The sequence below is a fragment of the Lytechinus pictus genome, chromosome 8 (genome assembly GCF_037042905.1).
Source record: "Lytechinus pictus isolate F3 Inbred chromosome 8, Lp3.0, whole genome shotgun sequence".
In the NCBI taxonomy this organism is placed as follows: domain Eukaryota; kingdom Metazoa; phylum Echinodermata; class Echinoidea; order Temnopleuroida; family Toxopneustidae; genus Lytechinus; species Lytechinus pictus.
The window spans coordinates 34,536,471-34,608,559 of NC_087252.1; the positions used below are offsets into that span (position 1 = coordinate 34,536,471).

Genomic DNA, 72,089 nt, shown 5'->3' on the forward strand with positions numbered 1-72,089 from the left:
TTTTTAACTACCGGTAAACATTATACATACATGCATTATACATGTTATACGTATTAGTCTATGGAAATGCATACAAAAAGCAACATTTATGATATTGCAGAATTCAAGTTTGATACCTTACAAATTTGCTTAGAAAAATGATACAAAGTTGAAATTTCATCCACGTGATAATAATATATTTTAAAAGTCTTCAGGAACATTTCAAGGTAATTGATTCATTTTTCTTAGAATTATGTAAAATCATGTATTTGCAAAATTTTCAATTTTTGGGAAAAAATACAAAAAATGCAGTTTTCTACTTAAAATCTCGGCTAAATGACCTACTTATCCCCTATAAATAGTACCAAATTGTAGGAAATTTAATTGGCTTTCATATGACACTAACTTCATGGCAATTGGATGCTTATGTAAAAATCTATGTACGAATATTCAAATTTTATGAAAATCTGGCGGCCATTTTGAAAAAAGCGCCCTCACAGGTTAATTTTCAGGATACAGCCTGTTTACCTCATATATTCATATTCAGCGTAAAAAACTGGTCTAGAAGCATTATATGAAAATTTCTCCTTCTCCAAGTGGCACCTTGCTCAATTATAACCCGGACTAAGTATAGTATACTAACCTCGCAATACGTGCGAGTGCGTTAGTCCTACAACATCGTTGGAGTAAACTAAACTTAACAGACTGTTTCATTCAAAGTAGACCAAAAGCTTTGGTCTCTGTTAGTGTTATGTTGGTTGTTCCACTGAACTCCGTCTCCGGCGTTGGCTCCAGCCTCCTAGAGATGATCGCTACTTGACGAATCTCAGCCTCCGCAACCGCTTTCACAGTGCACGCCGCCTCAACAATGACTTCGCTGCAGCAACTGGAGTGATTGTTTCCACTCAAACAATCCGTAACCGACTTCACAGAGCCAAAATGCATGCCAGACGGCCAGCTCAGTGTGTCCCACTCACCCCTGCTCACAGAAGAATTCGTCTCAACTGGGCCCGGGAGCATGTCAGATGGACCAGACAGCAATGGCGTAGAGTTCTGTTCACAGATGAGAGCAGATTTTCCCTTGACCACAATGATGGACGTTCGAGAGTCTGGAGGCGACCAGGAGAGAGATTTGCAGACCCCTGTATTGCAGAACATGACCGTTATGGTGGAGGCATCGTCTTGGTGTGGGGAGGCATCACCTACGCCCGGGGGGGCCACTTACATTGACGAGTGGATACCATGCGCGACCAAGAAAACACGTAAAAAGGGTGTCTTTTTCAAGATAGGGCACGTTACGTACGTAACGTGATAAGGGTGTCAAAAACACAAAAATAATGAAAAAAGGGTATCTATTTCGCTAGGAAAGCTACGTGTTTAGGGTCACATTTGCGGGGATGATAAAACAAAATTAAAATGTTGTATAAAGGATGTCCTTTTTGCACCAACACTACGTGTTTAGAGTCCTGATTTGCGCGAGGTGAGGAAGGTGGGACCTTACTAAACCAAATGGTGTGTAAATTAGGTAAAACCGACGACCGACGGACCCGGCCGTGACACAACAATAAAATATACTTGTTAAGGGGTTCATTTCAGGGACTCAATACTTGCCAAGAGTATAGTTTTGTTTCCAATACTTGTTAAGGGTAGGGTTTCAGACGCCAATACTTGTTAAGGGGTGCATTTTCAGAACATGGAAAATACGTGTTTAGGGTGCTTTTCGAGACCCCATGGTCGCGCATGGTATCCACTCGTCAATGGAAGTGGCCCCCCCGGGCACCTACGCCAACCGTACTCGTCTCTACGTGGTCCCAGGGGGAGCAATGACAGGAGTGAGGTACAGGGATGAGGTCCTTGAACCTATAGTGGTGCCATTTGCAGAAAATGTGGGACAAAACATCATTTTCATGGATGACAATGCCCGTGCCCACCGAGCTAGGGTGGTGACCGAGTTCCTTGAGGGCCAGGGGATTGAGCGTATGGAGTGGCCAGCGAGGTCCCCAGATTTAAACCCGATAGAGCACGTCTGGGACATGATGGGGAGGAGTCTCGAGCAGCTCGAAGCCCATCCACTTGGACTGCAGCAGCTGGGTGTGGCTCTGGAGGCTGCATGGGATGCACTGGACGTCAGAGACATCAATCGCCTCATCAGCTCCATGAGACAGCGCTGTGAAGCCGTTATTGCTGCAGGAGGTGGTCACACTCGTTACTGAACTGCCTGAAAGACACTCAGACATTCGTTTTTACCACTTCATGTCGGTAGCTGATACCCCTCGGGGCCCACTTTTCAGGATGTGCAGTGATGCGAGAGACATTGTGCAACAACTGAAACCACCCATGCGTGAAATTGATTACAGCGTGTTTAAGGACATTTAGGACAGTTGTACTGAGGTATTTCCAGAAATAAAACACCTTGTATAAAATCTTTATGTACGTTTTAAAAAGTGGTCCTTAACTTTTTTTGAGTAGTGTATATTTTAATTTTTATATATCTGTGTACGAGGAGAAATTTTTAAAAAATCAAAAATGTTAAAAAACTCCTCGAAACAGACGGCTGCCAGGGGCCCGTTTCTCAACACATGGACAAGTTAGTAATATCTTATCCACCAACCACGGAGTTAGTTCCAATATCTTACTAAACCTGTTTCTCGAAAGGCTTCCTAACTAGAATACCTTGATATCGATACTATCGGTAAAAAGAGCAGACGAGACGTAGCCTTAGTCACAAAATAGCACAATTTTCAAAAAGAAAAATTTTGACAAAATTGCAAATAATATGATGAATTGGGAAATAAATCTTTTCCAAATAATAGCACAGGTGAATTATGCATCATACATACTTAGACCATGAAGACTGGAGCATTCAATTGCAGAGAACATTAAATTATGAATAATTCATTTCATGACTAAAAAATCACCCAGGATACCCAATTTTAATAGTTTACGAAAGTAAACCATAACGGTTTTCTTTGTAAAATGATGATAATTATACGGACTTTTACAATTTCAAACGTCACCAAAATATAGATTAACGAAACATTTTTAATCATTGATACCGAAAGATACGATATTGGACAAATTATATGCATAAATTAGAGATAGAATTCATCCAACTGTTAATAGGGGTCTGAAAACAACAAATACGAGTTCAGTTATGGATGGCCTGACGTGGTACTGGTAGAATCTTTATCGATTAAATCATTTACTATTTCAAAATGAATGGTGTTGTGGCATTTTACCAACAGTTTTATAGTTTCTTTGTATTACAATTATCATTGAATGCATTAACCCACTTGTTTTGTGATGTAATTTCAACCTCTATGATTGATTACGTAAGATTATAATTTTAAAATTTCTAGGCACTTTCGCATGTCATAGTCTACCCACGTGATGCCACTACGTACGTCATTAATAAAGAAGTTATGACAGGTTCGCAGGTGTCATAAATATTTAGTGAGGTTGTTGTACCCGATCTTGGTAAAGATAAAAGAAGGCTTCGTGAAACGGTTAGCGGACAAGTACCGTCAAGTAGCTCACTATCTCCGATTTAGTCAAGAAGTTAGACAGTTATGACGGTGTTGAGAAACGGGCCCCAGCTGTCTACATTCAAGCAGCGCGGCGGTGACTGATGGCTCGGCGATCGTGCGTTGGTTAGCAACGCAACGCCGCGCGGGCTTGGGGCAGCGATACAGCATTTGCAGGCTGTCCCGAGCCGGCCCCGCCGCGCCGAGCTCCAGTGGCAACAACCCTCCCTCGCCAATCGCGGAGAATTCATTTGCAATTATCACAAATACTTTTCGAATAAACAGGCCTATATTAATTTAATGAGTCTATCCAATATTTTTGTTCATAATATCAGACTAAAATCAATCACAACCACACAAAAAAGTACATACTCCTTGTTTTTCGTCGTCAGAATCATCCGCCATCAGAGCAACATCGCCCTTCGTTTGCAGGAATTTGTCTCTCGCAAATGATATCTCGGGAGTTTTTCGCCTATATGTCATGAATCTCGTTTATTGCGAGAATTCGAATACCTCTGCCCAGAAAAGAAGTGAGAGCTAGTATGAAGGAAGCCTTCAAGAGAGAGAGAGCCCTTAGAGAGAGAGATGGGAAGGAAGGGAAATATGGAGAAGGGGAATGATTAAGGGAAAGAATGAGATCGAATAAAGAGAGAAACATGAACCGGAAAGAAAGAAGTGAAATGGATGTAGAGGGCAATTAGGAGTGGAAAATGAGATGGAGAGAAAGAAAAACAGAGGGAAATAGACAGTGGAAAGATATTTTAAGATTCCATAATTTGTTATTGGTTTGTTTTATCGTATTTTTTTTCTACAAAACAATACAAGTAAAAAATAAAAAAAAATAAAAAGTCCGGGTAAATAAGAACCTTTGGTCCTTCGTGAGACTCTTTCTTCTCACTTCATCCAGTACCGCCACGCGATTAACCTCATTTTTCCACATTACTATTGTAACAGGGTGGATCCGGGACCGAGACGCGGCCCCGGCCCCCTATTTTGGGGCAGCCTGCTGGAAAAAATGTCCTTTGTAACTTGAGAGAAACGCTTTAAAACAGAAAGAAAAATAAGAAGGAGGTAATATACCATGCATAGGCGGATTCAGGGGGCCCGAGGGCCCCCCCCCCCCCTATTGGCGGAGCAAAAAAAAATAAAGGGGAAAAGGAAGATAAAAAGAAAAAGAAGGGAAAGGAGAAGAGAAAAAGAAACATAAAAGGAGGAAGACGAGAGAATGTAAATATGTCACTATATAAAATTTTCGCTCGCGCTTCGCACTCGCATTGCCTTTAGGTAATTTACATATCTTGCTCAATATGGAGCTTAAAATATCAAATTTTGAAGTCAATATACATATTTCAGCTCGGACATAATTAAAGCTTTCATTATTTTGTTTGATTTACAAATTGATTTTTGTTTTTTTTAATGCTCATGTAAGATGTCAGTTTTATGGTGTGCGCTCGCATTATTTGATCTGCCAAGTATAGGCCTACCTATTGCCTTTGTGTATTCCATAAGATTCTCAAAATATCCCTTTTCAGGTGTGATTGTCAAAACAAAGGCCTATCAGCTAGCGCTGCGCGCTTGCATTTTGATTGGTGACTTATGTATACCTCTGTATTAATTATATAAGACACTACTTAGAATCCCCCCTTTATGACAGTGTATCAAAAATTTCGGGCTCGCATTAATTGTTAAAAATATATCAAACCATGAATCATATTCATGAATACAATAGTGCTTAAAATATTCAGTATTCAGGCCTCAACGTAAACAATATTCACAACCTTAATTCAGCTTGTCGGTATTTTTTAAACTATGATATTAGGCTTATTAGATTAATGATAAAATTTTCATGAATTCCTAATAAATTCTCTTTTCAAAAAGGAATATCGACAAGTTTCACATCGCGCTTAGGAAGATCGAAGAATAGGAAGAAAGTCATCATTTTCATATGATGGCGAAATGTCCCTAGGCCTAAAACAGTGGCGTACCTAGGATTTTCCACAGGGGGGCAATTAAATTCGTCCGCAAAAAAAATTGACAAGCAAAAAAAAAAGGTCTTCAACCACAAATAAAGGATCTCGTCCGCCAAAAAATTTGACAAGCAGAAAAAAAAAGGTCTTCAACCACAAGGATTTCGTACCAGAAAAAAATTTGACAAGCAAAAAAAAAAAATCTTCAAGACTCGTCAGGGGGGCAGGGATATGTCCCTTGCATGCATGGGTTGTGACTCGTCAGGGGGGCAGTCTGCCCCTTCCCCCGTAGGTACGCTAGTGGCCTAGAATATGTCCCGGTCAAAATAATAATAAAAATATCAGCTGCATCATTTGTTGTTCGTATATAGGAAGATGAGTGCCCTGAGGGACTTGTTTACTTTCTGTGATAAAGCCGGAATTCTCCTCTGCTTCCAATCCCAATGTTTCAATCTTCATACGAACAGATTTCGTCATGCTATGTAACGGGCCCATGATGTCTGATGATGATGCTGCTGCTGCTGATGGTGGTGATGATGATGATGATGGTGATGATGGTGATGATGATGGTGATGATGATGATGGTGATGATGGTGATGATGGTGATGATGGTGATGATGATGGTGATGATGATGGTGATGATGATGGTGATGATGATGGTGATGATGATGATGGTGATGATGGTGATGATGGTGATGATGGTGATGATGATGATGATGATGATGATGGTGATGATGGTGATGATGGTGATGATGGTGATGATGGTGATGATGGTGATGATGGTGATGACAATGATGATGATGGTGATGATGGTGATGATGATGATGGTGATGGAGATGATGGTGATGATGATGATGATGATGGTGATGATGGTGATGATGGTGATGGTGATTATGATGATGATGATGATGATGATGGTGATGATGGTGATGATGATGGTGATGTTGGTGATGATGATGATGATGATGGTGATGATGATCGATGATGATGATTATAAGGATGATGGGTTAAGGTTTACGGTTAGGATGTTCCGAGGGGGTTTAGTGTTAGGGTTAATTAGGGTTAGTGTTTAGGCTAAGGGTGAGGGTTAGGGTATAAGGTCGGCCTATATAGGTTACGGTTTGCAATCCATATGGTAGAGTTAGGATATAGGATTTACCCTAAAATGATGGGGCAAAGGGTTTTACGTTCAGACTGACTCTTCTCACTGTTGCATAATATCCTCAAAACCGAAAAAGAAATTGAAAGGGGAAGTTCACCCTGAGACAATTAAAGTTTGTTGTAAAAATATAAAAAAACAAAATTGGTGAATGTTTGGGGGAAAAATGATTTGTGGCGTCATAGGCCACATATACGAGCACATGTCTGATATAAATTTCTTTTTTTTTTAATGGCTCAAGGTGACCAAAAGTTTTTTTTTTCATGGGCGCGGGTGTAATAATTTGTCTGTTGAGGTACAATAAAAAAAATACTTTTTTTGGAGGAAACTTCATTGATTTCTAAAAATCATGATACACAGGAAGCTGCACGCATATTTTCCCCTCCCTTCCCTTTTAAATTTCCTTCTTTTTTTTCATATGCAATGACAATTAGTTAAAATTTTATAATAACTTGTTAAATTTCTGTTGGAATTTCCTCAAACCTACACCAATATTCATTATTATTATTATTGCTATTTTTACAATGAGGGTGCACCACTTTTTTAATAAAAGGTAATAAAATTGACAAGCTTTTTTTTCAGTAAAAGAAAAAAAGCGAAAAAAAGGCACATAGATGATATGGAAACTGAGAAGCGCATGATTTCACACTTTCATTCCATCATTAATATTTTTATGTAACATATATCAGTTTGTCCTCAGCCTTTATAGTTTGATTACCCATGGAACATTATTATTACAATAATATATATTGTTTTATACTAAAAAAATTATATATTTTTAATTTTTCCCAGATAATAAAAAGTATGGTTTGATTATTCGTTGGAGTGAAGTAGTCACTGTATCATAAAACTTTCAAAGTTAAACTTGAAATTGAAGCATTTGAGAGAGGAAAACTTATTTTGACTATCACCTCCACTTCACTTTGCTATTATTATACTGATGAAAAATGGAAGACAAAGTTTTGATAGGCCCTTTGAATCTTTTACCTTTTTTATGTTTATTTTGTTAAACCTATATATAGATTTATGGTACTCTCGTTTGGCCTCTAGTAAACTAACTATTAACAGTATTGCCGCCCTCTACTGTTCACATATTGACTATGACTTTCAGAGATCGAGAAACAATAATTTTCTCTCAGGCTCGGCCGCGCTCAGGATTGTCAGGAAGGCGGGGAATGTCAAGTTTCTCCACAATCACGGTTTGGTCAAAGGTATTATTATTGTTAACTGATGAGTACCGGTACATATCTTTTTCAACAATGTTATTTTGCTACATCTGTATTGTTAAGTTTTGAGTGCCTTGTAATTCCGGCCTGACCTGACATGATGATCAGTCGAGACAGGCACTGTAACCCGTGGAGCTCCGGCCCGCGAAGCGGGCCGGAGCTAGCCCACTCACACAACATGCGAGGTTAGTAATACTAACCTCGCACAACACATGTGATTTCATAGTGCATTTTGACGTTTTCATTCATCACACGAATGTGAGGGACTAAACTACGCCAAGCCTTTCAATATTTGTCCACTATGTTAATCTTGATCGTATGATTTAAGTATATTTGACAAAGGAATTATAAATTATTTATTAAACTAAGTGTTTTTATCGCTTACCTCCAAATCTCAACCAGGATACTTCGTTCGATCCGTCCTTGGTCATCCTCATACTGCGGTGGAAATTACGCAAACAACAATCGAAATGCGAAATTTTCCTATCGAACATTCTCGATTCAAGTCGTAGGGGAGGGAGAAAGGAAAGAAAAGAAGGGAAAGGAAAAAGCGAGAAAGGGAATGGAGGGGGCGGGAAAGGAAAGGAGAGACAATGAAAGACAGATCAGGGGAGGGGGAAAGGTAAAGGAGAGAGAGGGAAAAGGAGACCATAAAATAGAAAGAAAACAAAAGAAAGGAAGAGGGGAAGGGAGAGGGAAAGAAAAATGGAAAGAGCGAGAAAAGAGTAGGGGAGGGAGAAAGGAAAGAAAAGAAGAGAAAGGAAAAAGCGAGAAAGGGAATGGAGGGGGCGGGAAAGGGAAGGAGATAAGCTTGTAACCGATTTTGCAATCGGCAACCGATTCCATTCGATTTCACAACAATCGGCGATCACTTGCCGATCTTCGATCATGCCCCTTGAAGGAAAAAATCGGATATAAAAAATCGGCATACCTGTAGATCTAGTTACAGTGCGGTCAGAACATATTTCAAGATTGTTCTTGCAGAGGTGCTAGCTATTTAGAGCTTTTTAACAATCGAATAGTTCGAACAATCGAGATTCCTGGAATGTCAGAAATGACTCATAAAAGGTTGACCTACTTATGATGACCTACCGGTAGCTGCGCTGACTGGTATGGTGGGAGTGGAACTTGGAATGAATGTATTGTATAATACAAACAATGAACATGTACTTGTACTGTGTTTGTCATTTATCCCGCCCATGAGTGCACACAATGGCCAATAGCAATGGAGTTTGAGAGCTGTATGTGACTGCATGGGTGCATGAATGTGTTGTATGCATTATGTATGCTAGTGCTTATGCTGATAAATCCCGCCCATAAGTGAATACAATGGACCAATAGCAAGGGAGTTTGAGAGCTGTGTGTGACTGCATGAATGTGTTGTACGCATTATGTATGCTAGTGCTTACGCTGATAAATCCCGCCCATGAGTGAATACAATGGACGAATGACAAGGGAGTTTGAGAGCTATGTGTGACCGCGTGGGTGCAGGAATGTATTGTGTGTATTACGTATGCTAGTGCTTGCGCTAATTTTTGTCATAATCCCGCCCATGACTGATATTGTTGAGTGGGTGGGTATACAAAAAGATCGATACTGAGGCGTGACTTAACATTTCCCAGAACTGATTCGGAGAAATGATGTACCAAGTAAGCTATTATAACAAAATGGGTGTACTTTGGAATGGTTATTGGGCGTGGCTGTAATCACATATTATAATGAGCGAACTTAGCTGAGCTCAGCTTCACATAAAAATACTTATAAAAGATGTCCCGCCGATCGTTCATTGACCTGTGATCTATGAGAATTATTTTCCTTTGCGACTGCTCGGAAGATGCGTCATTCGTTTATCTTTCTAATAAAAATCACTCATTTTATTGTAAAGCAGTTAAACCTCAAAACCCTTTAAAAGCATGTTCCAAACGATCGCGCATGTCGACTACTTCCATTCCTAAACATTCGTCTTTGTGACTTTGTCGGGAAGATGCGCGCGACCGCGAACAAAATGTTGATGTATTCCTTTGTTTTTAAACATCGCCGATTCGATTTTCGATTCGATTTCGATTTTAGAAGCTTAACTGCCGATCCGATTTTCGATCTGATTTTTGATCCGATTTACAACATTAGAAGGAGAGACAAGAAAAGACAGATCAGGGGAGGGGGAAAGGTAAAGGAGAGAGAGGGAAAAGGAGACCATAAAATAGAAAGAAAACAAAAGAAAGGAAGAGGGAAAGAAAAATGGAAAGAGCGAGAAAAGAGTAGGGGAGGGAGAAAGGAAATAAAAGAAGGGAAAGGAAAAGCGAAAAAGGGAAGGGAAAGGGAGAGAAGAAAAGAAGGGAGAACGAAAATGGGGAAAGGGAGAAGGAGAGGGGATGATGAAGGGGATAGGAAAATGTCAAGTTTGAAGATCTGAATATTAACACTAAAACAAAATTAGACTCCCATGTTTTATTTATAAAAATACCATCTTTTTCATGATTATAAAGGTTCAACGTCCCTGTTCTAGGTCTAAACTTCAACATAAATCTACTGGCGCTTCGCGCTTGAACTCTGGAGGTCATTCCTCTTTTAAAAGTATAGGTAATCTGTCGGACTTTTCAAATCCCAAATTTAAATCTTAAGCGCAAATGCCCTCGCATTATTTTTCATTTAGATACAGTCCTGTCATCAATATCAAAAACTCTAAGCGCGAGCTTCGCGCTGGCATCATTTTTGTAAGTGACATTTATGATGTTGTTCATATTTTAAAAATGTCCATTTGTTGAGGTTTAAATGTCCAAAAGTTCAGCGCTCGCATAATTTGTAAGGTAAATAGGCCTACCCTTTTAATTGTTATACAAAGGCGCTTATACAACGTCCAGAATGCAGTTCGGAATATTGAAAATAACTATTGGTCCCGCTATTTCTGCCCGTGCGACAAGCATTTATCATTTTGAATCATGAGATTCACCTTTAAAATATGATGAAAAAGTATCGTTAAGACTGAATTAAGAAAAAAAGAAGCTCACGTTTCACGCTCGCATTTTGATCCGTTAGCTTGTGATAATAATGGTGGCTTCGTTAATATATCTTAGCGGACATGTCCACCTTTTGGTGCTTCAAGAAAAATGAACACAACACACAAATAATAATAGAAAACGAACAAGAATAGAATAGATAGTTACCTATCCCACTCATGAATTCTTATTTAACAGTCCCCAAAACGTTTTTTTTTCGTGTTAGCTTATTTCATATATATATATAGGTCTCCTCATCATGGTTATAAAAAGTGCTCAGAATGTTTTATTTTCAAGTCCTTGTATCAGAATTTTCAGCTCGGGCAGCTCTATCGCATTTTGATTACTATCCTGTTGATTTATTTACCGGTACTTGAACAAAATATTTAAAATGTCCAGCTTTTAGAACAGATATCAAAAAAAGGTATTCACCTTTGATCATAGATGAGGAAGAAGAAAAAAGTGCAAAAAAATAGGAAACAAACTAACGAATTAATGTGACATAATTTTTCTTCATTTCAAGGCGACTCTTTACATTTCATCATCGCTGATGGCGCTACAATAGAAAATACCGCTTGACAGCAAAAAAAAAAACAGAAAGAGGAAAATAATGCTGAGCGTCTAAAATGCAGCTAGCAGTACAAGCTGCAGAACCGTAAACAAACATCTTGTGAATAATATCGCGCGCCCTCTTTAAGCAAAAGTTTACAACCACGATGACCCTGCGGTATCTACGTGAAGATCACGAGAAAATGCTTTTTGTCTCACCTGCATAGCAGAGTGAGACTATAGGCGCCGCTTTTCCGACGGCGACGGCGGCGGCGTCAACACCAAATCTTAACCTGAGGTTAAGTTTTTGAAATGACAGCATAACTTAGAAAGTATATGGACCTAGTTCATGAAACTTGGCCATAAGGTTAATCAAGTATTACTGAACATCCTGCCTGAGTTTCATGTCACATGACCAAGGTCAAAGGTCATTTAGGGTCAATGAACTTAGACCATGTTGGGGGAATCAACATCAAAATCTTAACCTAAGGTTAAGTTTTTGAAATGTCATCATAACTTAGAAAATATATGGACCTAGTTCATGAAACTTATACATAAGGTTAATCAAGTATCACTGAACATCCTGCATGAGTTTCACATCACATGACCAAGGTCAAAGGTCATTTAGGGTCAATGAACTTTGGCCGAATTGGGGGTATCTGTTGAATTACCATCATAACTTTGAAAGTTTATGGATCTGATTCATGAAACTTGGACATAATAGTAATCAAGTATTACTGAACATCCTGTGCAAGTTTCAGGTCACATGATCAAGGTCAAAGGTCATTTAGGGTCAATGAACCTTGGCCAAATTGGGGTATTTGTTGAATTACAGCCATAAATTTGAAAGTGTGTTGGTCTAGTTCATAAAACTTGGACATAATAGTAATCAAGTATCACTGAACATCCTGTGCGAGTTTCAGGTCACATGATCAAGGTCAAAGGTCATGTAAGGTCAAAGAACTTTGGCCACGTTGGGGGTATTTGTTGAATTGCCATCATATCTCTATAAGTGTATTGGTCTAGTTCATAAAACGTGGAAATAAGAGTAACCAAGTATCACTGAACATCTTGTGCGAGTTATAGTAGTTTTCAAAATCAGCACTGCTGCTATATTGAATCGCGTGATGCAGGTGAGACGGCCAGAGGCATTCCACTTGTTTTTTCTTAAAAACACACCAAAGAGAAGACAAGAAACGATCCATATGGTTCGGTAAGTGTCATAGCACAATTAGAAACATAATTTAAAAGGAATGGCATAGTTATTTTAGTAAAAAGGGTGTGAAAATTTCGCGTGCACCATGTGCATATGAATCCTTCGCACGCGAGATGCATTGATCCCATGAGTGGAGCTAGCCTGGTGGCTTCTGGGGAGTAAAAATCATCTAGGCCTACTAATTACTATACGTAACAGTTAGGCTTACTCCCCATTAGCCAGGCGGCTTCTAGAGAGTAAAAATCATTTACTAACGTAAGGTTACTCTCATAGTCATACGAAGCCAGGCAGTCCTCCCCATTCATCTGCGTGTACCGCAAAAAAACCTGAAACTTTCGCCCCCGAGATTTCTACTTTCCTTCTAAAAGTAAAAGATCTAGGCCTAGCTCTAAATCAGATAAATGGGATAAAACTTTATTTCCGACATTTCTACGCTCTCGTTCTTATTTTCAAACAAGAATTCATCAAAAAAAGGAATAAATATTGTGAAAAGACGGAAGAGGCTTGCCCAATGTTTACGCCGCCATCTTGTTTCTTATTGGTGTAGGCCTACTTCCCCAACGTTACGGACGCGAGCGTCGTGTAACGTTTTTTTGATGAATTCTTGTTTTAAAAATAACAACGAGAGCGTAGAAATGTCGGAAATGAAGTTTTATCCCATTTAGGCCTATGGCCTACATGATTTATTTTAGACTAGGAGAGCTAGATCTTTTAGAAGGAAAGTAGAAATCTCGGGGGCGAAAGTTTCAGGGTTTTTTGCGGTACACGCAGATGAATGGGGAGGACTGCCTGGCTTCGTATGAGAGTAACCTTACGTTAGTAAATGATTTTTACTCTCTAGAAGCCGCCTGGCTACTCCCCACGAAGCCTGGCGTGGCTATCTATACCTGGCTGTAAAGGTCAGGATTTCCAATGGTGAAACTAGACCTAAATCACCAATTTTACGTTTTGTTTTGCACCCAAACTAACGTACATGGGCCAATTTTATGTTTATTCCCAGTTTTTATTAAGGTTCCTAATTTTCATTAAATAAATAGAAGTAAAATTGAAAAAAATTAAGAGAACGAGCGTTCACTTACCCAGTCTGTTTACGTCGCCATTTTGAACTTCTTTCTTAATGACTATTGGCATCACATGGGTAGACTAGTATGAGTATGACATGCATAAGTACCTCGAAATATAGAAATCATAATCTTCAGGGAATAGTTTTCCTGGTATCGCGTCGAAATTTGCTCCACATTTTGAGAGACTGCTACATTTATGTATGCATAAAGTCTTTTGGAAAGCATATGTTTACATAGGACTGTACATTTTATAGACTTTGAGAGCTTTTCTCTTATGACCAAAAATGCTATTCAAATTTGTAAAGCAAAATTATTCCCTGATCTTACGAAATCAATCATAGAAGTTGAAATTACAATGCAAAACAAATTGGATAGATCATTTATTAAAAACTGTTGATAAAATTCCACAAAACCATTCATTTTGAAATAATAAAATAATTGAATCGATAGAGATTCTACCACATCAGGCCATCCATAACTGGACTCGTATTCGTTTCAGACCCTTATTGAAATTTTGATAAATTCTATCTCTAATTTATGCATAGAATTTGTCAAATCATACGTTCGTTATCTAAAGATTTAAAAATTATGTTACACTATATTTTGATGATGTTTGGAATCATAAAAAAACGTATAACTATCATCCTTTTACAAAGAAAACCTTTATGGGTTTCTTCTGTAAACTTTTAAAATTTGCTATCCCGGGGGTACCCATCTCAACTCAATTTCTTAGTCATGAAATAAATAATTCATAATTTCATTTTCTCAGCAATTTAATGCTCCAGTCTTCATGGCTTAAGCATGTATAATGCATATTTTGCCTCTTCTATTATTAAGATTAGATCTATTTCCCAATTCATCACAATAATAGCAGTTTTATCATAATTTTGATTTTTGAAAACAATGCTAATTTGTGACTAAGGCTACATCTCCTTTGCTTTTTCTACCGATAGTATCGATATCAAGGGATTCTAGTTAGGAAGCCTTTTGTTTAGTAAGATTGGAACTAACTCCGAGGTTGGTGGATAAAAATATGACTAACTTGTCCGGGTGTTGAGAAACGGGCCCCTGGGGTCCGTTTCTCAACACCCGGACAAGTTAGTCATCCACCATGACTATATTTTAGAAAGTACTTACGAGACGTAGCCTTAGTCATATATCCACATCAACTCCATGATACAATGGAAGTAGCCCCCCCCCCCCCCCGATCGTTGATTATCATGATGCTACATGTAATTGGGTTAATGAAGATGATAGCGATGGATTATGATGAGATAATGAGGAAATAATGATAACTGATAACCTCTCATGAATTATTGTTTACATTACAAAACACATATTTCCATTTATTTCAGTTTAAAATGCAAATCTGACTGTAATGCCGATATATTCAACACCTGAACAACAAATTCCTTATGTACGTTCTCAGGTGGAAAAAAAGGGCGATGTCGTATGACTAGAGAGGTTATGTTGTGGACGAACATGCGAGCATGTGTTTGTTCTGTGCTTTGCAATGCTGGTGTGGTGGTGTATATAAACTGGGAAGTGCTTAGTTGTTATTGTAATTAAATGTTTGAATGAGGTGTGATTGTGTTTCATAAGTTGAGAAAAGAGAAGCTTGGTCATAATTTGGGGGAAGGGAAAAAGAGCTCTATGACAGTCACGAAAATGAAAATATTCCAATTCACGATCTAAGTGGTGAGTGTATTGTGACTACTAAATGTCAGACGATTCACTCAAGAGAGGACAGCACTGACGTGTGCTGAATGACATGTAGGCCTAATTTGTCCCGTCTTGATTCAGTAGACTCGCACTTATACTAATAATGTTTATGTTTTTATCTTAGGGGAAATTCTTTAATACCCATCCGCCGTTAAGTTTTTGTGAAAACGAAAATTCCAGAATTTCCTGGCTGTTGAAAATTCCTGAAACTTTTCTATGCAACCCTAGTTGAGACTCCCAGATCTGGCCTGCATAGATTGCTTCACTCAGTCTAAGATTGAGTGTCTTTCATTAATCTGTTTTTTCTCTTTTAATATGAATTTAGCAGGTGTTAAGGGGATCATTAATAAGAAAAACTTGATTAGAACCCCATATATTTTCTTTTGAATGTCAATAATTTTCTGCTTGTGGTTAACCAATTTTGTATCATGTTCCACTTGCCTTTTATAAATCCATCGTAAATTTTCCATTTAATGTCTATTTCAGGCAATCAATCGTCTTGATGTCTCGGGATGTCTAACCCACCCAGAAAGCCTAGTTGGTCAAAACGGGACTCCACTGGAAGTGTGCAGCAAAATCGTTTACTAGACCTGGCCAACGTTTCTGCATCCAGCATGAACGGCACAAATCCAGGAGAAACTGGCGATGTGCAGGTCAGTCGGAGCTTGTCCTTCTCCAAGGAGACCACCCAGGGTTTGCAGGATTCTTGTCCCTCAACACCTCAGTCACAGACCTTTGAATCACCATCAAACAGTGGGGGTATTGATATACCATTAACAACAGGTGGAGATGGAACTCAAGTGGGCGTGGTTGGGGGTGGGAGCTCCTCATCAGGAGGAGAGCATCAATCCCCATCTCTTGTATCTGTTCTTCAGTCTGCTTCATCTCCACCCAGTATCTCCTATCTTAGCAGTCCTGGACCTGGTTCAATAGGGCCTGGATCTGGTAGTATCGGTCCAAGGGGAGGATCATCATCATCTTCAGAGATCAGTGGAGGTGTTGTAGGATCTTCTTTCACTGATCAATCATTTGGTTGTGGATCAGGGAGTACAGTGCCAATCAGTGCTGTGCTTAATGCCAGTGGGGAGGATGCAAGGTAAGTCGTATTATCCTCTATTTTGCTGTGCAAAATTATGTAATTTTGAATTTACTCTTCAGAATACATGTACATATACATGTAGGAAAGCTAAAAACTGTATTGGGTATTATATTTAATAGGCAAACTGGCTAATAAAAATAGTGTCACACCAAAAACTGGTAGAGCTGGAATCATAGTGGTATGTTCAACATCTGGGGAGCTCTTTGCCAAGCAGTAGAAAATATTCCCCAACAGGTGCTACTGGACAATACTATAGGTTCTGCAGAGTCACGCTGCTTCATCATATTATTGTCATCAAATTTGGTACCTGCAGGCAAAATGTGGGCTGGGTCATTGTTGCCGTGATAATTGTATTTATTTGCCAAATTTCTGTGTGAGCTCTATATATCGCAATGATGGATGTTGCGGTCGATACATGTGCTCGGCCGCGCGACCCGCCGAGCATCTCTAGTTATTTATTATTCTTGATCATTTGCATGTATATTTATCATATTGAAAAGAAACAATTGATACACTGTACAATTAATGAAGCAAGACTTGAAATTTCAAGCCATTACATTTGCCAACTGTGTTTAAATAAAATGTTACGTTCTACTATAAAATTTGATTAGAAAGTCAAAAAGGGGCCTAAGCTTTTGATCCTAGCAGAATCTTCGTCGGAGGCAAAATGACAAACATATAAAGTGGAACAACCATAATATAGACCACAAACAAGCTACAGCAACACTAGAAACAAGGAGACAAAAGGGGCATTAGTGAGTAGAGAAGACCAATCAGGTTAGTGAAGGGGATGAAAGAAAAGGAGTAGGCAGACACAAAGGGAAGTTAGTGTAAGTAAGGCCAAGAGGGATTAAGATAATGAGGCAGGCAACATCAAACAGGATCTGGAACAAAACAGTGATAGAGGGATGAATAACTAGAGAATTAGAGAGAGGTGGGTCAAACAGGTTACAAAAAAAGGCATAATAAACTGGTGCATAAGAGTGGGGGAAAAAAGGAAAAGAATGGGGAACAACTGATAATGTGCAAAAGACATATAAGTATATATGATAAAGCATTAAACAAACTAAGAGAAGAAGGTAAGTGTAAATATGTATCTATAAGTGATATGTATATAAATATAATCAAAAAAAGAAATATATATGAAAAAATATAAATACACATAAGGTGTAACTGATATTGTAATCCGCTAGGTGTGACGGGAAAAAAACATAGGACTGTACAGTAGGAAAAAAAAAAAAAAAAACCTGTATATGTGAAAAAGAGGAAGCAAATTGCCTAAAAAGGTAAAAGCAAATATAGAAGAGAGGGGGTGTATTATGAAGAAACCATAGTATACATGTAAATAAGCAAATGTGGTAAATCTGAAAGAGGTGAGTGGAGAAAAAAAAAATATATATATAATAATTATTATATCGCCTGAATAAGGAAGGAAAAATTGGAGCTGAGCTTGTATGAGATATGGGAGGAAAGTAGAGGAAGAAACTATAATGTAACAGTTGTAACTATTCAAAAGAGCTGAGGGGAAAAATGATATGTATATATAAATTAAAAGTGGATAGGAAAGAATAATCAGTCGTTCCCCTCTTGGATGTTCAGGCCATGAGGTTGGGTGGTGCGAAGTCGTCTCATCTAGAGCTTCTCTCTGCTAGTACGGACTGAGTCAGGACGGGTACCTAAAGATTCGATGCCCTGTAGCATCATGTCAGTGATGGAGTGGTTGGGGAGGTTAAAATGGCGGCCAACTGGAGTGTCCAGCTTTGCTGTGTTGACGGTGGATCTGTGCCCGTAGAATCGTCTCTTGAGTGTGGTCTTGGTTTCCCCTATGTATTGTACCCTACAAACTCTGCAAGTGATGAGATATACAACATTAGTGGTAGTGCATGTTATGTTGCCCTTGATTTGGTGAGACAGGCTGGTAGAGTTGCTGGTGAAAGTGTCGCCCTCGTGAAAGTGTATTTCACATGTGATGCACCTGTTGCTGGTGCATTTGAAGGTGCCATGCTGTATGGGAGAAGAATGGTTAGTGAGGGAGGGCACTTCAGCACGAACAATGAGGTCCCTGAGATTCGGTGGGCGTCGGTATGCTAGAAGGGGAGTATCGGGAACGGCCTGTTGGAGACGATCAGAAGTGTGTACAATGTGGTGGTTATCACACAGGATTTTGCGGAGAGGGGGTAGATTGGGATGGAAGGTGGTCACAAGCGGTATTCTGTCGGTAGTCTCCTTGTCACTTTTTGGTTTGAGAACTTCAGATCTGGGGAGAGAACGAACTTTGTTAATTGCCAGTTGGACTGCCGTGGCCCCTGGCACAGAGATGTTTCTGCAAATTCCTGGCATGGAAGGAAAAATCAGGGTCCTCGGAGCAGATACGGCGAAGTCTGAGGGCTTGACTGTAAGCGATGCCGGTTTTGCAGTGACGGGGGTGGCAGCTGGATGAGTGGAGGTACTGGTGGGTATCTGTGGGTTTAGAGTATAGGGTAGTGGTGATACCGTTAGACTTTTTCTGGACTGTGACATCAAGGAAGTGGGTTTCCTGTTGGGAGAAATCAGAAGTGAATTTGATGGTCCTGTGGAAGGAATTGATGTGGTCAATGAATGTATGGAGGCTATCTTCATCCGTGGTCAAGATGAAGAAAATGTCGTCTATGTAACGCCACCAAATCCATGGGCGACAGGGGGCTGAATCTAACATCTGCTGTTCCAGCTTGGTCATGAAGAGACAGGCGAATGAAGGAGCCATCCGGGTGCCCATTGCTGTACCGAATATCTGTAGGTAGTGCTTGCCCATGAATGTGAAGTTGTTTTTTGTTAGTACATGAGACATCAGAGATTTGATATCGGATATGGGGGGACTGGAATGGCCACTGGCGGCCAAGGCTTCACATGATGCTTGGATACCTTCGTCGTGGGGAATGCTGGTGTACAGTGAAGAAACATCGAAAGTGCCGATGATCGCAGTCTCGGGTATCTGGTCCTTGATGTCATTTAGTTTCCTGAGAAAGTCTGGAGTGTCATGGATGTAAGAGGGTGCACGTGAGACAAGGGGCTTAATGTGGTAATCAACAAAAAGGGAGATGTTCTCTGTTGAGGAATCAGTTCCTGAGAGGATGGGTCGACCGGGGTTGCCAGGTTTGTGGATCTTCGGGAGGAGATAGAAGCGGGCAGGTTTAGCATTAGTAGGGGAGAGAAATTTGTGGGCCTTCTCGGAGAGATGCTTGTGTTCTTTCATGTCATTCAGTGTTAATTGGATCTGTAGGGAGAAATTACAAGTAGGGTCAGAATCGAGGAGTGCATAGTGAGATCGATTATTGAGATGTTTCATGGCTTCATCGATGTACTGCTGGCGGTCCATAACAACGACGGCTGATCCTTTGTCTGCAGGCTTGATGATGATGTCGGACCTGTTTTTGAGTGATGAGAGAGCCTGGCGTTCTTCTCGAGGAAGGTTGTCATGTGCTCTGGTGTCGAGGGTATCTGTGGAGCGAACTTGGGATGAGACAGCTTGGATCATGTAAGTTTCAAGGGAAGGAACTCTATTCTTGGGTGGAATCCATGTGCTTTTCTTGTAGAAGGGCTCGGGATCAGAAGGGGGTGCATCTAAAAAGAACTCTTTGAGACGTATCCTGCGATAGGATGTATAGAGGTCTTGGCTGAGAGCTACATGTATCTGTTCAACTTCTGGTGGCGAGGGGCAAAACTTGAGACCGTGGGGCAAAATTTGATTGTTACATGTACATGGTACTTACATGTACATGCTTCAGACAAAGGCAGGGAATTAAAGCAAAGCTCTATAACACTAACAGGGGAACATTTCATCAACATTTTTATCCAACAAGTTGTTTGACCTGACAACTTGATTTTGATACTCTTCGAATCTCTGTTTTAAAATAAAACAGACTTTGATATAAAATGATAGATAAATTATCCGACAAGTTGTTTCATGAAACATTCATATGAACAAAGACAAATGATTCATGTGTGTATCAGAGACTGTGTATCACTCTGATATGCTGTAGCCCTTACTTAAACAGCGCCACCTATTGAGTGTGCAATATTTACAAAGATTAAAATGATAGCACAATTCTATTGCAAGTTTAAATCTTCAAACATTGTTAATCTTGGGTACCTTTTCACTGTGGGTATGTATGGCTGGGGTTGGGGTATGGTTTGTGGTAGTACCCCTTATTGTGACATCATATTGTCTTGATAACTGATCTCTTGACTTGTATGTACATGTAAATCTCTAACCATCCCTGTCCAGCATTGCAATTGATTCACAAACTGAATCTTTATTTATTTATTTTTTATCCTGGTTGCTTAAAAAAATTAAGGTCCTTTTTATAAAAATTAATTGATACCTGTCAATGATCTGAATACATGATATGTCCTATTTTATAGAAATTATATTTTTCAGAGTTTAATTTTGCAATATATTGACCACTTACCAGCATACTCCATTGCATTTTCCCTCTCTCTACTGAAAAAGCAAATAAATTTAATATTAACAGCCAGCTCATCATTACATGTATCATAAAAAAGCAGAGTTTTTGTAAATTTAAGTATTAAAGATTGTCCAATTGTTCAATATTTTTTACCAGCATTATTCAGTGACATACATGTATTTTTGCTTGTAGTTTACAGAGCTCAGTCAAATATTAACCAACCCATCGTTTATCATAAAATATTAAATAATGAAATGTATTATCATAAAAAGCTTGGTCATGTTATCTCAAACTCTATCTCATACTACTTAATTATGATGGACTTTGCCCAGTAATTTCCATCAGCATATGATACGTCATTGGATGTTGATATCAGGGGAGAAGTCTCTTCGTTATATAAATGCAGTTCCAGTCAATTTAGCATACAAAGGTGTGGCTGTGTGTAACAAGTATTGCAGGGATTATATAGGACTTTCCTTTTTTCCAAATGTTCCTTACTTCCTCTATGGGTAAAAAAAGGAAAAAGAAGTGAGTCGATTGTTAGAATTTTGTCTACTGATTTTTGTCTCGCCTGCCTAGCAGAGTGAGACTACATGAATGTACCGTAATGGCACTAGTATTCAACCCGTTTGGAGAGTTTCCTCAAATATAAAGAAATATGGAATTTACTTTAATTTCAGACCTGTCTTATTTCCAAGAGCAAATGCTGGTTATTCTTTTTGCTTTATTTTTTCTTCAACCCGTCGACTGAGCGCAGGCGATCGAATTATACGGCGATGGTTTTTGGCACTAGTATTCAACCCGTTGGCACTAGTATTCAACCTAGTTATGAAAGATGGCCCTGTCTCTCAATCTGCCCTTGTCCCATCCGACTATGGACTAGACCATTTGAGATGAGACCAAACAGAGAATTAGTCAAAGCCAGAGACTTACATAGATCTAGACCTAGTTTAGCAATCTAAACCATTTTGAGATTCGTTATCTATCATCATTAGGTTGAATACTAGTGCAATTCAGTGCAAAAGGTCACCACCGCATAATTCGATCACTCCGTGCATACAGTCGAGAGATTGATAAAGAAAATACCGACAACATATTACCCTGGAAATAACAAAGGTATGAAATTAAGATAAATTCCCTATTTCTAAATATTTAGGGGAATTTGTCCAAATCTTTGAATTATGCCGGGTTGAATACTAGTGCCCATGTACGTTAGGCGCCGCTTTTCTGATGGCAGCGACGGCGGCATCAACATTGAAATCTTAACCTAAGGACAAGGTTAAGTTTTTGAAATTACATCATAACTTAGAAAGTATACCGGTATGGACCTAGTTCATGATACTTGGACATAAGCATAATCAAGTATTACTGAACATTCTGCCCGAGTTTCAGGCCACATGACCAAGGTCAAAGGTCAATTAGGGTCAATGAACTTAGACCATGTTGGGGGAATCAAGATCGAAATCTTAACCTAAGGTTAAGTTTTTGAAATGTCATCATAACTTATAAATTATATAGACCTAGTTTATGAAACTTAAATTCATAAGGGTAATCAAGTATATGTGTTACTGAACATTTTGCCTAAGTTTCAGGTCACATGACCAAGGTCAAAGGTCATTTGGGGTCAATGAACTTTGGCCGTGTTGGGGGTATTTATTGAATTCCAGTTGAAGAGGCTTGGAGAATTCAGATACAACATGCACATAAAGGACTGTCTTGTTTGTGGTCTTTGATCAGTTAAAGTCCTGAAAGAGAACAGTTTTGTCTTTATGCTTCAAACAGCAGTTTTATTCTTCATCAGTAATATTCATTTATGTTAAAAATACATCATGACAATGCAATCATTATCAATATATACACTCAAGTGTAATTTTTTCTTCTCCATTTTTCTTCTTATGGGGAATGTTATGTATTATTAACTTCGACTTTGTTCCTTAATATTGGTGTATGAACAATGCTTCAATGACAGTATTTTTGTTCTCTTTCTCTCTTTTAGCAGCTCAAAAGAAGATGATTCTATCAGAAGTGAACCAGTAAGGTAAGAGAATAACAGTCTGATCCAAGTCTTGATTCAAGGCCACTAATAAACACTGGACCTTGGGGGTCAAATTTGTTAGCCTTGCTGTCCCTCTTATTGGCCTTGAATGTCCCCTTTCAGATCCATTGTGCTGTACAATATAGAAATGTTCACTAGATAGAAAAGTGGCCTTTCTTTCTTTAGAAAATGTTTAAAGCATGCTTTAGACAATACCTGCTATTTGATTAATAGGTACTTAACTGTGGAACAGTTTCGTCTCTGAATATTTCATCAAAATCTGATGTAAATGAGTGATGACATTCTAAAATTTAATTTCACAAGACACATCCTGGTTGGTATGAGGAAACCGATGACATCTCCCACTCACTATATCTTTTGTATTTTGATGAAATATTTACTTGAATTTTCTCCTCACTGAACATATGGAATTACCATTGTTTCACCATTTTGGGATTCAATCAAGAGGGTCCTTACTGTTAAATCTGTAAAATTACAATTCAAACAATAATCAAAATGAAATAGTAAGTTGTGCATGTATTGCATCCCTCATTTGCTTGTCATGGGTGTTTTGTTTTATGTCGGATTTTCATTATCAAATGCTTGTTTGCAATTTTTCTATTTATCTGAATCATTTTTTTTTACCTGGATGGACTTGACCTTTGATATTGATCATTAACTTTGTCCAAAAATGTTGCATTTTTTTTTTTTGGGGGGGGGGGCATGGTTTAACCATCTTTTCACCATGTCCTTCTGAATTCACTCAGTGCTAATTACTGAGCATACACTGTATCAAATAGTTTGGACAATAAGTTTACATACATACGTCTTGTTTCAAAAACCAAACCCTCTTCTTGATATCAACTTTCACATAATACATGTACATCAGAGCATCTATTAATAATGTGATTACCAACACATACTCAGGAAGGAAATCACCCATAATGCACGCTGATAATGTTACGTCTGATGGCAGGGCTCAACTCTTATTTCATCACTTTCTGTTGTGTAAAGTCTCAGAATTATTTTTTGTTGAAAATGGAATAATAATCTTATAATTATAACTTTGTTGATATGGAAACAAAAATATTAGAGCTAATAGATTTTTAAAAAGATATTTCTTAAACTATCAGTATCAATGTTGTTATATAATGTTGAAGTCTAACTATGTTTCCTATAAATATAATTTGTATTTAATTGCAACAAATCTAATTAGCCCTTACTGTAAAAAAAAAAAAAAACCCTCAAAACAGCTTCTACATAATGTTTTCAATTGTATTTTGCTATGTATTGAATGGGGGAAAAAATCGCCTCAATATTTTGGAAGCTGAGACTTTCTTTTTGAAGAAGAATAAAGTGATTTTATGCATGTTCAAAGGTTAAATTTAACCCTTTTGTACATTTCCTCTTCTTCATTTTTTCTCATTCATCTTTCTCCTCTTTTACTCTTGTCCACTGGTTTCTATAACTCACTTGGGGCCCCTCCCCCTTCCTTATCCCCTTTATCTCTCTCTCTTTCTCTCTTTCTCTGACTCTCTCTATCCATCTTGTCTTTCCCATTCGCTTTTACACGTACATTCTTCCTTTTTCACTCCCTCTCTTCCATTCTCTTTCTCTTTCACCATCTCTCTCTCCTCTATCTCCACTTCTTTTCTTTATAAACAAACCCTTTCCTTTCCTATCTCCATCTCTCTAACTTTCCATTCATCTCTGTCCATTCTTTCTTACCACAGAGGTGCTAGTTCTACCCCTGATCCAATGCACCCGTCTCAGTCTGAACCTATATTCCTCAAGCCTGGTGAATCCCTCTTTGTAGACTACCAATCCCCGGTCAGTGGCCGTGAGGACCGCTCACCCAAATCAGCAAAGAAGAAACCAAAATCATCTCCCTGGTACAGTGTAAGTATGAATAAAATATGCTGTCATACACATCATAAGCTTTGCTTGTGTGAAATCAAACTACATCAGGGGCTGCAGAATTAGAGAGGATGATCTTCACTCTTTCTTTATTTTTTAAAGTAATGTGTACTTGTAAACGTGTAAATTGTGATGTGTTGATGTTTGTTTGCATAGTCAGCCCCTTAACCATTATACATCTTTGCAAATCATGTCTTACCGACATAATGATTTCCTACCTACAAAGGCATCAGAATGCCCTCCTGTAATTTTCGCTCCAAATATGAAAGACTTTTAGATTTTCACAAATTTGATATTTTTTCCCCAGCTCAAGTGATTCTGTAATAGTTTTGCTTGTTATATTTAAACTTGTAATCACAAAAGATGTTCTTGATTATTAGCGCACCCAAATACCTGTATCTGATCTTTTGTTTACATAAAAAATATGATGATTGAGATAAGATAATTTATAAAATGAAAAAAATAATCCATTCTACCATTGTGTATTAATGAACCACTACGTTATTGAATTATTAACTAAATTATCCTCATATCAAGTTCATGAACTCTCAGATATCATTTATATGGATTTTGGACCTTCCTTTTGGAACAACTTGAGGAGATGTAATATGCAAACTGTGTTCAGACGTGTGAAAAATTTGAGTTTATACCAAAACACATTTAAAGTTTAGTCTGAGCATTCTGATGGCAATTCTATTTCATTTTTCATCAAATCAATTATGAGGCTTGAGTCAATGCCCTAACTTTGGAAGAATGTGTTTTGAAATGTTAATACTGAAGCCATTTCAGTTTCAGTTCAGTTTGGTTTATTTTCATATCTCATAAAATATCAAATACAATGTAACGTCCATCGAAAGACAGTAAATCATTGATAATAAAATAATACAATACATCACCATAATTCATAATAAATCAGACAAATGTTATACAATTGAACGTTTGGATTGGAGACAGATATATCAATAAGATGAGAATATGAAGGGCAAACTATTTAAAAAGCAGAGCTTGTAATTTATAGTTTCCCTATTAATAAAATTATAAGTATTTGTCAACTTGTTTTAATATCAATATGTTACAAGAAAAGAAAGAGTAAGAGAGAGAGAAAAAATATATATATATTTCCTTTAAAAAAACGAGACAAAGAAGGAGATAAAAAGAAAAAATAAATAAACAAAACAAAGCAAAGGGAGGTGGACTGACAATAGTTAAGAGGAACACTAGGGAGCCGATGAATTGTCGTTTAGACATTTGTTTAAAATATAAATTTTCAATTTACGTTTAAAAGTATATATAGAATTGCAATCTTTGAAGTCGGTTAGTAGATCATTCCAAAATAATGGACCTGTGACAATTTGAATAATTTTATAGCAAACAAATCAATATTTAAAGCAAAAACAAACAAAAATATAAAAAGGAGCTGATGTTATAAGAGTTGCTACATGAACAAAGCTGAACATCACAATATGTGTGTACATATATATGTTAGTGTGTTAATATATTAATTCAAGAATCTACACATATAGAGAGAGAAAATGGCAGATGAATATAATTAGTAATATTTAATTAGTAATGAGTAGAAGGAAGTATACGTCTGGGACCATAAAACTTAATTGATTGAAAGATGATTAAAACAAAGGATAACTGGTATCAAACCATGTTAAATAGATGATAGATAGTGAAGACCATTTTATGTTGGTTTCCAGTAGATTTTAATGAACCTGAACTTTAGTTTTGATATTTCATTAGACGTGACTCGCGTACTGTTGTGCTTTGTGTTAGCCCACATGTAGGTCATAGGATTCATGATGGAATTTCATTGGTTGTACATGTACATTCAACATTGAAATTGACCACGTTCTGTGGTTTTGTAAAAATAAATTTGGATGCATGCCCATTTGATGGTCAATACAGATCATTAAAAGAGAATTAATAAGAAGCAATAGTGAGCTTTATAGTGCTATAATGCATTCTGTGCCAATTTTATTGCATTAAATAAATAACTTGTTCAATGCTACATGTAACAGATGTTAAAAGGAAATAAACTTTAAAACCCGTAAATTAGCATCACAGTGAAAATATAAAGTTATCATCCAACTAGCAAAATTATATCTATTGGTATTCACAACCAATGTACATGTACTACATGTATCATTAAAAAGAGCAATACATGGTATGAAATGTTGACATGGCCAGTTTAAAGCTGATCTGAAATCAGACTTTAATGGGAAGTACAGTATCATTTTGAAGCTGACCACATATAGTGGATGGGGTTAAGAAATGAAATTATTCTTTCTTTATGCATAAAGATGTGGGTTTTTGATATTTTTTCATAGTACATGTAGTTGTCTGAACAGATGTCTGATCTGAACTTGAACTTTCTGAACCTATCTCATTTGATGAGAGATACCAGGGGTAGGGCGGGCCGGTATCACAAAAGATATGACTTTGCATATATATTTCCTACTTGAAAGCTGTCTGACTATGAGGACTCGTATACCAGAGTAGGCTTTGTTTTACCTGGTTATCAATTTAACCAGAGTATATTCTACTGTACATGCAGTTTGGTTGTTCTTTGAGTTCTTCCCTGAGAGAATATGCTTTCTAGTATCCGCTGTTGATTACATGTAGATGTGATCAGAAATTTGTGAATTAATTGAGACTGTCCTTCAAGTATTTCTAGAGAGAAGTGTCTGCTTCTTCATCTTTGACTGGAAATAATGGATTAAACTACAGTTCCGCTATTCCAGAAAGTGATATTCTCCAGGAAATATTAATTCTGTGTTTTGCTGGGAATCTTTTAGTGGAAGGCTAAACGAATACATCTACAGTAAATTATGCATGAATAATATTTGACCCTTTTGGCCTATGCTGAGAATGTTCCAGTTGCCATTTGTGACTGTTAAAGCCTTTTAAGGAAGCAATTTGCTGATGTTTCAGTATTGATTGTGAATGGATTGTACTTTCGATTCATATGTTTGCATAGTATTTCTTTGTGAATGAATTTGGATACTGTGTAATAATTGGAGCGAGACATGATGAAAAGATTGGTCAACAAGTAAATAATACTGTACATGTATTTCAGCATTTGTTCACAATACTGTAAAATCAATTATGTTAATGAGTACCACAAGGCATTAATAGATACGTAAGTGCCTTTCTGGGAAGGCAGTTCGATTGGATAGTACTTTACAAAGGAAGTATAAGATATCCAATTTATTTTGGAGTACAGATTGCTGTACGTGTACAGCCATTGAAGGTTCAACAGAAATGAGCTCCACATCGCATCAATACATTGAGAGTGCTATTAAAGATTACAGAGAATATCTACAAAGATATAATCGCTGTTGCAGAAGTACAAAATTCAGTATACCTGAACTGAATAAAGAGCTTCATGACTGTTTTATCAGTGTTCATTGTATATACTACAAAAACTTTGAAGGAAATCAGTGTCCAGTACACATAGGCTCACTCCTGTGTTCATGATAGAAAACATATTGCTCCTGCTGTTAATTGTTTTAAGTGAAGATCTACAAAGACAACATTGTTTATTAAAAACAAGGACATTTCATTAGTTATATATATTGAAGAAGAAGCTTGAAATTGTTGACAGTCATAATGGCAGAAGGAACTAGCCAACGTGGGCAGGTAAGAAATTAAATTGAATCAAATGGTAATTCAATGTTCATTAACGTGCATTATGTATCTTGTGACTATTAAAGGGCCCTTTGCATTGTATTGGAAGGCATGTTCTCCTAAGCTTCAAACAAATGCTTTCTCATTTGGTTTCATGTGTGCATTACAAACTGTAGGTCTCAAAATGTAGCAAACATATACTGTTGAACTTTCAGTATTACAGGAAAACTTGATTTACTTCATTTAGGAGTTAGCTATTTGATCATTATCTAGTCTTCAAATTGACAACACATATTTTTCTTTCATCTACTTTTATGTTCGTCGGAAAAGAAATATTTGCATATATGTACATATATGTGCTTTTATGATAAATTTGATATTTTATCATTTGAAATGTGCAAGATTATTTTTCACATTTGCAATGATACAGTGCCTACTATATTACATTATTGAATGTTTTCATAATTCCTGGTTTTTTGTTGTTGTAATTTTGACTTATTTCTATTATTTTTCAACATTAGTTTTGCTTATTTTGTACTGTATCTAATAACCCAAATGGGTTTTGATTTTCAAATTTTCATTTGACTCTTCTCTGGCCACATGCATTGTTTTTAAAGATCAACTGCACAAACTATGTATGCAGTGAAATGCAGTCACAATGAATAGGGCATTTAATAAAGCAAGGCTAATGGTTGGCTTATCAACCCTCTACTGGGCCATTACTCCTGACATCCCAATAACATTAGAGTTCAAAGACCTTAATACTGCTGATAGCATTTTAATAGTTGGCTCAGGTACAGAGCATTTTAATACTACCTATCTCAAAACACAGGCTTAAACTATTCATGGGTTTCTTGCTATTAAAGTGCAATTTATGGCAAGTTATAGTTCAAATGATAAATGATCTGAACTTTACTGGGTCATTCCATGGGGATTTGGGCGCAATTTCCAAACTGTCTTTGTTCTCTGTGCAATGTACATTATTACAAATAGCAAATAGGCATGAGTGTGATTTCGCATGAGGTGAAAGAAAGATGTTCTATTCAACAAGGCGAATATTTGCTATTTGTGTTGTACAACGCCTCAGAATTTAGCGAAAATATGAAGAAAAAAAACGATTTTTTTTTTTTCCCTGCAGTAATCTATGAAAAGGGAGCAAAAAAATTGAAAGCGAAAAGCAAAATCCCACAATCGAACACCTTGGGCAGCATTGTGCATTTAGCCAGCAGGCTTATACGCGTATTGCACCTCATTTTACTGAGCGCAATGAATTAAATCATATTGTGACGTCACCTCCTATTAAAAAGCCATGCAACAGTACATTTTGGATGGATGGTACATTTTGGATGGTACGTCGTGTGTGCAACAGTACAAATGTTTGACATTCAGCCTCTCATTTGCTCGCGTACAACAATAAAGTAGGTGTTGTACAATACATATAGTTATCAACTGTTTCATTTTTCAATTCAGCTCTAAATAAATTTTGATGTGTCAGTGTGAGGAAGGTACAAGTAAATGTTTGAATGTGAAATCTTTTATGGCTTTAGGACAACATTGTGTCAAAACTCTAGATGTCTATCAATTTTCACAGTAAGGTTAGATCTTGATTTATACAGGTAAATTATATAAAGGCCAGGTCCACCCCAATATACATGTAATGCCAACTTAAAAGAGAAAACCAAACAATGATGATTGTCAAATGCTGAATTCTTGATCGAGTCAAGAGGTTTTCTTCAATTGAAATTTAATGATGTAAAAATGTGAGATTTTAGCTCCTTAATTAGATGGTTTGATATCATTTGATTAAAAAAAAAAAAGTACAGTGTACATACAGAAAACATTTGTGAAAATGTGAAAATATAATCTTGAGTGATCTATGGGATTGCTCAGACTAAGTACTTCTTAATTGGGATCTTGGGTGGGAACAAGTTACTTGTTATTGGATTTTCTTTTGTCTTGTAATCATTGTTGAAGCGCTGTGGTGTAGCGGTTCTGACTCTCTCCTTTTAATTAGAGGGTTGCGTGTTCGAATCCCACCATGGCGTAGCATCCTTTGGCAATGCCTCAATCCACACTTTGCCATTCTCACCCAGGTGCTAATTGGGTACCGGTAGGAATCAACCGTTATTGTGGTTGGTTTAGCAAGTGTGCACCTAACAGGCTGCTTTTAAACTCTGAATCCAGTGACCTGGTAATAATTGTGAAGCGCTTTGAGCATTCATAGATTGATAAAGCGCTATATAAAAGCCAATTATTATTATTATTATTGACCAGCCTTTTAGTCCATTGTCTGATTTTGCCTTATTTCAATCTTATGGGAATTATAAAAGAAGTCAGAAGCCACATGATTTATATTATTAAGGGTACTATTTGCCAGTAATTTGACATTTCCTTAAAAAGCAATGACTACGACATGATGATCGGGGTAATATTTTAGCTGCCTTTTCTTGATAAATGGATATAAACTCAATAATATACTGTATCACATGTTCATGTATATCCCTTATACAATCAGAGGGATAATTTGACGTACATGATAGTTATCAACCTACATACAACATTCAACTTTTTCATGATAATATTTTTATAGACGTCGTGCAATCAAAATTTTGTTATCGTTTTCCCTTTAACACGCAGGATAGAGAGGATAAAGAGTCAATGATCTTTAATATGCATGAGTAATCATTTGGTTTCCATGGAAACTACATGGCAGCCTACCAATCAGAAATGATCCTCTTGTTTTGATTGCCAGCTGGCTGGCTAAAACCTATCTCACTCTTGCATGTAATATCAGGAAGTCAAACTTGCAAAGTGGTTTCCTTGTGACTTGTGTGACAACTTTCAAGAAATTACTTTCACTTTTCACTGCTCTAAACTTGCTGTGGATTAAAAATACTGTATTTCTTGCATTGTGGATATATCTTGTAATACTAGTACATGCCTGTAGATTTGATACAGCATCTAGCGCTTTGTGATGAAACCCTTGCAGTATTGATTTGTTACTGTCAACGATATTTCATCGTTTTTGAAGGATTGCTTTCAACACATTTAGACTTCAAACTTGCTATGGATTAAATTGTATTTTGTGCAAGACAATTAATTTATGGAATGTATTTGTTGAACTACAACATGATTTAGAGCTTCTTTCAGTGTTGTGGCAGAGCAAAGTTGTTTTCTTTGTCTCTGATTTTATTATATCTATTTTAGATGATTACTTTCACTTTCCCACGTTCCAATGGATTAAACTTGCTTTGGACAAACTTTTATTATGATAATTCTTGAACTGTCACAGAATTTAAGATTTATCTACATGTAGTTCAGTGTGACGGAACATCAAAGTTACAGTTTCTACAGTGATGCCTGTCTATTACATCCAAGAAGTGATTTCAAGATGTCGTTCCTCTCATAGCTGATTGTTACATTTGTGTGAATATTCAAAATCTACCGTATTTGTTGAACTGTAAACTCCTAAGGAACTCATGAGCTTCTGTTTGTTTTTGTTTTTTTGTAAATGAAGGAAGGTGACGTTGAAGCATTGTGCTGAGGATATCATTTTGTCAAATTGACTGATAATTTTCCCAAGTGAATCTCCAATTAATACCAAGTTTTCATGCAAGATAAATGAGTCTTTGATCCTTACTTGGTTTCGGATTCAAGTACATGTATTTCTCATATGAAGACATGATAGCATTGTATAAAGAATGACCTAATGCAGGACTCTTTGAGAAATCGCTATACGTCTGCATTCAAGGCTCTTGTCAAAATGTCAGAGGATTTTGAACTTCATACTAAACAGGTGAAATAGAGTCAAGCATTCTGAACTTTGTTCTCTAACTTAAAGTTCAATTGTCTTGAATAAAATCTTTGAATGCTAAAATGCTTTGAATATGGGTAGCAAACTGATGTTTGTAAATTCTTTTTTAATGGATTTCCAGTTTTATTTTTTGAAGAAGATGGCAGGGATGAAAGTTCCTCTTTATTTACTGCAGGATGCTGAAGGTTTTATTCACATGTGTCTTGCAGAAAAGTTAGAGAGCTGTTTTTAACTCAGATTGCATAAACAAATATATACAGCCTATACAGCATTTTGTTTTATGGGATTGACATTCTTACTATCGCTCCCTGGATGACAAGACCTGTTCTCTGTATCACCACTTTGGGGAAATACATTTTTGAAATATTAGTGGAAAGATCATTCATGAGGTGATACTCTTTAATATGAAATCTTAGCCCTGTATCAACAATGTGAATGTTGGACTGAAGACTATCCTACCTGACACTCACTTCTTTTTAACCCTCCCAAAGATATTTGAATTGTTTTAATGTGTATGAGGTATTGTTTTTTATTCCTATCTCTGTTTCATTGTCTCTCTCTAATACTTATTGATTAAAGTGGAGCGTTGTGGCCCAGTGGATTAGTCTTCGGACTTTGAAACAGAGGGTCGTGGTTTCGAATCCCAGCCATGGCGTTATTTCCTTCGGCAAGAAACTGATCCACAATGTACTGCACTCAACCCAGGTGAGGTAAATGGGTACCGGTAGGAAGTAATTCCTTAAAAAGCTGTGTGCGCTATGAACGCCTAGCTTAGCCGGGTAATATAGGAGCGCCTTGAGCACCTGACAAGGTGGATATGTGCGCAATATAAATACCCTATATTGTTATTAAAGCATTCAGTAATATCCTATTTTATCTTTACAGGTGCTTGCCTCTACCTACAAGTCAAAGTGCGAGGAATTCAGAAAGTTATTTAAAACCATTCCAAGCAATGAAAGGCTTCTTATGGGTAGGTCTCTCTTATATTCAATCTAAATAATTAAGCTATAGTTTTGGAGGTAAAATGCTTAAAGAGTTCTTGTACTTCTAGAGTGCCTCATCAGTTACATGTATATGATTGTTATTGTACGATTTCAACAAAATTTCATTGCATCCAAACAAAAAATGAAGCAATATTTGTAAGATGGACACATTTATGTTAAGTTTTGAAAGGCAGAATACCTATAAGCCTTGGGAAATGTTTACAAAAAATCTAGATTGAATAATAGTTCAAACATGTATAGGCTCATTAATTCCCTTTTTATTTTATCTTTGCAGACTATTCTTCTACTTTGCAAAATATTGCAGTTCTTTATGTAATTTGTATTATTTTGCATATTATTCATGTATACCCCGCCTTCCGTTTTATCTCATACATATTTTAAACAAACTTGTTTTTCTTCAGATTATTCATGTGCTTTACAGAAGGATATCCTGGTCCAGGGAAGAATGTTTATTACAGAAGGTTGGCTGTGCTTCTATGCTAACATATTTAAATGGGAAACTGTGGTATGTACATTTAACATTTCATTAACGTGTCATCTAATCAGTATACTTTTGAGATTTTGTCTTTCACATTATCATCATTTTATTTCATTCATCATTTTCCCTCTTATGAATGGTTACTGGACTCTCATACCATGATGACACCCCCTCTTTCTACTTGTTTCTGTCTAGAGCATCCTCCTCATTCAGACCAACCTTACTGCTTTCTTTCTTCACCATATCTTTCCTTGTAATCTTTGGTCTTCCCGTACCTCTAATGCTATCCATTTCCAGAAACTTGGCAAGCATGCAGGCTATCAGATGAATTGCAAACACTTTCTTTAGAATGACCCTTTAATTAATCTTCTTTATCATGCAATTAATTCTTTCTCTCTTATTTTTCCTTCTATTCTCTCCTCATTAGCTCCATTTATTATATTTTTCTCATCTCTCTTTCCATTCTCATCTCTTCCCTGTAATCAGTTGTTTCTCTTCCCCACCCTCTCTCTTTCTATTTCACTTTCTGGAAATATTTCTCTTTCCACTCTGCCTTCTATTTTCTTCTCATTCCAACCATTTATTTTTCTCCCTTCTTTCTTTTCTACACTCATCCGTCCCCATTGCGTTTCTTTCTGTATCATATGATTTTATATCTTGCAGTACAATGTATTGAAATTTATATGATCCTGAATGTATTATTCATTGTATTTCCTTGATTGTAGCTTTTACCTTCTAAATTGAATGCAATTCAGCCTATGGGCTGCTTTGATCAGATTAAAGCATATTAACTATTTCTACTTCTTCACTCTTTCTTCTCCAGTTGACGATACGTTTCAAGGACGTGACAGCAATCACCAAAGAGAGAACAATTCGATTCATTCCAAATGCTATACAGATCAGTACAGACAGTGAGAAGGTAATGATCATTCTACATTTACAAACGAGGGTTTAAACCTGCCTTCATGTTGACTGTAGTTGCAGCCAATCAATCAAACATAGCAGACATGCTTTTACCGGAGTGGTTTCGTTTATTCTGTCCTTTCTTTGACTCCGTGAAAACTGTAATGAATAAAATACATAGATGGAAACCAATTAATATCATGAAACTTGACTAAGCTCTTTAAACTAGATGATATCATTAAATAAGGCTTCCTTAGGTCCATCCTATCATATATGCTATCATATATCTCTTATAACATCTCCACAAATAAAAATTTGGGCGTGACCCATGGGCATTCCAACACAATTGCCCTTTATCTGACCTTATAAATATACCCTTAAAGTGCCCCTACTTTGTATTTCATTAATTATCCTAAACACTTATAATAGCGACTCACTTAAATACTTGTCTCATACAGGTGGATAATATATTCAACAATAAATCTATCCTTTTATCAAAGAAACTATTTCATATCGACTTACGACCATCGTAAACTATAACCAACATGAATGCTTATATGTAGGGCATGTAACGCTACTCACATGTACGAGTGTAATCAACTACTATTTAAACACATAAATATCATATTAGCACACATTATTTCTCAGAAATTATTCTATACGAGTGTAAACACTGACCTTCTTGCCTCTATTTTGTCGTTAAGGTTGACTGCAACTAAGGGATTACTTAGATTTTCTTCAATTTACTGGATATATCAGGCATTTTATGCCTATCATCAAAACTCAAGATGTGGTGGCGCAGATGACGTCCTAACCTTTTCGTTATCTCGACCACAATATATTTCGTTAAAGTCACACAGTTACATTGACCCCTCCTCTTGGTTTTTGTGTATAATCAAATTGTATATTCGATGTAGGTGTACATATCTACAATTTGCATTTATTTGCACTTATTTTAGTATGTTTGTCACTGTGAAAAAGGAGACACATATACATGTAATGAAACAAAATTGTAACCATTTTTCCTTTCATTAATTTAGACTAGAGTTAGACTATGGCCCAATTTTAACTAAATTTCAGAATCTGGGTCTGCATGTACATGTATGTATTTCATTTGTAAATATATGCTATTATTTTTTTATTTCTCCGTGTAGTATTTCTTCACCTCATTCATGTCAAGAGAGAAGTCTTTCCTGTTATTATTCAGGATCTGGCAAAATGCTTTGTTGGAACAGGTAAGTTATTGACTACCTTTGAGTAACATGCAATATATATATGTCCCAAAGTAATCTTTTATTGCTTGAGTTGTTAGGAGAGCAATTAGACTACTGAGGGAAAAATATGTCTGGTATCTCTTGAGAGAAAAAAATAAATTCAGTCGATATTATAATAACCTACAGCTGTATAATGTATAATTCAGGTTTTATTTGTGGTAATATGCCTGTTACAGGGCTTGAATTGAGAATTCAAAGGGCAAGGCCAAGTTGTTTAGAAGGGCATTAAAGGAAAGGAAAGACGATGCTCAGTTTAGGGGGGCGTCCTTAATACATCGGAACGACGTGCCTTAGCGCTTTACAGATATATTATTACCCATTAAAAAAGGGCATCATTAGTAAAATGCAATTTGACTTGAGTGAGAACTATTGTATAACCGATTCGGACCAAAATGTTCGATCGTCCTTGCTAAAAAAAAAACCCAGACGGTTTAGACCTACAGTATAGAGCACTGAAGTGTGATGTCATCAATTTTCAGTTTTTTCATATCAGCATTTTTTATACCATATTTTGGTAGAGCGTGATGAAAAACTCCCTCTACCCAAATTTGGTGGGAATTGGGGGCCTTAGATACTGTATGACCTCATGAATACATAAATAGCCCATTGAAGTCAGTGTATTTATATTGGCCTGGTTCCTAACACTTAGAACTGAAATGCTAAAAAAAAAGTTGTTTGTGACGTCATCACTTCAGTACTCCATTGCCTGAGCTAATGCTAACCAGCTTCTGGGTAGGCTTCATGGGGCTTCTACCTGACTCAGGTTAATGAGAGGTCTGCCGCACTGCTCCAGTTTCACTCTAGTCAATTTGCAACGCGCAGGCCGACTAACTTTAGTTACATTGGATCTTCATTGACTCATCTTGTTATGCTTATTCACAAGTTAATCGTCCTGCATGAAGTTGCAGATTAAAGCGATCCAAAACTCTTGATGATCCATTACGTTTGATCAGGTTTCTTGTTGAATGAATGTGTGCATGTCCCTATTACACACGTTTCTTGGTTGAAAATCAAGCGCAACTCCCTAATACTTGCATTTGATTGGCTAAAATCAAGCAGTGTTTGATCACAACTCTTTTCTGCAACCAGCCCCTGATTATTGGACCCTTTATGTACCTCTGTCAAAACTTTCAAAAATCTTCTATAAACTTTTTTATTTAACTCTTAGCTCTTTATGCGCCTTGAGCACTCTACAGAGTGGATTTGGTGCTTTATAAGTCACATTATTATTATTATTATTATTATTATCATTATTAAGCCTGTTGTCCATTTATTGATTAGACAATGCCCTCATCAGAGTACTGGAGCTGGGTCCATAGTAACTATGGGAGTGACCTTGGTATCCAGGGGGAGGAGCTTCCCGCTGACTTCCTTGAAGCAGAAGGTCTTGATAATCTTGACAATGAGGATAGCACAGAAGATATCTCACAGAGTATAGGATCAGAGGATCAAAGCTTTGATGAAGTATTTTCAGGTTCAAAGGTTAGTGTATTCTTTAGAATAAATGTATTAACAATGTATTTGTAAAATGAAAATAGCCAATCATGAGCATCGTTGCATTCTACTTTCTTCAAAAGAATGAGCCGTAATACCAATCTGGATTTTTCACACTTGCGATTGATTACAACCTTGTGTTATGAGGTTGTCTCTACTCTTGAATTCATTTGGAAAGGTGTCATTTTGTTATGGAAATTCTCGTTGGTACTCTGCAGAACAGCTTTTTCCTGCATAATGCACAGCTGGTATAACCAATTACTTAATAGGAAACATTTACTTCTAAATCAGTCATAGTGGCTGATCTTATTTGACAGAAATTACTCTTGTGTCTTTTTTAAAATCAAAGTGGAGAAAATGGCAGAGCGGGGATTCGTACTCAGAATCTTACCATCATGAGTCCACTGCTCTAATCACCAGACCACACAACCCTCATTCTATCCTTTATGAACATCTGCCCCAAACTAATGATAATTTGACAAAGAAGATTCTCTTTTAATAGCCAAAATAGTTATTTGGTCTTCAGAAAGTAAAAATTATAGAATTAGCTTATCTGATAGAATAAATAATTTTTATTCCATCACAATTAAAAGTTTTAAAGTTAACTAAGAGATGACACAGTGAGAGACACCATCTTTTTCTGGACTGCTTAGAAGTACATGGAGATTGTACAATGTACACATCTCATGCTTAATTGAACCTTGTTTTCTCCTTTTTCTCTGACACTCTCACTGAATTTCTTCTACATGCAAACAAGTAGTACTTGTGTTAGTTACTGTTGATCAATTTTGCAGGTAATATATAATTTTAAAGCTAAGGAATCTCGTAAGCAAAGAAGTCTGAAAATTCATGTTGGATGACTTATTGTCAGTTTTAGGGTGGCAATTCACAATTTCTTACAAGTTCATAGAGTCTTGTATAACTTACAAAGAGTTTAAGAAACCTGACTAAGAATTAATTGTTTTGTCTCTTAATAGGATGAATCTCAGACGGATGATGGAGATGGTATCACAATGACGGTCCCATCTCAAGGCAAAGAGAATGAAGCTGACAATTCATTAGATACAACTGACGACATAGGAGAAGGTATAAGACTGGTGTAATTTGATTGAGTGATTCAAACTTAACACTGAATTTAATCTGTCGTTCAAACAAAAATATATGACAGCAAAGTTGAAAATTCATGTTTATGAATTGTGTAAAATGTTTACATTTAACCCTTAATAAGACTGGGGTGCTGATTCAGCCCCCCTCTTCATTTTTCGTGATAAATGCGCCACACAAATTTGTTTTACCACGTCGCTCGCTGACTTTTTACTTTCAAGTCTCACGCAACTTTTGAGACAAAATTGTAACCCCCAGGTACGCGGTTGAAAAACAATAAAGAACAAAAGGTCGAAAAACGGAGAAATACATAAGAAATTTAGAAAATAAAATGCATAAGAAAATAAATGTGATGTTGACATTTTTTTAAAGTGCGTTTGATCAGATTCTTATAAAGAGTCTGAACCAAATATCATTTAAGGGGCATTATGTAGTTGATTAGAGCAAACTTTTGATTTTATGCATAAACTAGCATGATTAATTAGCAATGAGATTTCGCAGAATTTGATCTTATAGTTTTGTAGATTACGCCATGGGTAATGTGCGTGCCAATTTTCGTCGCGATCGCGCAATGGACGGCTGAGATCCCCCAGTCTTCTTAGGCGTCGAAGTAGCCCAGTCTATTTTAATAGGGTTAAAAGGAATCAAAATCCAAGAGAGAATCAATCTGAGAAGAAAGAATAAAATGAGAAGATCATGAGAAGAAAGTCGGTTATAAAATAAGAGAGTTATGGAAGTTTGGAAAGTCTTGTACTTTCTATGGGGATCCTCATAATGGCAAACATTCTTCAAATTTGCTGATTTTGTAGACAACTCTCCATTTGCTTTGTACACAAATGTGTCATTCCTTTGGGTTGGGTTTATTTTTGTGACAACCCAGAACTAAAGAAAAATGTGTCTCATTTAAAACTAGGCAAATATATTCAAATTATCCCTTCAGCCCAAAATTGATGTCCCACTAAGGTTAACTAATCAAACATAAATTATGTATTGCTTTAACCCTAAAAGGACTGGGCTATTTGAGACGTATTGAGGACGGGGGGGGGGGGGGGGGGGGGGGGCATGATGCCCCCCCCCCCCCTCTGATCTCAGCCGCCGTTCGCGCGATTGCGCCGAAATTTGGCACGCACATTCTTTACCGCATAAACTACAAGCTAGTACAAAAAGAAATTCTGAAAATTGTTATTTTTTAATTATTATGAATGAAATATGCAAATTTATTCATGATGATGAAAAACACTATTTGCATATTTATCACCCTATTTCAATTCAAATTTTCTTCTTTTGCAGATGTCATCTTTTTGATCTTATATAAAGGTTTCCACAAAGAAAAATTGCAAAAGTCAAATTTTTCCTTATGTATTTCTTTGTTTTTAGAATTTCTTATGTATTTCTTTGTTTTTAGAATTTCTTATGTATTTCTTTGTTTTTTCATCTTTTGTTTTTCATTGTTTTTTTTCAATGGAAATTATTACAGACCATTTAACAACTAAATTAAAACCTAAATTAATTCAGCAGACCAATTAGAATGAAAAATAATCACCCTTTTATGAATTTCATCTCCCATAGACTTTGTACACAAAGTATAAAAATTAGCCTTTTTTGGCATGATATTGCATCGTAAAAAGTCATGTGACGTCGCGGTGGTATACCCGTATGTCGCGAATTTGGTCTCAAAAGTTGCGCGAGACTTCAAAGAAAAAAGTGATAAAATTTTGCGGCGCTATCTCTTTGCGTTTCGGAAATATCGCGCGAAGCGTCGAGGGGGGGCCATCATGCCCCCCCCCCCCAGTCCTTTTAGGGTTAACAGACCTTAGAGTGTATTGCCAATGATATATGAATGTGATGTCCATGTAATGTTGGTAAAAAAAAGTTCAATTTGAACTACAAAAAATCTCCAAAAGATTTTAAGATCAAACATGTTTACTGTGCTAGGAGACCTTCAAAAGTTAGCCATATCAGAATTGATCTTCACTGTGAAATAGATACATGGACATCTTGTAATTTTTGGCCCTAACCCAATGGAATTACCCAAATTTTCACATTTCCCCTTAGTTTTTTTTTAAAGCATCTGTGCACAACACATTTCATGGGAAAATATAGTTCACACCACAAACATCATGAGATATCAGGAATATGTTTAATAACCCTTTATTTTACCCCCCCCCCAAAAAAAAAAAAAATAATAATAATAATGAAAATATGCAAGAATAAGAGAGTTGTCCACAAAATCAGTAATTTTGAAGCATTTTTGCCAATTTTAGGGACCCTACATAAAGTGTTGCAAGACTTTTCAAACTTCCATAACTCTCCTTTGTTTATAAGCGATTTTAATGTAACTTTGTTTAAATTGCTTCTTTCATTTAACTATTTGCAATAAGATTGATTCTATCATTAGATTTTGGTTCCCTTTACAATTTGAAAAAATAGAAATATTTTGGCAACACTGTCTAAGACAGTCCCAGAAGTGCATACTTTGTTAGGTCTGTTCAAACTCTCAACACTTAAAAAAAAATTGTCTTGAAGAATTTCTTTATCTCATCTTTGATTCATGACCTCTTATTTTGAGAGAGAAGATAGAGGGATAGTGCCTCTTTCAGATCAAATTATTTCCTATATTCTAATGTTTTGATCCCTTGTTTGCAATCTATTACAATTTTACAATTGACATGTTAATTTTAGCTTTTCTAAATCAGTTTTCAATCCTTCTTGCAAGAAGCAGTCTTTAATCAATTGCAAATTTGCAACATATTTTAAGACAAATAATTGTTTTGGGGCCCCTAGATAGATTTCCAAGTTTCTTACTTCTCCCCATTAGTGTGTGTATTAAAATTAATGTGTGTTGTTGTTTGTTTGTTTCAGTTGTTGATCCATTGAGTTCATTAGACTTTGGAGGAAAGGAGATTATCAATGAAACATTTGACATTCCTGTGGATAGATTATTTACCGCCCTCTATGGCAGTCAACATTCATTTTGTAAGAAGTTCTTGGAGTACAGGAAATGTACAGGTATTTATCCATCTTCCTCTCTCCCCCTTCTCTTTTCTTTCCATTTCTCTCTGTATTTCTTCTATTCACTCTTTAAGGGATATCCCACTTGCCAACTATCTTGTCCTGCTTGTTTTCAGATAATAGTAAGCAACTTGCTGTATGTAGCCATTTTGTAGCTGCTTTATAACCCTTTTAAAAAATGGCTAGCAAACTGTTAATGTTGTCAATTTCGATTTTTTCCAAGTGGTGAGTGCATGAAATGGCTTCAAACTCACAATTTTGTCAATTTTGCATAGCTTTGCTGACTGAATATTAGTACTTTCCATTTCACGTCAAGCTAACCTGTGAATTTTCTCTTCTTTTTCTCCTTTTCTGTATTCAATTGAAGAAATCTATATTCCCTGTATTTTTGTACATCGGAACCCTATTTACTCCTTTATAAATCACTTTATGAACTGCTTATGTTATAAAAATTCAATAGCTTTACAACTTTCACATAAACTAAAAAAACAGACAAATGATTTCATAAAAGTTGTGATATAATTGCCAAAAATGAAACGTTACTGATAATTTCATCTATTGATATATCCTGTAGATATAGAAATAGGAGACTGGGTACGGCATGACTCTGATCGTGACAAGAGAAAGCTTAGTTATGTTCTACATCTTAATACATCACTTGGTTATAAAGCTTGTGGAGTGGAAGAGAATCATGTAAGTATTGCTAGAACCATTCTGATTGGTTCCTGACCAGTATTTTGAACAAAATGTGCATGCAACGGTGATCTTGATTGGCCATTGTCATTTAATCTGGATTGATTTGAATTGAAAAAGCGAGGAATTGCAAACCTTTGTTTTACAAAGCCAAGGTCATGTTATTGCTGACCATTCTTTTTTTTTTAAGGACAATTTTGCGTATTCACAAGGACTTGAAGATTGTTCGGAGATCAGTTTCAGAAAGTGCAAAAATCAAAGGCAATATGATCTTCAATCAATCAGAAGTGTGTATCTCAAACTTGTATTTGCATTTTTTAGTTGTTATTGATATGACGTTCCATGAAATTGGTTCCAGAGCTAGTGATATTCTATGTTCAATGAGGCTTTTACTACAAAGCTTAGTAATTGATTATCGCAGAATGTATTCAAATTCAGCCCAAAGATCAAGTGTTACATTCCCCAGGACTGGTCTAACTAGTCTATGATTTGGACAGTGGTTGCAGCTATATCATTGCTGCTACTCTAAATGTAAGCGATGTGTCTGATGTGACAAGACTACAGTTGGTGCAAAGCGACCATCGCCTATAACCTCTTGTCTTTCTTCGGTTGTTGGTTTTTTCTATGATGCATTGCAGGTTTTTTGTAAGAAAAACTGCTACCGGGATGTAAAGAAAGTGAGGATTAAAGCAAGACAATAGTGTTCAGCAGCCTTTTTAGTCTTAAACACATCGCTTACATTTCCCCTAACAGCATTAGACATAGCATCCTCTGCATAGATTAGGCTTTGATGTTGATAATGTTATAATTGGTTCTTCCTCTCCTGTTTTATTTCAGATGTTCCAAAAGAACTGGAGTAAAACTGGACAGAGCTACATTGTTGAGAAGGAGGTGTACAATAAGAATGTGCCTTACTGTGATTACTTCTACGTTCACACCTGTCATGTATTGACCATGATCTCACCTACAAGTTCTAGATTAAGGCAAGTATGAACATGGCATGTATTGACCATGATCTCACCTACAAGTTCTAGATTAAGGCAAGTATGAACATGGCATGTATTGACCATGATCTCACCTACAAGTTCTAGATTAAGGCAAGTATGAACATGGCATGTATTGACCATGATCTCACCTACAAGTTCTAGATTAAGGCAAGTATGAACATGGCATGTATTGACCATGACCTCACCTACTAGTTCTAGATTAAGGCAAGTATGAACATGGCATGTATTGACCATGATCTCACCTACAAGTTCTAGATTAAGGCAAGTATGAACATGGCATGCATTGACCATGATCTCACCTACTAGTTCTAGATTAAGGCAAGTATGAACATGGCATGTATTGACCATGATCTCACCTACAAGTTCTAGATTACGGCAAGTATGAACATGGCATGTATTGACCATGATCTCACCTACCTGTTCTAGATTAAGGCAAGTATGAACATGGCATCTATTGACCAGTTGCTGCTACCTTGTTTGTTGTTCAACGATTTAAGGGATAGAGCAATGTTGATCGTGTGCTGCTCAGTGGCTGCCGGGCACACGATCAATTGGGCAAAATGAATTTTCGGATGATCTCTATTTGTGATTTCTGTTTTGAACAATAAAATATGGATTTTCATTTCATTTTCATTTTCCTTCACACAGAAAAGTCAAAGATTAAATTAATGATAATAATGATAACAATGAATCTATAACCAAAACAAAAAAAAAACACTATGATAGTGTTGAAAAAAGATGAGTTTTGAGTGAGGATTTGAACATTTCAATAGAGGGAGCATTTTGAATGTGGGTTGGAAGCTTGTTCCACAGCGTAGGGGCAGTAACAGAGAACGCACGATCAACGTATCTTGTCTTTGTGCGAGGGCCTAGGTTTAAATTATATGAAAAAAGATGAGCGGAGGGATCTGACTGAAGAGGAGGAGTGATGGGAGAGAAGGGTCCTGTAACACAAGGATTAGCGATCAATTTCTAAATGAACTAACCAATAAAGATCAACATTACACACACATTTGGCTCATAATACTGAGCAGGAACCAATCAGAAGTGTTCTCTCATATTTGCTATTCATCACAAATCTTTGTGTTACAGAGCCCTGGTCTTGGAGATACTTGGGTGCCATGTTGTTGGACAATTATAATTAATACCACAAAGTATATATCTTGGAGTCCCTACACGTGGGACCTTAAAAGTAGGTCCAATACATAAATACTCACACACAATTCTTTTTGTTCTTGAATGCATGGCTCTAGTTCTCTCTGTCTGTTTTTCTCTCAGGTTTATCATGAGACTTGAATTCTTGAAGTCAGCGCTTGGTTTGGTCAAGAGCTTCATTGAGAGGAATGTAGAATCAGGGGTTAAACAGGGTGAAAGAGAATTAGGTAAGTAGTGTATCATTAGGAATGTAGAAGAGAGAGCTGGACTCTTAGGCCCGAATTCAATAAGGTGGTGAATCCATGGCTTATGCAGATTTCCTTTATAAATTATGCTTAATTTAGCGCGTATCGGGAGCGTGTATAAAAAATGTCCAATGCTGATGCGCGCTTTTGTCACAGTGCACCAAATTGACGCCTGTTACCATGGTTAGATACGCTATTTTATTCATGAGTCTACTGTTTGAAGAGTGGACTCATTAATTCAAAACAATGGACTCGTGAATAAAATAGCGTGGATAACCACGGCAACAGGCGTCAATTTGGCGCACTGTGACAAAAGCACGCATCAGCATTAGAAATTTTTTAATATACGCAGTAAAATAAGCGTAATTTATACAGGAAATCTGCATAAACCATTGACTCAACTGTGGGTTTTCAAAACCACCTTCGTGAATTCAGGCCTTAGTGTTGGTAGCACATGTGTTGTAAAATGCTCAAATAAAAAAAAAAAGTAATTAAACTAAGAAGTAAATGGGGGAAGAATTTAGGCATATTTTGGAAGTTACTCAATTAATGTTTGATACCAGAATAATCTTTGCTAAGTTCCATGATTTATTGCCTAATTTGTCATACATGTAGTTTGCACTATGAGACATCAATCAAGCAGCTTATATAGGACAATATTTACCAGCAACGGTAGCAATCTGGTCCAGGACTTATGATTTTTTTCTTCTTCTTTTCAGTGAAATTCATTCGAGATCATCTTGAATCCGTTGCGCCACCAAAGAAGAGAAAAGGAAAGAAAAGGCGATCACAGCATCCAAACAGAGAAACAGAAGAGAAGAGGAGGACAGAGGTCCAACCACAATCAACTACTCAATCAGGTGGGTACTAAGAGAGAGAGAGGGGAGGGGGTAGAGAGAGAGAGAGAACAGATCTTCATAAGTAAGAAAAATCAATTTATTAAATGTTCATTATTGGAAGTGTTGTCAATTTTCCATTGAAAAAAAAACACAAAGCAAAAAAAAAAATTAAAAAAGAATGACACATTTGGATGATTTAAATTAATAAAAATAAAGCGGAAATAATGATTCAGTAATGATTTTTGGCTTCAAGTAGAATCTTTATTGGAATATTTGGTCTGACAAGCACTTGTTGAGTAATTTTATAAGTGCGCACCCAACCGCAAATTTGATCTCAAAAGTTGCACGAGGCTTGAAAAGAAAAATAGGCTTAAAACAAGGCAGCTAAACTTCTCATTTTATTAAGGTTAATCAGGTCCAGTGAATTTAAATTTTGGCTCAGTGGACAAGTCTCTTGATTTTCAACCAGAAGGTCTGGGTTCAAATCTTACTGCAGCACTTGCGTCTTTTGGCACAGCATTTACCTACATTTGCCACACTCCACCCAGGTGTAGTAAATTGGTACCTGGTAAGAAGGAATTCCTTGAATGCTTAAGTATCTGATCAGGTTAGCCAGGGCGATAGTATACAGCGTTTAGAAACTTTGTATTATGTGCTATATAAATGTTTTATATCATTATTTGTTTGTGTCTTCATTTTAGGGTTCCTTGCTAATCTTACTCCAGTATGGTTTCAACCAAACACTGAGACCAAACTGAGTCTACACAGTACCATGGCATTCATATCTATCATGTAAGTTACTCAAACTTCCTTTAAAGCTTAAACAATCATTTCATCAGAAAGAGAGTCTTTTTAATCAAGTTTAACTGTCTTCATTTCATGGTAGATCTAGATGAATTTGAATAATTTAATCGCAAATTTTAAGCTGATGAATAATCACACTGAAGATCCCTAACACAGATATGCACATGTGGGACAGTGTATTATTATTATCGCTTGGGGAAAAGACCAGACATCTGGCTGGAATGCTTATGTCTATTTCTCAGCAAGTTCACAAACTCTATACCATATTTTTATTTACGTTATATGTATAAATACTTTTGGTGTCATTCCATTGGACTCTCTTGGAACTCATTTTCAGATTGTAACCACAACTAGCATTTATGTTTCAACATTTATTTCAGTAAACCATCTGAATATTAGTCAGAGCAGAATGTAATATTAATAACCACTGAAGTGTTTGAATATATCAATGAATATAATATGCCAATTGATTCTAGTAGAAATTGTGTAATTGTTGAGAAATAAGTGAAAAGAACATGAAATCCTTCTGGGTGATGGGTCTTTTTTCCCAAGCAATAATAATAACATGTTTTCAATAATCTATGTTGGTGATCTTCGTTGTGCTGATTTAGCTATTGAATATCTGTTATTCAGCTTCGACGGACATGGTGGCTCAGTGGTAGTGTGTCTGCCTGATGAACAGGAGGTCGTGGGTTCGATCCCTGGGCGAGTCATATCAGAGACTTGTATAAATGGGACCTTCTGTCTTATTGCTAGAAGCTCATCATTCAGATTGGAGAAGGTTAAAATACTTGTAACATGTTATATTATTTAGGGTCTGCTGTTAGAGCAGTTTCCCAACTTTAGTGGCTACCCTTGGTAAATAAAACAATATTATTATTTACTGTTGTTTTCTCAACAGTTTGGCTGTATTATGTGTCTTCAATGTATCATTATTCCTTCAACTGAAGTCTTTAGAGGAAGGGACGGCTAGCAAGCAGGTTTGGTCCAGTGCTGAGTTTGTACAAAAACTTGGGTAAGCAAAGCCATTGGATGATCTCAATTGTAACATTGCGTTAGTATGTATATCTTTGAATAAACATAACCCCCCTTGACACAGTAAGAAAAAGAGGTGTAGCATTCATTTGTAGCTGCTAAAATGAACATTGAGTGAATGTACAGCTGAAAGTGCTTACATTATCAGCTGGAGTAAAGGGTAATGAAGTGTAGACACAATCTGTAATTCTTCTTCTTAATACCTCCAAAATTGTTAATAATAATAATACCAACATGCTTATGTAGCACATATCACTGCCAAATGTGTCATTACGCGCTTATTTGGATATTAGTTGTAATGCTCTATAAAATACAAGGTACAAGAGTTTTCCTGAGATAGTTCAGTGTGCACATCTAATGCTTGAGTGAAACCAAGGAGGTAAAAAGGATGGAGTGACAACTAAATGCAAATTAATTCATGGAGCTTTCGATTTCTAAAGAAGTACAAAAGAAAACCCTGGTGCACTGTAGCCTTTGGTGGCCACTTGTGATGCCACCATTTTCATGCGAAAAGTGATTTGTGTTGAAAAAAAGGATAATATACAAATATACCAGTCTTTGAGTAAGTATAGCAGGAATTATTCATTTGAGGTTGGACTGACATTACTATTTTTTCCCAAAAGGGAAAGATAGTGATTTTGCCAGTACAACCAAGGAACAAAGGCCTGGTATATTTGTTTTATATCCTACTTTAATAAGTTAGAGCAACATATCTTGATAATTTAGTTCTTGTACTCGTAGTTCATCCTTTTTTAAATCTGAACCAAACCAGCTGAGCTGATTGACCTTCTTTTCCTGTAGCCACACGCTCAGTGCGCGGAACGCGTATTAAGGCTTCATCATGATCTGTGATGTCAATGATGGAATAGTCGACTATTCCATCATTGACGTCACAGAACAGCACATTTTCTTCGGTGGGCGTTTCATTTTCAACATCATTACGAAATAGTGAGAATATGTTTGGTCACATGATGCTATTTATACCAATCAGCATACATGTTATAATTTATTTAGGATATAATTGCGAATATTTCCAATTTTATTTGATCACAAAATGTGGATATTAACCACATGACGAAATATATCTCGGAGCTTTATTATGTCCTAAAATCAGGCAAATCATTGTATGAGAGCAGTTTCAAAATGTGAAAACACCTCAGAATTTGGCAATTTTTAAATCAACAATTTACAAATTTGCACACACTTCCTCATTATAAAAAGTAAAGATAAGTTTTAGGGAATACACCCGTTTGTGATGTTACGTGTCATAGTTGCGCCCATATGCGCCCAGTCTAGTAATTATAAATCATATTGCATAAAAATGCGAACTTGCTTTCCCTGAATATAAGTTAGCAATGTGTCTGCTCAAATAAGCATGACCAGAGGCAGCAAAAAGTAACTATCATTGCAAAAAAGTTTAAAATTTCGCGTTGCAAAAATATTGCGCGAATCGTTGAGGGGGGCCTCCGAGGACCAGCCTCCCCCCCCCCCCCCCCCCGGCCTTGATAGGGTTTAATGATATGAGTTAGATGGTACTCCTTCCTTTTGTACCTCCATGGTGAAATCCAAATTTTAAACAATCTTTTGAATTTGCATTTAAGCTCTCACTCAATTTCTTCTGAATTTAATCTCGTGTGGGGTATTGTTGATCAATTTTTACAAGTTATAAACCATTTTAAAGCTCAAGATGCACTTTGTGAAAATCTCAGATATCATTTTGAGCTTTTTATTGTTGGTCTTGGGATGGCTATCCACCTATTTAAATACACTTGATTATACTGATTATGTCTTTCTTTGTTTTGATTTGTTTAGGGAGTTGCCCAAGTCTGAAAAGGATTGGACTGTCTTATTACAACAGCAACAACAAATGCATTCTAAAGAGATGCAGAAATGGAGAGATATAGTTGATCTTTGCATACAGCTTATTAAACAGGTAAGGACACCCATTATATCATCCAATGTAACCCAATCTTAAAGAGAAATCACATCAAACAAAAGTAAAAATCATTTTATTTGATGTTCGGAGTGACGTTAGGAATATTGAAATAAATATATTTCTTTACTGCAAGCCTTGTTGTTGAAGTAAAGTTCAAATTATCTTAAAGGCATAGTCGATAGCAAAAACTACAATTTGGAGTTGAAATTGCTTTAGTCCCACAAGGTGGCTAGCAATAGACTGAAGTTTTAAATTCTATTATTCATACCATTATTATGAACTTTGATCTTTAACCCTAAAAAGACTGGGGGGGGGCTGATTCAGCCCCCCCTCAACATTTTTCGCGATAAATCTGCCGTGCAAAATTTTTTGACCACGTCGCTCGCTGACTTTTTACTTTCAAGTCTCGCGCAACTTTTGAGACCAAAATTGTGACCCCCAGGTACGCGGTTCTGAAATTACGCAACATTTCGTAAGTGCATGCAGACCAAAAATTACTCAAAAACGTGAATTTGTGTACAAATCCAATGCAAATAGTGCTTTTAGCCAAAATTTATATATGTATCATTATTTTTCCTTTTACTGCTTAATATCAATTGATTTTATCTTTTTTATGGTCAAAATAAAGTCCCTGACAATTTCCATTGAAAAAACAATAAAAAACAAAAAGTAAAAAAACAAAGAAATACATAAGAAATTAAGAAAACAATAGAATACATAAGAAAATAAATGTGATGTTGAATTAAAAAAAAAAAAAATTTGATCAGATGCCTATCTAGAGTATGTGAAACAAAAATGAGCATTTTAGGGGCATTATTTTATTAATTAGAGCAAACTTATGATTTTATGCATAAATTAGCATAATTAATGAGCAATGAGATTTTTTGCAGAATTTGATATTATAGTTTTGTAGATAATGCCATGGGTAACGTACGTGCCAATTTTCGTCGCGATCGCGCGGTCAACGGCCGAGATCATAAGGGGGGGCTGAATCAGCCCCCCCCAGTCTTCTTAGGCGTTGAAATAGCCCAGTCTATTTAGGGTTAAGACTTTATAGGCTAAAATGCTCATCAAATATTATTACATTTTTTTTTTCAAAGTCGGCTGCAGCACTCACATCCTTTGGCATGATGTTTAACTATATTCACCATTCTTCACTCAGATGTAGTAAATGATTACCTGGTAGGAGGGAATTCTTTGAATGCTCATGATAGTCATACTAAAGTCGGTAATATTACGAAATGCTAAGAAGTATTATATTACGTGCTTATTTTATTAATGGAGCATAATATTATCATTCTTTTCCAATGTTCATTTGGTTTGTATGATAGATGTACATGTATTTTCGTTGTTGTTTATAGATCTATTTTTGTTGTTATTGTTTATGTATCATGTAGATGGAAGCTACATTAGGAGAGTTACACAGTGGGATCTCACCAACTGATACCATTCCAAATATCAAGGAACTACTCCAACCTTCACTACAAGACATTAATACTGACCATCAAACACCTGATGGGGGATAGTAATCTTATACCATCTCAGGAATAGATGAATTAGCTGTCAAACTGCAGATGAGAGAGAGAGATGGTCACTCTGTCTGGTGATAGAAAAATACAGGGTAAAATGAATTCAAATTTACCATCAACAGCAGCCAAGGCATCATCATTATATCTCCAGGACAATATTACTGTTATATTCACCATTTCTATAAATCTTAGTTTTGTTCATGAGCAGTATGAAATGATAATTTTAATAATAAATGAGCGATGGTTATTTTATTTTCAAGAGAGTGCTGTGAAAGATGGTCAATTTGCTATCATGAATTAGTATTACTATTGCCCTTAGGATAGTAATGTTATATTCACTTTATCTAACAATTATGAGTATAGTCATATGAGACTGAGTGTGGAATGATGATTTAGCCTTCAGACAGCAATGAAATAGAGCCTTTTATGTGAAATAATAGTATATGAAAAGTTCCACACATACATACACGAGTGTGTTTATCTTCATCATCTTGAAGCAGCACTTACTCTTGAAGAAGATGAGAGATGGTAATTACTTCTTTGGGGCAATAGTATCATATTCATGATATAATCAATCAAAAACATTTTGCACAATGTAGTGTTCCATTGTAAATTTGCTATTAAAAAGCAGAAGAATCATCAATCATGAAGACAGTAGTATCACTATCATCATATAACAATGCATTACGTGGTAGGTGACAGATGATAATGCCCAGGGCAATAGTGACATACAGTACTTCACCAATCTAAAATATCTTTACACAATTCAAAATCAAAGCTCTGTTTAAACCGTCATTTCAATCATAATTCTCCTTATCGCATACAGCCGATACATGGTGATATCAACTGGTTCAAGTACCCAAATAAGGGGTACTTTCGATGCGAAAAGCTGATCATGGTTTCAGTCATAGGAACCCACAGCATTTCAGAGTTCATCTCAGTTGTCAAACTGTCTACTGTTGAGGTTGATCCATGGTTGTATAAACAATTCTTAAAATTCGGTAGAGAAAGAGAAACTCACACTTTCTCAATCAGCTGAGCTAGTTCGCTGTATACAGTGGCATTGACCAGCTGAGCTAGCTAGCTATATACAGAAGCATTGATCAGCTGAGCTAGCTAGCTGTATACAGTAGCATTGATCAGCTGAGCTAGCTAGCTGTATACAGTGGCATTGATCAGCTGAGCTAGCTAGCTAGCTGTATACAGTAGCATTGATCAGCTGAGCTAGCTAGCTGTATATAGTAGCATTGATCAGCTGAGCTAGTTAGCTGTATACAGTAGCATTGATCAGATGCTCCACTTACTGCAACTGGAAGTGAATGTCCAAATAGAATCACCCTGGATGTTTGAAAGGTCATATCTCTGATTACTGGCTTGTAGGCTAAGGAGCAATGCATACCTTGAAGTCTCTGTGTGCTGCATGCTGTTACACTAAGCAACCTATGGTGCATGGTGTATGACAAATCTTAATTGTCCCCTTGTTACATAGTAAATAGCATTTATTTCATCAGCACAGCTCAGGTATTTCAAATTAAAGAAGAGATACACTATAGTTCTCATTCCATTTTAAGCAAATCTGTCTTATTTTGTAAAGAGAAACTAAAATGTTTTTGAGAGGAAAGTACTTGTTTTGTTACTTGGTAATCATTGCAGTTTGAATGTATTGAGTAAGAAATCTGTATGTTATCATTGAGATGGGGCTATTTTACCAGACTCCTTTAATCAGGGTGTTGCATTATGGGTTAAAAACCTCACCAGACTTGAGGAGATGAGGACTTGGTTATTAACACTATTGTTGTGTATCTGCATTGATTAAAGGTTACAGTATGTTGCTGGATACAGGGTTCACGCTACGAAATGGTTTTCTCCAACTATAAAGTAGTTTGTGTTAATAAAAAAAAAGGAAACTCCGCCTTTTCCATACAGTAATTTCCAAACAAAACAAGTTTAAGTGAAATAATTTGCCAAAATGGGTAAACAGAAATATGTGATGTGCAGTTATGCTTGTTAAATAATTCAACAAGCTTAAGATCTGTGAGTTGTGTGATGTGACATGATAAAGGAATTATGACCTTACTAATATTATATATAACTTAATGTTTGGAAGAAATTGGCCTTAAGCTTACTGACACACAATTTTCTGGAGTTTGTTTTTTAATATACTGTACATATCACTAAATCAGCCAACAAACGAGCTCCACTTCCATCTACGGTTCAAGTCAATCGCAGTATGAATCTGTGACTCTGGTCACTTATTTCTGTGATTTTCTTGACAGGCTTTATTTGGGATGAACAGAATAACTAATCATCTTGATTGTTATAAGATGAGATTTGATTGAAAATAAGATTCATATATGTAATGAACATATACTAGAGAAAGAATTATTAGGGCATAAAAAAATTGCCTGTTGAAATTTCAGATTTCATTCTCTTATGTCTGTATTCACAAAGGATGTTTCAACAAGGAGTGGGTACATAACATTTGGACTATGATGATTTCACTGGATCTGGTGTGTGCTATGAAAGGCCCAATGATAAAATGTGCAGTCTTTACTAAGGGTGCTAAATACACTCAGAATACAAAATTTGTCAATGAAAGTAGGAAGACCTCTGCCGAAATGTTCTGCTCATTTTGTTTGAAAAGTTATGGTATTTAAACATAAGAGAAAGATACTTTTATGTTGTGTAAAGGTTTTCTCACAAATACCAAGAAAAAAAAATTGTTTTAGTACTTCAAGTCGAATAGAGATTTATTTCCAACATTGTATTTCAGAATTGTAAAGTTGTAATGTATAATGTTTTACTGTTTTTTAATTGGTTGCAATGCTCTTATGTAATGCAGTCTAGCCAATATGTCTATGTATATGGAAATACTTTTACTTGCATGTCAGCATAGTTGAGGGCAATGGGCTATTTTGCCCTCATGACAGCATAATTGCATGATTTTTGACGACCATCTTTTCAAGTGTTGCCCAAGATCTTCCACACAGAATATTTAAGAATATTTAGATAATCAATATTCAACATACAGCAAAAAAATAATTGAATATATTTGCTCATTGCATGAAAAAGTTGCCCTTGAAGATTTGATGCAACTTTTATTTCCATAAATTCAGCAATTTCCCCAAGATATAAACCATTGATTTAGATTTCAAAGATGAAATTTGGAGTTTGGATAATGAAGAAGACTGTCTCAAATTGATTGAGAAAGTCTGTTTATAATAATTGGTATTTGCTAAAAAGCAATGGAATCATCAATATGTCAACCAATTGATCAATTATTTTGAAAGTCACAAATACTGCACACAGATTAGTATGTATGGGACTACATCAAAACTGTCAACCTCGCAGTTTCAGCTGGGTTTGTTATATTTATATATTGTTAACATTGACTTTTTGAGGATATTTGAAGTCAGATTAATCCCCTGAGTGAGATATTTTTCATTATATTTTCGTATAGCTCACTTTGATGTTTCAGTCTTGAAGAATTTATCATATAAGTTGGTTTATATTGCAAATTTAATTATTAAAATACTAAATCATTGTTCAGAGCTAAAACTATTTATGACTTGTGCAATATGATATACATGTATAAAGAATATTTGATGGGTTATATGGTACTAAATGAATATATTATTCTCTATATGTCTAGAATTATATGTTTTAGTTTATGATTGTATGGGTGTTCATTTCTCTTTAATTTGTTTCCATGTTGTGAAACCATTTTTTTTTCTCTTTAGATTTAAAGGAGGAGGTAGTTTCTTTTTAGACAAGTCAATGTAATGAAAGTCATTTTAGTAATGATGTATCTGATTGATCTCTTCTTGACTGTTTATTTATCTATTTGTCTTGGGCATTTATATTGTAGAACAGAAATTTGTCCTTAAGAAAACCGGATTTGTTCTAAGAATATGCGACCAGGTATGGCAAACTCACTTAAAGTTGGCAGAATGAATTTTTAGTTAAATATCCTTACTGAAAGAGGATAATCTAAGGTTTTAAAATGATGTCTAGCTCACTAATATTGGATGTTCCTAACCCTCATTGACTGTCATAGAATGTTACTTTTGTTGTCCTGTCTATTGAAGCACACTTACCATCACTCACAAACGTGATGAGGATTATTCTTTACGTAGCCATCACTTTAGTTCAAATTAGGCACATCCTATTCTTGATTACAGAGGAGTATCAATGAAAGATCATATCTAGGTTTTATTTTATTGGAGTTCAAAATAAAGGGGATATTTTGGCTTTCAGAAAGAACAAATTGACAAATGATTTCAAAGGCACAATATGGGTTGAATTAAAGCTTTCAAAACAGCCATTTGGATTTGTTTGGTACATTCATATTTTTTTATAGATGATAGGAAAAAGTATACTCTTTCAAAAAGTACTGAAAACTAGTTTGACTAAGCTGACCAAAACATGTTTTTATGTCCTACTACTGAATATCACACAGTGCATTTTTTTTTTTTGTTTCCAGATTACCAGTGCTTACTGTTCATGTTTGGGAATCACTCAGCTGGTCTGAAAAATTACATTTACACTTGTTTCGAGACAAAAATAAAGAAAAGAACATAACATTTTATTAAACGGAATATATTTTGAGGTTCACACCTCATCATCAGCCTAATATCATAGAACAGAGTCATTAGTATTTATACATTTGGGATATCTAGGTAATTTCTCTTTGATAAGGAAGGTTGACTTAATGTAGACTCCACTATATTTTATGAATATGATATGAATTAAATCTCCAACCCATCAAAAAAGAAAAGATCTAAGAGATGACAAAAATGTATATTGTCAATTTATATATCAGTATTTAAATTGCTAAACATATAAACTATTATCTTAGGCTCATACCTGAATATTATAGGGCAGTTCTTTCAAAGTAGCATTGTTTTGAGTTCTTCATGTTGAACAGTTTTAGCATTATCATCAGTAGAGAGAGAATAAAGGTGATATATTTGTATTAAAAAAATTGATTGTAGTCACTTCTACATTGAGAGGTGTTGCTAATTTGTATTTCCGAAGTTGAAAAGGATATAAATTTCTCGCTGCCTTCCATTTATTTATAAATATTTGTAAAACTGCTGCGATCCTTTTGCGATGTGAAAGCTAGTCCATGAATAAAATTTGTGTTTAGATACACAATACTATGTGATACACTGAGTTTCAATGAGTGTATGTGTACTATGTGATACACTGAGTTTCAATGAGTGTATGTGTACTATGTGATACACTGAGTTTCAATAAGTGTATGTGTACTATTTGATACACCGAGTTTCAATGAGTGTATGTGTACTATGTGATACACTGAGTTTCAATAAGTGTATGTGTACTATGTGATACACTGAGTTTCAATGAGTGTATGTGTACTATATGATACACCGAGTTTCAATGAGTGTATGTGTACTATATGATACACTGAGTTTCAATGAGTGTATGTGTACTATTTGATACACCGAGTTTCATTGAGTGTATGTGTACTATATGATACACCGAGTTTCAATAAGTGTATGTGTACTATTTGATACACCGAGTTTCATTGAGTGTATGTGTACTATATGATACACCGAGTTTCAATAAGTGTATGTGTACTATATGATACACCGAGTTTCAATAAGTGTATGTGTACTATTTGATACACCAAGTTTCAATGAGTGTATGTGTACTATGTGATTCACTGAGTTTCAATGAGTGTATGTGTACTATGTGATACACTGAGTTTCAATGAGTGTATGTGTACTATGTGATTCACTGAGTTTCAATGAGTGTATGTGTACTATGTGATTCACTGAGTTTCAATGAGTGTATGTGTACTATGTGATACACCGAGTTTCAATGAGTGTATGTGTACTATTTGATACACCGAGTTTCAATGAGTGTATGTGTACTATTTGATACACCGAGTTTCATTGAGTGTATGTGTACTATATGATACACCGAGTTTCAATAAGTGTATGTGTACTATTTGATACACCGAGTTTCATTGAGTGTATGTGTACTATATGATACACCGAGTTTCAATAAGTGTATGTGTACTATTTGATACACCAAGTTTCAATGAGTGTATGTGTACTATGTGATACACTGAGTTTCAATGAGTGTATGTGTACTATGTGATACACCGAGTTTCAATGAGTGTATGTGTACTATGTGATACACTGAGTTTCAATGAGTGTATGTGTACTATATGATACACCGAGTTTCAATGAGTGTATGTGTACTATTTGATACACCGAGTTTCATTGAGTGTATGTGTACTATATGATACACCGAGTTTCAATAAGTGTATGTGTACTATTTGATACACCGAGTTTCATTGAGTGTATGTGTACTATATGATACACCGAGTTTCAATAAGTGTATGTGTACTATTTGATACACCAAGTTTCAATGAGTGTATGTGTACTATGTGATACACTGAGTTTCAATGAGTGTATGTGTACTATGTGATACACTGAGTTTCAATGAGTGTATGTGTACTATGTGATTCACTGAGTTTCAATGAGTGTATGTGTACTATGTGATACACTGAGTTTCAATAAGTGTATGTGTACTATGTGATACACTGAGTTTCAATGAGTGTATGTGTACTATGTGATACACTGAGTTTCAATAAGTGTATGTGTACTATTTGATACACTGAGTTTCAATGAGTGTATGTGTACTATGTGATACACTGAGTTTCAATGAGTGTATGTGTACTATGTGATTCACTGAGTTTCAATGAGTGTATGTGTACTATGTGATACACTGAGTTTCAATGAGTGTATGTGTACTATGTGATACACTGGGTTTCAATGAGTGTATGTGTACTATTTGATACACCGAGTTTCAATGAGTGTATGTGTACTATGTGATACACTGAGTTTCAATGAGTGTATGTGTACTATGTGATACACCGAGTTTCAATGAGTGTATGTGTACTAAGTGATACACTGAGTTTCAATGAGTGTATATGTACTATGTGATACACTGAGTTTCAATGAGTGTATGTGTACTAAGTGATACACCGAGTTTCAATGAGTGTATGTGTACTAAGTGATACACTGAGTTCTATGTATGTTTGTGTATTGTGTGACCCACTGAGTTTCCATGTGTGGTTAGCTCATAGCAGAAGCACACATGTGTGCTTCTCCTATGAGCCCTTTCACATGAACCTGTCTCAACAGTTTAGCTTGACAGTGAGAATGCTCTCAGTGATCTTGTAGGCAATCTGAATTGATCTAGAGATCGGGTTCACACAACCACCTTAACATCTGTTTTTAAAGATTGTTTTGCTTCAAAAATCAGTTCATGAGTGACTGTGAACGATAATATTATAAGAACTGTACTTAAGTCTGTTGTGACGAACTCTACATATCACCAAAAAGGTGATCCAATGTTTAAGGGCTAATATTCAGAGATTATTGAATTTTACATATCAAATTTACCCAAATATGAAAGAGCAATCTTCTATTTTTATTGATACCCCACGTGTACTGTCTACACAACTTACGAGTCATTCAATGTTGAAGACGTCAGCTATATGCGAATTACATTTGTCTAAGTTTTGGTAAGAGAGATTAAATTTTCACCGAGCTGTGTGATTTGAAAGGCAATGGACATGATCACTTTGATAGCCTCTTGACATGGTATGCTAATGAAATCAAGGCTGAATAAAGTGACTGTGTCCTTTCCATACACTTTACCCATTGCACAAGAAATTGAGAAAAATAGAATCTAGCTGTACCCGGTGACACCACATTTGCTCCTGCAACAAATGCTCCGAGTTTTATTTCGTCTATAAGATGTAGGATGAGGGTTTTACAATACAGTTTTGTTAGGTTTATGGTAGGGTATGGAATAGTGTTAATATATGACATATCGAAAAAAAAATATGAGCTCGCACTCTTTATTTATCTTAATTGAATTATTAGATACCTTATCCAAGAAGAAGAATAAAAAATGTACTCAGAACTGTGGTCTCTGGTTAGATAATAGCAGTCGATCGAGGGAAATGTTGATGAAACTATTTTCCCGCCTTCTTATTGCATGACGAAAGCTTGATCCGAAACGATTAGGGGTTCACACAGTGTAATTCAGAAGCCCCTCGGTAATAATCCTGGCTACTGTTCTGAGGAGGTGCATAATTTTCGTTGTTTTCACTTCTCCCATCACAATAATTCTCTCTTTTTATGTGTGGTTGGATTTTTTAAAAATTCAAATTGTACTTTAGTATTACTCTGTTATATTCAATATATTTCCTGAATTTAAAAATAAATCATTACAGAATGAACATTATTCGTAAGGAAACCCTTAACATGTTTGACATGTTTGTACATAGTTATTGTTTATTACTGTATTATTTCTTGTTTATTATTACTGATGTTGTTTTTGTTTGCTAACTCTTAATACATAAATAAACAAATAAAATGAAATTCATATATTGAATATATGTTGAATAAAACTGTTCCCCGTCATGAAGGAGGACAGTCATTAGTATGGATGAGGTTCAATCATAAATAGTCCCAGTATGAACATCGTTCTGGTGAAGAAATTATTAACTTACTTAAAGTACTTTATTAGTCATTTATTATTGTTTGATCTGGTGGGCCGATCAAGAGAGCTTTATATTTCCGTTTCAAGTATTACTCTGTTTGCTCTTAACCGTATTTCCTTCATAATTTGGAAGCGGTTTGTTACATATTTGGTTGGTACCTACTTGTACCGCTCCTTCATCTCCATTTCCATGTTTGTCATACACTCCCTCTTTCTTTCCATTCTTCCTTTATCATTGCTTTCACACACACTTTTCTTTCTTTCTATCTCTCATTTTCACCGAATGATTCGTCTTCATTGTATCCAACTCTATTTCTCTCTCACAAATTCTTATCTTTTTCTCATTCTCACCACTGCCCTGTATCGGGGGGTACTCACAGTGTATTGACATACAAGGATGTGCCGCTCTACAATAGGTTACCTCTTGTGAAAAATCATCAAACATGGGTGTTTTTGTTTCAAAGATTCTTTTATTAATTATTTCAGTGACAACAACATTTACAAACAGCAATGTAGTACAAATAACTTCATATGTATTGAGGTACCAGTAAAATGACCGAATAGATCATTCATACACAATGTACATAAGATTTAATAAATCACTTTACCAGGTCCATTAATATTTTTCCATCTCACTGAAAGAAAGATTAATGAATATAATACAGAAAGAAAAAGAAAAGAAAAAAAAAAACCTCACCCGCACATCCAAATACAAAATGTCAATTAAATCAATCATTTTCCTTCAGACCCCCCCCCCCCCCCGTCCTTCCCTCTCCGCTCTCACTTCCCACAATATCCGCCCCTCCCTATTATCCACATGACCCAAACACACCAACACAAAATAGAGAGAGAGAGAGAGATGATAACCTACAGAATACCAATAACACAACACAACCATATTATTGTCTTCCCTGTACATCAGTTCATGTTAATCAGGGGCCGCGGAACCGGGGGGGGGGGGGGGCTGGGGGGCTTCAGCCCCCCCCCCCCACTTTTTTCCAAAACCGTGTACAAAAACGCAAAAATGACCATACGATTGTGATTTTTTGCATGGTCAGCCCCCCCCCCCCCACTTTGAAAACCGTTCCGCGGCCCCTGTTAATAACGCAATTGTTATATGGCGCATATATCACATTATAACATAACGTCCCATATGTTCTTTCAAAGGACCTAGATATCTAATCCTTGTGATTGGAAGGGAAAGAGCAGAAAAAGTCTTCCACTTCTTGACATTTTTAATGAAATAGGGTGTTGGGATGACGTGCTATTCCTTTGCTTCAACTTGATTCTCTCCTAACAAATTCCTTCACTTTTTGGCTATTACGAGGTATACTTTTCTTTTTTAGTTTGAAATATCACATATTCTAGTAACAAATGAGCTGATTCAATAAATACCTATTAATTTTGAGCTAGAAAATCCTTAAACGTACCCCCTTCGATCTTAAGTGATGACCATTTTAGTAATCCCTCATGCCTAACATACATCACACTCAATAGCTATACGTCACAGTCCTTGTCTACCAAACAACATAATACTCAAAGGCTCAATAATCAGATAAACTCATTATTCTCATATTCATATTGATGTTTGAATCATATATCACTGGGAGGAATATTTCACCCCGGTATTTTACTAATCGGCGATCAGGGCATACGATACACGGATCCAAATAACGATCTTTACCCCCTTCCTTGAAATTGATTTATTAACTCAGCTTCATTTCATTAAGAAATGTGAAATATATGCTGTATTGTAGAATTTACTGTATAATGAATAATTATCTGTCAATTAAAATTGTTTATCACAGTGTTTGCTTCATTTTGCAATTCACCATGACTTGTATTGTTTGAACTTAATGAATTTAATATATACAAACAAAATAATACCCTTTGCTTTGCTCGGGTATGATAAATTACACTCGTGACCTTTGAAACAAGTCACACGCCCTTGATAATGAAACTGTTTCAAAGTGTAATGATGTATATATAGTACTTGAAAATTGATATAAAGATCAATAATAATAAAGAAGGGCCAAAATTAGGGGCGGTTTTTTTTCATATGACCTTTTATTTTGACCGATGTAACATTTTGTAGATTTTCAGGACTGCAAAACAGTTAAATTGTTACAAAACAATTAATGTTAACAGCTGACTTTATAAATCACTTTTGCCAGAGGAAACAAAGCGCTGCTATTTTTATCCCGGCTTTTAATCTTATATAGATAGCATGATGATCTGCAAAAAAAAAACGAAATGATAGATATGGCTACTATTCTAGGTATGATATATTCCATGTGCTCAGTCAATGAATTGTGGCTAAAATATAAATTTACTCAAATAAACTGAGTAACAAAATCCCTACCGGTACACTATGAAAACACAATAGGTGGAAAGGACGGAATAGAGCCAAGGAGTGATAGGGATTTCCATCCAACATTATAACTCCTCAGCCCTTTGAAGGGTGATTAACCCCTTCAAACCCTCTCATTTGTAGAGTGTAAGGGGAGAAACTAAAAGTGTAAATGAAATACTTGTTAATGTTTACCCCAGTAATATTACAACTCAAAAGGGGCTCAATACCACACCTACATGCTACATATATCAACGGATGTATTCATTTAAAATACATGTTAGAATGTTAGAAATACTGTTTTCTTATAAATGTTAATTTGTCAATGTAAATTTTGTTAGATAAATAATTTTGTAAAAATTTGTAATTCTATATTTTGATTGTAATCCTCAATGTTTGGATTTGAAATATATAGGATAAACTTGAACTTTAAAACAGTTGACTATTAGTGAAGAGAATGATATATTTATTTATAGTCCTATCCTTTGTTCTACACTATCTCTGTACATGAAAGATTCCTGAAGGATCCCGACAGTATATGTCATAAGCATACAATAAATAAACATTACGGGAATCTTTAAACAATTAGATATCGTTATAGCTTTACTTTTCACTCTTAAAAAATACCTTTACTTGAATTTTTATTATGAAATCACTTTTTTAATAGAAATAATTAGATATTAATACTATTTGATGAATTTGAGATTGCAGTCAAGTAACATTTATCAGGATACTTCAACATTAATATCATATTTATTTATTTCCGAAAGTAAAATTTTCCTGATATCCAAAATGTATAAATACCAATGACTCTGTTTATGATTTTAGTCTGATGATGATGATGTGTGAACCTTGAAACATGTTCCGTTTATTAAAATTTAATGTTCTTATCACATGATTTGGTCGATGGATTATAATTTGTTTCCTCCTCTTTGTTCAATACTAACATCTGAAATTCGTGATGTACGTAATATTTCTTTCATCAATATGTACTTTTGTATAAAAAAAAAATTAACAAATAAGAAAGAATACTAATTACCGTATAAGTGACCATGGGGATATACACATGTACTGCCTTTTATATCTTAAAAATATATTTCGAAAACATAAAATGGAACGCCAAAGGGTTTGTTTGAATTATTTATAATTATATCAGTGAGCTCCACCGTTTTATCTTGGCCGTATTGGGATTGCAAATATCTTGTATTTTGAAGATTCGTGTGCTGGATTTACAATTTCAATTTATTTTGGAAGACAAGGATGTTTTCACCATCGCATGCAATAACCTTTCCTGATGACGTCACGATTACTTTCGATCCGTTAAGAAGCCGTTTCCTATTGTGCATTGGGAGATCCTGTAAAATGAGAAATGACCCTACTCTTTTTTTCTTTTCTTCATCGTCCGTCATCTGATCAATGTTTCCATAGTGGTAACCAGGATCAGATGATACGACGTAGAGGGCGTCATTTAGATGATCGATGCAGATGTTGCAGATATCATCTTGACGAGGGAACTCCCAGAGTGGGATTTCGGTTTGAGAACCCTGTCTGTTGACTTTGAACAGCTTTCTGTTGGCAGGCAAGTTATGAGAGACAATGTGTCCTGTAAAGAGTACACCGCGCATCATCATATCCTTGATAGGAATAGAACAATCAATTCTACCATCTGATGGATTCATGATATAGACGTTTGTAGGATCCCTTCCATGTTCAACAATGATCATCCCATTCTGGCAAACATCAACCTCTGCCCATGTGAAGAATTTAACACCTTTGCGGGGGATGGAAAAGTCACTCTTGATAAGGTTCCACTGCCTGTCATATATTCTGACGAGTTCACTCAACGTGTCTCCTTTGAAATCCTTTTCATTTTCATAATAGTTTCCGCATACAATGTTATCATCATTCAGAAGAGCACAGGAGACTGTCCAACGTGAACCTTCACTGGTTAACACTTTCTGACTTTGTTTAGTGCGCACATCAAATGAGAATGTATCACAACCAAATACGTCATCATTCGTAGATGAAATAATCACAAGTTCGTCTATATGGCCTATGATACTAGGGTCTTTGACTTTATCTGTGACTTTGATGGTATCAACGAGACTCCATTCTCCTTCATATCCATCAATTCTTCCACAATACCCTCTCCTGTCAAATGTTGTCAACTTCAAATCTGCGATAATGCGATTAATGGTGTCCAAAGAGTCTCTATTTAGTTTGTCATCTGGTGCGCCATTTCCTTCTGCTCCCTTAGCCTGTACATCTTTGACATTCTCATCGCTTGTTGGTAGTTCCCCACGGTCTTGTACTCTGTCCTCTTTTCCTTTCGTATCGCACTGCCACGATTTCTCCAACTCACATAATTTTCGCTCGATTTCTTCTGCTATGGCTTCAATTTCAGACTGAAGTTCTAGTTGTCTATTAGCAATGCGGTCTTGTATTATCTGGGTAGTTTCCTTGTTCCTAGTATGTCTTAGTTTTCGATCATTGTTGTTTTTTATTATTTCCCTGTTGATTTTTCGAAACCTAATGCTCTTTCCCATCATGCACCCATGGCTTGCGATCATTTGTTCAAGCTTTTGATTCTTTTCATCAATTTCCTCGTCAATTCTAGCCTCTTCCTCCCGTTCTCTGTCTTTTGCCCATTTCATGTCTTCAAAGACTTTCGAATCAATGTCGCTCCTCATCGATTCCAGATGAGCATTTGTTTCCTTTCTGCATTGAGCGATTTGCTCCATAGGAGAACTTCCAGTCGATTTGTTTAAGATACCGTGGTCATGGTGAGCTCTCAAATGAGTTGTTGATGTGTGGCTTTCAGAATTGAATTCAGACATTGTAGCTGCTGACGATGGAAACCACGACGCGAATACGGACTATAATCGTAATGGATAACAAAATAAGAAAGAGAAAGGAAATTATTTAATTGCAAATGTTTTGGCACATATAGTAAAACTACAAAGTGTGTTAAGGGGTACATCTATTTCTAAGACAACCGTAGCTTCTGGTGCTATTGGAGATTGGAATAACTCTTCCACCAAAATAATGAATGGAGATAGATATTCCACGTTAAGAATTGCTTATCAAAAGTTTCATTTTCTTTTATAAGTATTTTTAATATAGAAAGCGTTTAATATAGAAATGTGGTACAAAAATGAACTACTATGAGAAAATTTTAGTCTTTCTCGATTTGAAAGGAGTTAATAATATTACAACAAATATCGGTGAAACCAATTTTCATTTGAATAAGTTACAGATACATCTGATTCACTTTTTATTTTTGTTTTGTATATCAATCAAATAACATGAGGGTTACTCTTATGGAATAAGTAGCAATTCATGTCGAAATAATAAATTGGTTTGTTACTAAATTGTTCAGAATCGTATTTCTTATACAGAATAGTCCTCAAAGTATGCTACACACAATTTGAGATATAAATTAGAGTGAAAGCTCTTAGCAACTTGAGGGAATCTTTTAAGGGTAAATTTCAAGGTATACGTAAGTAATAGAAGAGTTTTGTGAATGGATGATTGTCTTTAAAACACTAAAACCCTTTTTCTAGTTCTTAGAGTAATTTAATGTACCCTATGTGACTTTATAATGAACCAAAGAAGGAAAGTTACTCAACGAATATTGATATTATACAGAATTTAAAAAAAAATGCAACACAAAAATAACTAGGGGAATTGTCATTCTCAGCCAAGTATCCAACCAACTCTGAATGCTCCTTCAGTGATAGTAAATATTTTCCCTACATAGGCTTGTGGCGCCTTCAGTGATAGTCACGTACGTGCATAGCGCCAACTTAATGTGTTCCGCCATCTTGCTTGTTGGTTGCCGATAAAATGCGCATTTTCAGATTTTTTAACGCTCAGTTATTATCCATGACTGAAACATTGACCAATCAAAAACTAAGATTCTACAAGAAATATGAATATTCATATACGAAAGTATAAACATAGATAATTCAGTTTTATGTGAAATTTAAACCCAATACTTCAAAATATGGTTAGTTTTATGTCTCTAAAATGACCCTTAAAACCAGAATTTTATTAGTAAAAAATAAAGGTTTTCCCAAGTTGCCATGGTAACGCGGTCTGAGATATAAAAGCTTAGCAAACACTTCATTTCAGTGATCGAGGATGTATTTGTTTACGGTATACGTCTACATAAATTATAACATTTTTTTCCAGACCATGGATGAACTTTCAAAAAGAGACATTTTAGGCAAGTTTTTACGATTTCCGGCAATTTTCTGACACAGGCACTTTGAAGAGGTAATTTTTACAGAATTAGAAGAAGACATCATGGATTTTCCTAATTATCACGACGGATGTGCAACTTACTTGTAAACAAATCAAACAAAGTCTATGATACATTTTCGATAATGCAAAAAGAGACATTCAAGTCTCTGATTGAGAGCCGCAGATTGAACATTCGCACGGCGCAATGGTAGCGTTTTCGCCGAATTCGTCGGGGCGAAAACTCCAAGAGAGCCGTACCACTCACCAGTCCCGAACGCTGCGCTGTATGTTTGATGATTTATCTGGTGCCATTTCGTGCTTATAAATTTGTTTTTTCTACAATGCCACTATCTCATTAAAATTGTTTGTCATGATAACATTGGAAATATTATCGTTTAATGGCCCAAAGGATCGACTGTAATAAAAGATACTTTGAAATATTGTCAGAGAGTGATTAGTTAGGTGATGTTTATGGTCAGAATTCAGTCATGGCTTCGGGTGAACTTACGCGAACGCGGTCACTTGCTCACGGGGCGAGTCGGCATGGCCCTTTGGTGGAAGGCCGTTAGGCAACGTGCAGTGCAGCTAGAGCAGAGTTGGGGAGTTATAGGTATAAAAATACTTTGAAATAAGTAATCTGCAAATATTTTTGTCTTATCCCTTTGGATTACTTAGATAAGAAATTCAAATTCTCAAACTGTCAAAGTTTAAATCAAATTTTAGACAGTGACAACAAAGAGTGGTGCTGTATGGGGGGGGGGGGGGTGGGGTCTTGCATGCCCCCAATTCACGAACAAGAAAAAAAAGGAAAAGGTAAGAGAATCTTGCGAAATTGTTCAATTGGATTTTTGTAACCAAAAGTCAAAATTATGCTTATGTCGCTTGCTTGCAACTATATATTTTATAAATTTTGCCTGATACGCCATATCGTAGTACCCTCAATTATTTTCACTTGTTACGCCACTGACATGACTGATATAACATCTACTAGTTTATGATAACATTATTTGGTTGCGGGATCAAAGCATCAGCTATATAGCTAAACATTTATACTTTATGCCTGTTCAACTTCCAATACAGGTTTAGGCCTGTATTTATGAGATGTTAAGATCTATGGGTGCCTTTATTATTTTCATTTTCAATTAAAACAATTATTAATTATGTATTAATTTAGTATTAACCTCGATGATACATTTTATTGTATTAAATCGTACAATTTCTGTTGTATTAAGCCCCTTATTAAGCCCTTTTAAAAACATGCTCAGTAGCAGACCCCCCCCCCATATATAAAGACAATAGAAGTGTATATAGAATTAATTGAACCCCCCCCCCTTATTGAGGACAAAATGAAAAAAAAAATACTCAAAATAATCGACCGCCCCCCCCCCCTTTGACGAGGCAGCTGTCGGTGGCCTGATGACTTCATTGACTTCTTTTTGCTTGTAAAAATAATATTAAAGAAATAGGGGCTACTCTAATTGTCCCCTGTGAAAATTGATTTGGATCTGCAAGTGCATGAGGCTGCGCCCCCTCCAACGTCATAGCTACCCCATATCTTTAGGTTCTAGCTCTCATATTTTTCAGCTCCCTGGTTTTTTGGAAGAAAAAAAAACGAGGCGAAAGAAAAGAGTGAAATAAATGAAATACGATTAATCAAAATTTGAGTTGTTTGAAAGAATTATACTTATCAGAGAAACTAAATTAAATTCTACAACCATGAAGAATAACAGCAATCTTGATAAATTCTGGTTTTTTTTTCAAAATCAGAACCAATCAACCTTTTTCTGATTATTCTGTCACTTTCCATATTTTGGAGAAAAAAATAAAAGTGTTCATCGACGCCCTGTACTGCATGATGAAACTGTATCCCCACTCGGCCCTCGTAACCCCCCCCCCCTCTCTCCCTCTCCCCCTCCCCCACCACAATGCCCCTTGCTCATTTCTCTTATCTCACCTTGACCTTAATTAATTAATCTTAACTATTTGGCGGTACAGTCAAACGTGACTGGTCGCCATCATAGTTTCATCCCCAACAAACAAGGAACAAACAATAACAATTCTGTTTTTCGACCCAACATCATTCCTTTCAATACGCGTAAGGCTATACGTGGGCATGCACAAACAACGTGGGTTAACAAAAACTGACCCGCGTTTGGACTAAAATTGTGATTAAAATAAAAATGTTATAAATATGAAAAAAATATGTGTATAATGAAGGATATCTGATAAACGGAAAAACATCAATCGCTAATTCATAAAAATGCTGGAAAAGATTTGACAGAGGTTTTTAACAACGGTAATCAAGGGGAATTAGTGTATGGGTGAATGGCGTTCGAGCTTTAGCCGAGCGTTAGCCGGAGAGGGCGCGGGCCAAATCTGCCTGAATCTGGCAATATGGCGGCGTCCATTAAGCTGACGTTAGCCAGCGGCGACTGCACGTACGTGTAGTGAATATTTTCCCTACATAGGCTTGTGGCGCCTTCAGTGATAGTGAATATTTTCCCTACATAGGCTTGTGGCGCCTTCAGTGATAGTAAATATTTTCCCTACATCTTGTGACGCATAATCCGACATGGTTTTAATAACCAATATGAAATAATATCAAGTGTTTATACTCACATTCTAATTGTTTCTGCCGTTTCCAGTGAGGCTAACCAAAATACGTTTGCTAAAATAATGGAGTAAAAGTTCACCTGCGATGTGATATAAGACACGTTCTTATCCCTAAATATAACTATTATTAATGATTTATCTAACAAGCAAAGTTAATCATTAATTAGCCCGAACCCTTGTTAGATAAAAGCATCGTTTGATTAATAATTTCTGGACGATCAAAGTATGTTTGAACTTGTGCAGGTCGACATTGCATTGTCTGACACATAACACGGCCACTGAATTCTTATTTCTAATTGTACATGTATTTTGCATTTCTTAATATCGTTCCTTATATACCTGTATCTATTTATAATTCATTGAGCGGGTTTTCAATCTACATAACCACAATTTTGGTTTGAATTTTAATAGTATAGGTGCAGCAAATGGCTAAAGGAGATTTTCAAATTAAAACGGAGTCCTTTATCGTACCGAGACAATTGCTTATCGCAATTGAGGATGCAATGATTAGAGGAAATAACATGTACACATACAAGTGTGAGAAATTATACTTGTACAACAGCTTTGGCACCTCTTGTATTTTAAATATCTAGTGAAAGAAATGAAGAGAAAAATGGTAGGCGTAGCTTAAATCAAGGTTCATCAGAGCTATCTGCCCTAAAATGTCCCTGCTGGGAATCGAACCCGGGCCCCCAGCTTAGAACGCCGCGCCGGTGCCTTAACCATTAGACCACAGAGACGGGTTAGTGGCGAGGGCAACCCCAATCCGATTGACAGTGGATTAGTCTCCGGAAACAGAGGGTCGTGGGTTCAAATCCCAGCCATGGCGTAATTTCCTTTAGTAAGGAATTCATCCAGCACAGTGTGCTGCACTTGACCCAGATGAAGTGAATGGCTTAAGGCCCGTTTACACCGCATCCGGCACGGCGACCGTGCACGGCACCACGGCAATCCGGCACGGCAAAAAAAATCGATCCCCACTAAATCCTATGAAACTGTTTCCACTTCAACGGTGCCGTGCCGTATTGTACAACACGGCGTAATTTGCCGGATTTGCAGATCGATCAGCAAGCCATTTTCAGAGCACGGCACACGGTTTTTTCACTTCTGGCCAATCAAAGTCCAGATAAATTACGTCATTGCCCACATATTTTCTGATCAAGCGACAAATCGCCTGCGGTGATAGTCTATGGGAGTTTACGTGTTAAATGCAAAATCGCACATACACGTAGGTCTACGTGTATTACCTGCTGAGCTGAAGAGAGGTGACTGAAGGAGGACTTGATCTTGCAATTCTTGGTCTGGTAAGCAACTAATTAAGAACAAGTGTCATTTCGCATACTGTAGAACCGAGCCCCAGAAAGTAGAGCACAAGAAAATAAGGCCAAATAATATAAGGCCGGCCTGGGATAGGGCCTAACGTTATGATCTAACGAAGATCTAACGTAAGTTAGCTTAGGCTTAGCCTTATACTAGGCTTAGACTCGGTCTAACTCTAGTCTAAGTTCTAACAAGATATAGGCTCCTATCTAATTTAGATAGGCTAGATGTTTATCCTAGCCTAAGTTACATCTAGATCTAACGTTATATACCTAATGTTAGACTCGATAATCAATTAGACTGGCCTAACGTAATTAGGCCTAGGCCTACTAATATTTTAATACTAAAAAAGTTAGGACTTGGCCTAAACTAAAGATAAATGAAAGTAGTTGCAGGAAACACTGATTTCACGAGAAAGTGTGTAAAACCGAGCTTAATTGTCACTATATAATCGAGGATCTAGATCTGGTACAGTTACATGAACTGAACTTTGTGAAATCTTGAAATCTATACGCTGAAAAATGTTCATACTGAAGATCACCAACACAGATAAGCGCACGTGGGACAGTGTACCTGTACTATTAAAAATTATTGCTCTGAATGTCGGCCCGACGCTTGACCCAAATCCCGTGCTTATTTGCTAATTTCTCAGCAATTACACAATTTCTTCCGGAATCCTTTGGCACATATTTTTTATTTATACAAACAGACACTTTGGTGGTCATTTCATTGGATTCTGTAGACTGTACGAACTCATTTTGAAATCGTTACCACAACTGGCATTTATCTTTAATTTAGACTTAATCACTTAGTAGAGTCTAACTAACAGTAACATTAGGCCTAACGTTACTAAGTTATAGTTAGATCTAACGTTAGGTAGACCTATAACTAACGTTAACAAAAGTTAGACCTGTACGTTGTTGGTCTAACGTAAGGCCTCAGTAGTCTAGAGTCTACACATAGGTCTAACGTTAGTAACACTAGTACATGTAAGTTAGACCTCTGAACGAATATGATGAATTCCGGGATGAATTATTTATATTAAGATATAGACTAGCCTAGCCTAGTAGTAGTAGTAGTACTTTAGTTTTAGTAGTAGGGTCTATAATAGATGAGAGCTAGGCACTGAGTCGTTTTGTCAGCAGCAAGAGTGGCAGATAGGAGGGTGGCAAGGAATTAATAAGAGGGGATCTGGAGTGGTGAAACTTGGGTAGCCTGAACTGAAAGAAGTTAGACCGATTGCTCAGTTTGACCATATTTTTGTGGGACCCTCTGGTCGATCTGTTCTAGATCGAAACAAATGGTGGAAGGCTAAGGAGTAAGGCTAACTTAGTTATTTCCCACAAACTCTCTGGAAAAGCCTAGGCCTACGAATAAATAATGTAAAAACCTAGACTCTAAATCCTCCCCATATGACGTCATACTTAGGCTTAGCTAATTAACGTTAGACATTGTTTTCATTGAAATATAGAGTCTAGGCCTAGTCACTAAATTTAGGCTACTATAATTTTGGAGAGAACTTGCATTAAAAAAAGTTATTGTTTCTAGTTTGTCAAAAATTGTCAGTCTGTTATTATGTAAAGGATTTTAAAATGAGCGCACTTTCCTTTATTCAGGGGCAGCTCAATCGTGGGGCGATGGGAAGGGGTTTGGGTTGGCACTGGTTTGCCCGAAATAGAAATCCCCCAGAACAAAAGTGACCCCTTTTCAATATGAAATATGTCCTTTGTGTGCTGGCATAACTTTTAAATCTGCACATTTCTGTTCCAAAAATTGATTGCTTTATTTGTGTAATTTCATTCTTTTTTCATTGGTTTATTTCTTATTTTTTTTTTTTTTTTTTTTTTTTTTTTTTTTGGGGGGGGCTGAAGTGATTGGGTACGTATACTATACAGAGAAGACATAATTTGCTGACATTTTATTCAACAAACATTTCATCCCTAAAAAAAACATTATATGGCTTAGCTTATAGGCTCTCATGGAGGCAAAAAATTGTGCCTCTATCTTTTTTTTTCTTAACATGACCCTATGTTTACATGTACTTTTCAAATGATAAAAAATAATTATTTCAAGCTCTTGAAGGAATTTCTAGACGATCACTTTTCTCTACAACTACCGGTAAGCAAAATCATTTCAATTAGGAGAATTTCTATT

General features: G+C 36.2%; 2 protein-coding genes and 1 long non-coding RNA gene across 5 annotated transcripts in view; 2 read left to right on the top strand and 1 right to left on the bottom strand.

Annotated features, from left to right (window-relative positions):
- The first annotated feature begins 7,718 nt into the window (after window positions 1–7,718).
- On the top strand, window positions 7,719–56,032 carry LOC129266105 (protein Aster-B-like). 2 transcript variants are annotated; one of them, XM_064103971.1, is made up of 19 exons: window positions 7,719–7,840; window positions 15,889–16,498; window positions 22,943–22,984; window positions 24,715–24,880; window positions 33,231–33,315; window positions 33,751–33,854; window positions 34,651–34,746; window positions 35,885–35,965; window positions 37,286–37,486; window positions 38,476–38,584; window positions 41,465–41,611; window positions 42,189–42,307; window positions 43,145–43,290; window positions 44,593–44,696; window positions 45,434–45,574; window positions 46,255–46,345; window positions 47,259–47,372; window positions 49,205–49,325; window positions 50,726–56,032. In XM_064103971.1, the coding sequence occupies exons 2-19, from the start codon at window positions 15,915–15,917 to the stop codon at window positions 50,852–50,854; spliced, it is 2,580 nt and encodes an 859-aa protein (XP_063960041.1). In that variant the 5' UTR covers window positions 7,719–7,840; window positions 15,889–15,914; the 3' UTR covers window positions 50,855–56,032. The 2 variants fall into 2 exon arrangements, with proteins under 2 accessions (XP_063960041.1, XP_063960042.1); XM_064103972.1 differs by having other exon boundaries at window positions 7,726–7,840; window positions 22,946–22,984.
- A 6,954-nt stretch (window positions 56,033–62,986) lies between these two features.
- On the bottom strand, window positions 62,987–68,685 carry LOC135155287 (uncharacterized). Its single transcript, XM_064104233.1, has 2 exons — window positions 68,622–68,685; window positions 62,987–64,633 (listed from the first exon to the last, which is right to left on the bottom strand). The coding sequence occupies exon 2, from the start codon at window positions 64,592–64,594 to the stop codon at window positions 62,987–62,989; it is 1,608 nt and encodes a 535-aa protein (XP_063960303.1). The 5' UTR covers window positions 64,595–64,633; window positions 68,622–68,685.
- A 1,136-nt stretch (window positions 68,686–69,821) lies between these two features.
- LOC135155161 (uncharacterized) overlaps window positions 69,822–72,089 on the top strand; it is a 5,563-nt gene continuing 3,295 nt past the window's right edge. For both annotated transcript variants that reach the window (XR_010294508.1, XR_010294509.1), the window contains exon 1: window positions 69,822–69,919. This is a non-coding gene — a long non-coding RNA (uncharacterized LOC135155161). The remainder of the gene's footprint in view (window positions 69,920–72,089) is intronic.

Coding starts and splice junctions, on each gene's coding strand:
- LOC129266105 (XM_064103971.1), top strand. CDS start 15,915: ATGTCTAACCCACCCAGAAAGCCTAGTTGGTCAAAACGGGACTCCACT. Junction 43,291..44,592: donor CCTACAAGTTCTAGATTAAG/GCAAGTATGAAC, acceptor TTTTTCTCTCAG/GTTTATCATGAGACTTGAAT. Junction 46,346..47,258: donor ATGGCATTCATATCTATCAT/GTAAGTTACTCA, acceptor TTTTCTCAACAG/TTTGGCTGTATTATGTGTCT.
- LOC135155287 (XM_064104233.1), bottom strand. CDS start 64,594: ATGTCTGAATTCAATTCTGAAAGCCACACATCAACAACTCATTTGAGA.